General features: G+C 33.5%; 1 pseudogene; it reads left to right on the top strand.

Moving 5' to 3' along the window:
• The first annotated feature begins 27,327 nt into the window (after positions 1 to 27,327).
• LOC149540528 (protein NO VEIN-like) lies at positions 27,328 to 30,160 on the top strand (annotated as a pseudogene).
• Positions 30,161 to 72,089: the final 41,929 nt, after the last annotated feature.

Below are 72,089 nucleotides of genomic sequence, written 5' to 3'. Positions count from 1 at the left end.
TTATTTTGTAAACACATCAATCTCAATTAAAGCATTTTCTCATACAATTGTTAGCAATGATTTGGTTTGTTTTTTATTTGATACCACTGAAGTAACAATGACAAACACTTAGAAGACTATCCCTCCTACTCCAAGTTATAGGACAAGTCATCTAGAACCAATATTAAGAAAATCTTTAAGTGTCAAAGATCCCTTGAATTGTAACATTACAAAAGTAACTATGCTATCATGAATTTCTTATACATACAGTGAAAAGGAATGTGCATTAAGAGTTTATAATAGAATTTTGGCCCTTGATACTACGCCTGTCATGTCCCCTTCTGTTATCTAAGCCAAGGATGACACTTCACCTATTTTACACCTTGATGGGCTTAAGTTAGTATGCAAGGGATGCCATGATGGTGGAAATATTAATAGAGTTCATATGTTGATGATTACATTGGTTTCCTGCATTAAAATCTTCAATTTGGCATTGGTAGAACTGATAATGAAATAAAGAACTATTGGAACTCTCATTTGAGCAAGAAACTCCACCACAATTCCATCCTTCACACAACCCACCATTACAAGACACATTCTTGTCTATCACCCATCACAAAGATCAACACCTTAAAGCCCTTTAATGGACTATTAGAATGTGGTAAAATGGGGGACTATGTGGTGGAAATTACACAATGGGAAAACTCATCTCCTTGTGTAGGAAAGTTCACAAATACTAATGTGTTCAATGAAAGTAGCAATATTGTGGATTCTGTAATCACTCATTAGTTTTCACATGAAAGAAATTCTCTAAATAGAAGTGGAGACACAATAAACTACTAGACAATTGGTAATACAAATGATATAACTTGGGTTCTTTGTTCTACAGTAGATGAAAGCATTGCATACTCTTCACAGTGCCAAATTGAAGATTTTAATGCAGGAAACCAATGTAACCAACTCTATAATGCACTTGTTCAATGTCAAATTTAATTTCAAAAACAACATGTTGGACTTCTGATCGAATAGCTTCATTTAGTCTTGAAGCATATATGTCTCCAATAGGATGATCACTCTGAAAAGTCTAAAAATGAATTGTAGTGACCTTTAAGTTGGAATCCATTTCAAGGGAGGAAGGAGGTAGATACCAGATTAAATGATGAAGACTTAAATGCATAAAAATTAAAATATGTACTATTTTTTAATTTGGATATAACACACTTCAGACATGCTAACAAGAGTGAGCACTATTTTGAGCTATGATATTGCTCAATTATGGTGGAAAAAATAAACCTTTGTCTGCTCACAAATAGATTTGATTGTCTTCTTTTCCACACAACCTCTAGATGCATCAATTTGACTTTTCATTATTAGACACTGATGACACATAGCTCTGTAAAACAAAATCAAACTGCACATAGCTATTAAATGTTAAGAACTTTCAGTGATGCAAATATATTTGAAGAAATTTGAAAGAAAAGTCAATATTTCAAAGAATAGAAAAGATAATATGAAATTGGACATTATAGTAGAAAGCAAACAAAATCTCCATAATATTTACCAATATTTACAGTTTAAATAGAGCCACAACTACCATGAGATGGTAACAAAAAAAATTGGGTACAATTTTTACTGGCATTACTACTTTGAATACATACATCAGATAATTTAGGAGATTCTATGGATCTTGAAGAATAGAAAATTGGATGCTCCACTTTTGATGAAAAAAATGACTTTTACATGTTGTACAAGAATTATGTGTTGGATGTTTCTATGGATGGCAAAGTAAATGTTCCATTTTAAATTTCCTTGTAGACAAAGTTAACTAAAAAAGCTTTTATTTTCTTACTGTGCAGAGCAATTGATATCAAGGACTTATAGAATAGCAATCCAAGGATTGTGAACCACTTTATTGATTTGAGCATCTCTATATCCCCTACTACAGGTAGACTTGATCTCTAGCAAGCTTATTTTGGTTGTATCTTTTATTTTCAAGAATACCAATATTTTTTACTTGGCCTAGTCCCATCCTATTAGATGATTGATCCATGTCACTCTACTAGTAATGAATAAGAATATCATGTGTATTAAAGATAAATCACTTGACCTAGCAACTGTATCCATCTTTATGAATCTAAACCATGACATAGCAAAAAGTGGAATAGTTTTGATGGAGAAATATTATGAATGATCCAACTTCAACATCAAAATGCTTGAATAAGAATAAAACTATACTTCATATTCGTAATATTTTCAATAAGATAGAGACCTTCCTCTTCGTTCACTATCTACATTAGAAATTTGATTAGATGTATTCTGAGGACTAATGGAATGGTTCTAAGACACTGAACATCCTCTCCTCTACCCATGTACAGCCTTAGATTAACAATTATTGATATCATTAGGTCTGATATGAGACAATGTTTTCCCTCTTCTATCACTTGAGTCCACCTTGCTTTTCTCTATAAGTCTAGAGGTTTCTTCCAGTACTGTGGATCCTCTAAAAAGGGGATTAAATGTCACATTTCAAAAATCCATTTGGCTATTCAGAAAAATGTTTGTTGATGAGGAGGATTGAGAACAATTATTTGAAGCATCATTGCTCCTTGATCTCTTGTGGGCCCCATTTTCAGAGGAATTTGATTTTCCTTTATTTGTTGTGGCTGCACTCCTGTCTTGTGACCTAGTCAAGGATCTTTTAGAAGTTGATTTAAACACTATCACAATCATCACTAGTTTGAGCACATTCCAACCTAATTAAAAAGAAAGAACACATATAATATCAGCTTACACATAAAATTTGGTAATTCCATGAAAAGGAGAATAACTAGAATAATAAAACAAGTGTAGGTCCATTTATCTAGGGTAGTGGATCCTAAAACAACCACTCCTGCAATCCACCACTCAACAAAGCCTAACCAAAATTTTAGTAAATATCTAAATAATGGGTCTATTTCTTCTATAAATGAAATACTTTAGGTTAGACAAGTAAGATGGAAATTTTATACCAATAGCTTTGTTTCAAATTAATTTTAAAACTACCCTCTAAAATGTAAAATATGAAATATGGAGAAAGCAAATCACAAAATAAGCATGGCTCAATTAGATTAAATTACGATCTTGCACCACCATAACATTATGGTGTTTTAAGGCAAATATAACTGATATTGATCACACTGATCCTATACTTCACTCTCTTTCTTGGAGAAAAGCTCTGAATATCAACTAGAAACTGACCAGCTTTAATTGATCTCTCATTAACATAAATTTTTCACTGCTAACTCACTAGTACATATTTTAAACTTATGGAAGTTTGATTTATGATTTTTTCTTAGTGCCATCTAAGGTATTTTCTTAAAAAGCCACTAAATTGACTTATAATTGTGAAGATAAGTGCCATAGTTTTTGTAATATTGCAAAAAGTGAACTAAACTCATGCCATAGTCTCTCCATGCAATCCTTAAAAACCAAATCACTCCATGCAATATTTACAAACCAATTCACTCAAAGAGATTTACAATAACATTGTGGAACTTGAAAGCACTTCCACAATACTCTGCCATACTTGTCTTGCTTTGCAACTTGTTTCTTGCTCAATTGCACAAACAAGATACAACTCCTAAACTCTAGAATTACATGACTTAGATGATCCTCAAGGCATGTATACCAAATATAAAAAAAATTACAAAACAAGATCTCAGTAACACAAAAATTTGAATGAAATCCCAAAAAGATTGATTTTCCATGAATTTTCTCAAATCTATCAAATGTGGATTGTGTTCAACTACCTTTCTAGCTTTGTTTGGACCAGATAGGTTATTCTTATGCCAAACATGCTTGATAAGTTTAGTTGAAACCAAATATATTGGATAGGAACTATTCTAAGCTACTTATGGTTCTACAATATCTTGGATTACCCTTGAACCCTCTACACCAACCTCATTCATGTGTTGGACCTATGATCAATTAATATCACAATATTTTGACTAGAGAAGAGAAGCTCAAACCACATTTTATGGTCTACCATCATGATGATGATTCAAATAATTTTGAAATAAAAAATGATATCATATTCAGCCCACATTGTTCATCATCACATTCATAGTATATTGGTGGTAGCATTTCTGATGATACTCCTCATAATCAACAATGGCATCATAGCCATAATGATGACAAAGATCATCTGGACCTTCCTCAGCTCAACTTGTATGATGAGCTTCTGTGTGCATTATTTAACAAATCTACCCATCAAATGGATTTTGTTTGATCTTAAAAGTGTGAAATCATTATCAGGCTGGGATGATTTTTTTTTTTTCATAAAAGATGTAATGGAAATCTGGAAAATATAGAGATAATACCAATGGGAGACATCCATATGGCCAGATTTCCATAAGTTATAGGAGAAAAGATTCTTGAAATTCATTGTTGCTAATCACGACTCTATTAAAGTGAACATCATGGGAGATGTGTCAAAACCCTCCTCCTCTCCCTCCATAGACACCTTCTTCTGATGCTTTCACAAAAAAAATCCCCACCAAAAATAGAGAAAAGGAAAGAGTTCTTGCCAAAGGAAGTAAAATTAGAAGGCACATGATGAATTAATGGCTTCTTCCTTGCTTAGTTTCAGCCCTATCTTGTAACTCAAAAGAAGAAGTGAGAATTAAAGCTTGGGTAAAACTCTAGAGTGCCCAAGTTGGATCTGAATCAAGAAAACTTGAGGAAAAATTGTGCATTCTTTTTTAATTCATTTCTATCACTCAAACTCTAAGCATTAATTTTCTATGGTTGGCATAGTTTTAAGCATATGTCTCCACTTCCATGAACATAACAACGACTACCTATTCACATGTGCATCGACAAAATAGTAGATGGAATCAAGAATAAAAGCATCATACTCTATTATGTTCTGATTGTAGATTTATTAAAATGCAATACTTTTAACCCTATCAATAGCAAGTGAAAGGAAAATTCTTTTTAAGTGTCTTCCAATCATGCAATGCTTCTAGGAAAGTCTATTAGTATTCCTTAATCATTAGAAATTCATAAGAAACAAATGAGCAATAAAAATCACAAAGGAAAGATGCAAAAATCAACTACTTTATAGCATTTGAATCCTAGTCCAATATGCACTCCCCTTCATCCCATGCCTTCCAAAACTCAATTTCTATATTGCATTTGAATTCCAATCCAATCTACACTCCCCTTCATCCCATGCCTTGACCACGCAATGTTAAGTATCTCTTAATTGTCCCAACCAATCCATGCATGTTCTGATTCATTACAAACTCATTAAAGGCATTAAATCAAGTTTACCTCATAATCTTGAACTAGTTGTTAGATTTCTAAAATTAGAATTTCTAACTCTTATTTAATTTCTTTTACAAGCATTCTAAAAAACCAAACTTTGGACTATGATTGGTTTTTGATCTATCTATCATATCAAATGATTTATAAGCCTATAATAATCAAATGGTTCTAGTTTTCCTCTAACCTTATCAAAAATAACTAATAAATTTCCTATAAAAATGTGTTGGTGATGATAACAAATTGCAAACAACTTTTCAACCTTGTCAATTCATTGTGACTAAACAATTAAAACTTAAGAGGATAACTACCCAAATCTAGATCTATGATACTCCACTTTATGTGTAAAACATTTTAATGATAACCTCTAACATATCACCTATTTTAATATAAAAAATGTTAGGAAAATGAAAAGCAATTCAACTCTTTTGGACCATGGCTAGACTAGCAGTAGGTGGAGGAGAACATGAACATGCTTGTCTATGATTCACCTTACATAAATAAGCATATTTTAATTCAAGAAGAAACAATATTATATCATAGGATATTATCTAAGAAGTCATGTAAGCTTAGAGAACATTGGGTAAAAGCATGCATACAAACAACTTCTAGATTGCTTGCTCAAATGCATTGTCTACATCACAATATTATCAATGCAATATCATATTTTCTATTTTGATTGAGTCAAACACAACAGATTGCATCTTAGCTTCATTTGTCTTGAGTATCTACCAGCATTCATGATTATAACACTCAATTTTCCATGTATCCTTCAGTTGAGCCCTATATTACTATCATTCTAAGGTGCAAGTTCCTCAATGCATGAAAAAATAAATTAAGGCATGTATCATAGAGGTCCACTTTCAAACCTCCAATAATATATTGTAATACATTTGCAAAGATATCAATAAACACAAATGTGATATAAAAAAGTGCTTAGCACATTTGAATTCTTTAAGAAGTCATGAAAGAAGTTAAGTGTATTGTATGTGTGCTTCTAGCTTTCCCTTTGACATAAACTCTACAATTTAATTCATAGTAGCATTGCACCTTTGCCACTAGATACCTTCAAGAAAAAATCTTTACTCTTCTCTTCTCCCTTTACCACTAGATATCTTCAAGAAAAAATATTTACTCTTTTCTTCTCCCATTACGAGGAAAAATTAATAACACCAACCCTACTTAGGCTCCGCAACAATCAAAATTCTTCAAAATTTGCTAAAAATTTTGCTTGGGTTCCACTAACAAAATTTGCAGAAAATTCGCAAGTTTGTAAGAGGATTTGGAGAGAATTTGACAAGGACCAGACTTTGTACAGAATTGAACCAGACTTTGAGGGTTGTTGGAGAGAATCTAGTAACTTAGCATTTAAGTAATAAATAAAAATTCATTCATGTTACCTTTTGACACATGATGCACTCTTTTATGTGCTCTACTGAAATGATGACATGTGGTTTCCTTCAAGTATGAGGCACAAATGAACAACACAATGTAGAAGCGGAATCTGTGCCAGATAAAATGTAGCATGGTGCTTCATCTTATTTGAAAGCCTTTTCAAAAAGATCTTTAGGTATTATCAAAATGAATATTTTCACCATTTTAAGGTCTATTTCTTCTCCTTTTTTAATGTAATTTGAAACTAGCAGCTTAGAAGTTTGATCACTAGTTTTCAACTTGAATATTGGTCTTTCTAGTTTGTATTTTATATCATTTACTATTTATTTCATTTTGATAAATTTTATATGAATCAAGGAATAAAGGTTTGGAAAGACACCTTCGCACTGTGGACTGCTTGTATTAGTTTGGTTTTAGGAGCCTACTTGAGGCCTTGCCAATATCCATAAGTATGGATCTTTAAGGGTTCTATATGGGAAACATTAAATTCTCAAATATTCTTTCGGGGAAAATGGTAATGTGGAAATTTCTGATTTTGGGGTTTCTCTCCATGTAAATTATTCTCAAGTATCAACCAGATTAATAGGATACAAGTCACTTGAGTGGAACACATAATTGACAACACAAACAATGTATGAAGGTATAGCAACAAATATGCCAATTTAACTATGGTTCTATAATCTTTCACCTCTTATAGTTAGAGAAAGAGCCCATGAAAGTTACCATTTTAATAAGGTCCAAAGACACATGGTGGGGAACCATATCAAGATTTTCCTACCAAATAGAGGGCATCTAGTGCGTATGACTACCCATATAAATATCTCAAGTCAATGTAGATAGCTCTGTTACATAGATTATTCGATCCCTACATGCATAACCCCTATGCAAGAACAAACTCTCTAACTATTGCACATTCAATATACTCAAAAATAATGAGACAGTTCCTTATATTTCACAATCATAATCAAGGATACTATACATTGAAATACAAATCAATTAAAAAACTCCAAACCTGAAGATCTAAAAGCACAAATGTATGTAGACTTTTCAAATTATATACCATTGAAGGAAATACCAAAATCATGTAGACTTTACACATTATATACAAAATATTTGTTTCCTATAGGGACTTTTATCTAGACCAGCATCTTCATCACTTCGATAGCCCTAGCCCAGTCTCAACCTAAAAATGAAACTATCGCAAATGCCCCTATGTGGTTAAATTGGTACAATAATGTAACAATGGGAAATGTGTGCTATTGGTGCTTAAACTAAATAAGCTACTCGATCTTGATATGGAAGGGCCCTCAGACCATACCCAACAGATGAATGAAACCCCCACGCAAATACAAAGCTTTAGTAATATAATGCAACATAGCATTATAAAAGGTTTTCTTTTTTTGATATAACATAATGCAATTTTTTTGAAGTTGGTTGAAATTTCAACCAAAGAGGGCATTAAATTTTTATTTTTGACCAATGTAGGAATTTTTAAAAAAAGAAATCATAGCTTTGGTCAAAAATTTTGGTAGAAAAAACAAGTGCAAATGTACTAGTGGAAGATGATATTTATAGGGATGGTTTGGAAAAGATAATTCTTTATTTACGTAAACTCGAAGAGGAAAGAGAAGAAATTGTGGATCATATAACTCAACACCAAATGTATGTGAAGAACCTATTCGATAAAAGGGTGAGACCATAGAAATTCATGGTAGGTGATAGTGTGTTACTCTGGGATAAGCAAAGACCTCCAAAAGGTATGCATAAGAAATTTGACACCTTGTGGAAAGGCCCATTCGTAATTCATCAATCGCTCGAGAATAACTCATTTAAGTTGGCATATCAAGATGGTGAAGTGCTACCTCTGACCTTCAATGGTTAGGATATGAAACTTTATCAAGTTTAAAACTGAGAACAGGTAACCCCTATGTTGTACAATACTTAAGTTTAGTTCCTTTCCTTTTTTTTTCTAGTTCGATGTCCCTTATTTCCTCTTTTCCTTATTTTTCCCTTCTTTAGTTATGTTGTGTGCCCCTTTTATTTCTACAAAACCAGAGATTTTGGATTCCTTGCTTGGGTATAGTCTACCCAAGTCCCCAATTAGAGCCAGCTATTGCCCCACTTTTCACCCTATAACCATCTTGCAAAAGAGGAGAATTTTGTGTCTTAGTAAAGCCTAGGTATGTTTGAGTCTAGTTTTAAGTTCCCTTAGGTGGAAAGAGTCTTCATCAGATTTTTCATCTTTCCCTTCCCCACATTTCGTAACCGAGTGGTTTTCCTTTATGTTGTGAGTCTTACGAGTAGCTTAGTACCTAATCCGATGGAGATTCTTGCAAAATGAAAAGATTACTCACAAAGTTGAGTTTTCTTGTGGCTTATCATATTCTCCATGAAAAGAAGAAGCTTGTAAAAAATTGAACTTTCCCTTCTCCTTGGTAGGTTTTCAACCCATGAAGTTAATTCCTCGTGAAGAGCACCAAATGATGCATATGAGCCATACTAGGAGGAAGATAAAGTGCCTTGTGATGAATTCCTATGGCCTTTATGGTTATCTACCTTAAAAGGTATTAAAGACTCATCACAACTCTAAAAATCATTCTTAGTGAAAAATTGAAAATCTACTTCTCCTCAGCAAGTTTTCAACGGGCCATGAAGTCTATTTTCCGAAAAAGGAAATTTTGAAGGAAATAAATGAAAGGTGGGTCCCTAACAAAGTTTTGCACTCCCTATGGACATCTCCAAACTCAAAGGAAGAAATAAGTTTAAAGGTAAAGGTGAAAAAGAGGCTTGGGTGTAGAAATGAAAATCATCTATTGGTCAAGATTTGATCTAGCAGATATTTTCTTCTAGAGTACTTTGTTCATAACTCCCTGAAACTTAATGGGAAATGGGAAAGTAAGTGAGAAAGGATGGAAATTTACCATTGGGACAATGTTACAATGAAAGGGCACTGAGTTATCCATTAAGACTCTCACATTTACTATTTCAATAGATTTATCCTTTAATTCATTTGTGTGGTGCAAATCCTAAAGATCAACGGGTGAATTGAGACTCCTATATAGATGGAAACATTAATAGTTATTCAAACTACCGCACTTTCCTAAATTTTTATTCTGTTAAATTCCACAACTTCTTCAAATAGCCTATGTTTGTGAATTCTCTATCCTCTTCTTCTTCTAGATTCAAAATTCAATTCATTTAATTCTTAGATAGAATGGCAACCAAGTTTGTGGGTTGTGATGGGTTGAATGGAATCAAGTCCACACTATAGAATTTCATAGATACTTCACTCTATTTTTATGATATGCAAGATTTTCAAAAGAGGGTAAAATTATAGCCAATTCATCCCATAACTAAGAACCTCCAAGAATGTGGGCTAGTAGAAGCAATTGGTTTCTCAATGATAGTCCAAGCTCTAGAATTGATTTATGAATGCATAAATCACTAAAATCTAGATACTAGGAAGATTATATTACCTAATGATACGTTGTTGATCTCCATTGATAAACAAATAGTGGTGAATTGTCTATGAATCCCAAAGCGACAAGAGTTTTCAGACTTCACAATTTGTTGACCTATCTCTGAATTTTTTGAAAAGAAGATGGTCTAGAGAAAGAAGATTATGCAAACATGGTTTCAAATGCCACGGAGCACCAAGAGTAAGGTCCTTAGAACCCTTTTTGGTACTAATCTCAAACTTGAGATCATAGGCATTCTGGTTCTCCTACATAGATTGAAAGGTGAGGTAGAAGCTCTAAATTTTGTTGAATAATATTTCTTTTTGGTACAAGTTATCTGTTGAGATACTCAATATATTGATTGGGCACATGAGGTAAGTGAGAATCTTTCCAATTCTCTTAGTGTCGCAAAGTTCTACGACACCTTTTATATGTCTTATTTTCTAATTTACATGCTAGCTTCTATACAGTTATGGCTGGGCCTCCCAAGGGTAGAAAATTTTCCTAATGATGTGAAGTCTTATGACTTCTATCCATGTTTGCAGTTGAAAAATAGTTATTCTGAATATATATAGGTTAATAATACATTTACAATGAGAATTTGTAGAGAGCTTCAAGGATGCCTGAAGAGGAGATTCAGTCCAGAAGTAATGGCGACCATTAGTCAGTTTGGAAGCTATTTTATCTAGTTCTCATCTTTCTCTTATTTGTGTCTTGTAGCTTTTGATGGATTCCCCTTGAAGCTGCCGAGGTACCTAAGCGACATGATCATGCTAATCGAGATAGTAAGGCAAGCTACCCAAGTGAACATGCTGAGTAAGAGATTGAAGAAGAAGGGATATGAGTTCCCTATGAAGGTGGGAGCTTTCAGTTGTGAGTCCCATTCTGATGCAAAGAACATGTTGAAAGCCTTTGAGATGAAATACCAATTGGAGATGTATGAGGTCTTAAGACCCATGTTTGACCCAAATAGGTATGCATGGGAAGTGTTGCAAATTGGGAGTGTGATCAACCATATCATCACAGTCCAAGACTATTTCATGGAATTATAGATGAATTTGAAGGAATTAAAGATGATGGGTAGAATATGTATAGTAGTACATATTTGACAAAGATAAGAAATACCCCTCTTAGTTCAGAGCCCTGTCAAGATGTTGGGGTTGATTTAGATATTATGATGGCCAGAATTGTTAAAAGAATAAGGAAGTGGGTAGAGTAGACTATAGTGAGAAGAAGCCAAAGTAAGAGCACCCCTAGTCAAGCTCCTTCATCACCTACTCCTACCTCCTGACAAGATAACACATTAGGTGTAACCCTTGCCATCACTCAAGGACCAACTCAACTGGCAAGCGGAGGTGATCAACCCCTAGACAAGAACATTCCTTTGACAAAAACTTGTCAAGATGGCTCTTCTCTAGTGATTGGTACTCAATCAAAAGCCAAGAAGAAAATAAAGGAATCCAAAGACAACAATATTACTCCGGTTCCTTCACCTCATGGTAGCCTTGTTCCAACCACGAGTGCTACAGTTCTCTAGCCAAGTAGCCCTCAAGTGCAAGTAGTAGATTTGGTAGATGGTGGAAGCAGTGATAGTGAGTCCACCGAATCAGAGGACGCAACTAATAAGACTATAGAAATGGAGAAAGGCCAATAGTCTTCAAAGCTTGTCTCTCAAGTTCAAAAGAATCCATTCTCCTTGACCGTGACAATAATTACTCTAGTTAAGAGGAAAATGTTCAGTATAGATTCACTCAGGACAATTTCTAAGGTAATAGGCACTGATTCTTGGTTGGAGGACACTCCGAAGAGAAAGAGAAAGAGGAAGGATGAAGGTGCTCCTAGTAAGGACACCTTATCTATTCATGGAGATTGTGAAACCAACCAAAGATGGGAGAATTGAAGATATGTCTTGCAATGATTTTACTCTGTATTCAGTAGATCTTGGGGAAGCTAGACATGACAACAAGATCGACTTGTGGGAAATGACAAATTAAGCAATTGAACGATAGTTGGAGAGCCTCAAATTGTCAAAGGTTAGGATGAAGACAAAGATAGAAGAGTTGAACAGATTTATTAGACAATTGGTCACTTCATTGGCGAGTATCTCTGGAATACTCGTGACTAGTAATCCTACTACCACTGAGGTTCAAGCAGTTATTTCTCAGCTCCAAGAAGATAGGAATTTTGGCTAGATTGGTAATGAATGGAGTGACAAGCTTAAATCAAAAGGGATCTCCATTATAGAACAAATTGGAAATGTTATATTAAGACTAGAAATAGAGAAAGATAACATTTCATCAAACAAAAATACCTTGGCCATGGAGAGGACTAAAAGTGTTGATTGTATATCCTTGTTGAAGATGATTATTCAAATGAAGTCAAAGGAAGCTATTGAAGCTAAGATTTTTCCCAAAGGAGATGAACCTCTATTCAAATGGTTGTAAAGCATGTAGTTCAGGTCAGAAATGATCTTGGAGGTGGAGAAAGGTTTAAAGGAGACTATAGAGAAGGTAAAGAAAGATCAAGATAGAGATTATGAACTTCTAAAAGGACTACACACAAATTTACAAACTAGTGGGCAAGGAAAAGGAGTAATTAGAGTCACTGTCATGCAAAATAAGTTCCCCAATTTTATAGATAGCCTAACAAGTATATCTTCAAGGCACCAAAATAGAGTGTCAGAGCTTTAGAAACTTGGCGGATGCATACATGTAGCCATGGAGGAATTGCAAGATAGGCTAATTACCATAAAAGATTTGGCTAGGGAACACTTTAGATGGCTCTTGACATATACTAATGTGCATGTACAGAGGCATGAAGAGCTGATTCTGATTATTGTTGCTGCCAAGGCCTATAAGGAAAAATTAGAGAAAGGAAAGAAGGTGAAGTGATTCATATTATGTCTTTTCCATTTTTATTTTATAATCTTTGTAATAGACAACCTGGCTCTTTGCCATTTGTTAGTTTCAAGAAGATGAACTAGTTAAACTTCCTTTGTAATGGTCATCTTGGAATCCTATATGTATGATAATTAAAGATAAATAAAAGGTTGGCAAATTTTTGGTATGAAAGAATTGAGGTTGCAGAGTCAATTGAATGGTATTTTTGTATCAATCATTTTTTGTTTCACTTGAAATAGTTGTTATTAGTTTCTTGTTTCTCTTTAACAAGAATTGAAGCGAGGAATAAATAGAGTTTTACTTCCCCTATTTTAATACAGTGAGTCAAATGATAGGAATTGTCACTTTAAATTCAAAGAAATTCATTAGATTTTTCATTCAATATAATTTTCTCCACTAATTAGTTCCTAGATAGATCAATTAATCTCAGTGCATATTAGTTATCAATAAATAAGATATGTGAGTTCATTAGATTTGGATAACTCTCAAAGTGTCAATTTTTTCCTAAGTTGAATTATATATAGATTTGACTTAGTTTTCCCTATCCTATTCTCTGGTTAAGAACATACCCTATTTTAGATTTAGGAATAAACAAAATTCATTACAAAGCCATAATAGGGAGCTATACCTAACAATTCAGAGGAAAGTAAATCTTCAAGAGGTCACTTTTCAAACTATTGTAAATAAAATTTGTTCACTAATTAGGGCATTTGTGAGTTGGAACTGGAAAGAATAAATCTATTTACCAATAGGGAGCAACTAGGTACATTTTAAAATTCATTCATGAGTTCTCAAGGAAAGTTTGGGTTTACTTCTTGAAACAAAAAGATGTTGTGTTTAAAAAAATTGAAGTATGTAAATCTCTTGTGGAAAATGAAAGTAGGAGTAAGATCAAGTGCATAAGAACTAATAATGGTGGAAAGTATATAAATAATAAGTTCAAATCATTTTGTGAGTATCATGGGGTCAAGAGATAAACATAACTATTACATATTCTCTTTAACGAAATGACATTTTTGAAAGGAAGAATAAGAGTTTAGTGGAAATGGACCTAGAGTAAAATTCCTAAGTGGCCTAAATGCATAAATTTAGTAATGAAATATATGATGTAAGAAGGGGCCTCTTGCATAAGACATTTGTTATTTGCATCTTTTTCCCAAGAAAAGTTCCATTCATATATTTTAGCTTACAATAATTAAAGTGTTCTTATAAGATTTAGAAATGATTTTTATAAGATGCATCATTCATATTGTGCTTCCATATGAAATCCGTTGATGTTATGGAATTCAATTTGAATTACATATAAATAGGGGTATGATTTTTACTGGTATGTTACTGTAAGCTTGTATCTATTTATATTTGTAAGAATTTGGCTTAGGCCAGAATTCACCCAAGACCAAGGAAATCAAACACAAGCACAACTATAGACCAAAGGGAGAGTATAATTAGAATGGCAATATATTCTTTCAATATGCCATATCAAGAGTACACTAGGAGTGCCTGTATATAGAGCCTTCTAGAGAGCTTCTAGAATGCATAGAAGTCATCATCATGATAAGTCATACAACCAAGCACATGTCCACCAAATATGGGTTATCCTCCATTAAGCACAAAAGTAAGTGCGATGATGTGAGGATAAGCCTACAATCGTGTATCATGCAAATCAGTGGTGTAGACCACATGTGCTAAATTAGGAGTGTGAATAACTATGTTGTCTACATGACAACTTAGTGAATGATACAAACTCCAATGTTGTAGACACCATGTGCTGAAATAGAGTTGCATACTTCTATGTTGTCAACATGACAACTTATGAGAGTACACAAACTCATAAGTGTCTCACCTAAATAAATAATAAAATAATGCAAAATAATAAATTAGTGCATTAACCTAAATAAACTTAAGTAAGTGTAAATAGTAAATACTTATTTACACCAACACCCCCCCTTAAGTGCAACTTAGGGGAATGCCCTTAAGCTTATGAAATCTAGGATGAAATGAATGATGGGTCCTAGCTACTAGGCCATTTTAGGTCTCCATGTACATAATGAAGTGTAATCTCTTATAAAGTGGAGAAAGAGGGAAAACCTCATGGGAAAAACCCTCCCCCAAAAAGAGAGATGAAAAACACATATGATGTATGGATGGATGGAGTAATCAAGACCCCCCATTACGACATACATCCAGTAGACACATAAGAGAATGATGAGAAGAGGAAGAGAGATGGGATAGGCTCACCCCCTCCCCCAACCAAAAGAAGAATGCCTGCCAGTGACTACTTTGATGAAGAAGCTGATCCAAGACTACAGAATGGTGTTCCTCCCCCTTAGGAAAAACCAAGGCCAAAGGTACAAATGAGACACTTCCGTTGTATGTGGAAACAATCCCATGAATAAGTGATGTCTCTACAACCTGCTCAACTAGCTGAAGAACATGTCTCAGAGAACTATCTGTCTCTACAACTAATGAAGAACCCTGCTACAACTACTAATCATAAGTATCCACAATCACTTCAACTTGTGACAATTGATCATGTAGAGAATGAACAAGAGGGTTGAATGGAGCCCTCATGACAACTAAAGAATGTGTTTCTACATCAAGAAGAAGAGGCAGATCATCAATACTATGCCCCAAATCTATCACTAAAGCTAGACCTAGAAGACTAGATGTACCCTGCTATGCTAGACCTATCACTGTGGCTATATATGCATGTGGACTGAATTGATAGAGTCACCTCTTGCTGCAATTGTTGATAGAGCCCCATGTAACTAAATCTATCGAAGCACTATCATTGGTGTCACTATCAGTTTCCACACAGTATGATGTATGAAGAGGATTAGAGGATAAGCTGGGTGAAATCTCCTCAAAGTGTACATCCTTCTCCACAAAAATATGATGTGTCTCTAGATCCAATAATCTATATGCCTTCACACCATCTTCATAACCAATGAAAGTACAATGCTGAGGTGACGATGCCTTGCATTCCCTAGAAGATATCTTTGCCCATGCAGGACAACCAAAGACTCTACAGTGTGTCACAATTGGTTTTCTACCGCACCATGCCTCAAAAGGAGTCTTGCCATCTAAGGCTGGATGAGGAGACCTATTAAGAATGTGAGTGGCACTACTGATTGCTTTGACTTCTAGTGATGGATCTAGAGACTTGGCTTGTATCATGCAACTTTCCATAGACTTAAGAGTTTGGATCCTCAATGTTATGACATCTGTCTTATGCAAACTGAATGTTACTAGATTTTGAAGATCAATACCCTCAAGCCTAAAATATTTTTTTGTCTTCTATTCACATACATGCTTCAATTTTCCATTCTTAGAACTTTGATGGCTTTCCTCAATTTATGTTCAACCTAAGTCTTGAAGGCTAGAAACTTGTCCAACACTTCATTCTTGTTATGAAGAAAGTAGACCCAAGTGTATCTTGAAAAGTCATCAACAAAATTCAATATGTAGCTACCCTGGTTGACTGCAAAAGGACCTACTAAAACCATGTGAACCATTCTATTTGTGCAAATTTGTTGAAGGTAGCAGAAGGCAAGATGACCAATCCACTGATGCCATAATTGCATTGTTCAATCTGATTGTGATGACAAGACCTTTGAAGGAGACTTGGGCACAAAATGGGAGAAACAATGCAACCTTTTTTTATGATTCACTTTCTCCACTACAACCAATGATTCATCTTTTAGACTATGCACCTATACTAAGTCTGGAAGAAACTCAACTCTATGTCCATCTCCGAGGTGAGTGATTTGGTAGATTGATGGGAGATTTGAACTTAGGTTTGGAACATAGAGAACATCTTAAAAATCTCCATTTTCCATTTCCGCATTTCCTTTTCCTTGAACTTCCATTTTGGTATTATCTCCCACAAAGATGTGTGGTACCTTTGATTGCTTCATTGAAGAACCCTTGTGATAAGAGCCACCTGAGTCAAGTATCCATTCCTTTAAAGAGTTTGAATTTGCCAAGAGTGCTTGCCCTTTGCCCTTTGAATATCAAGAAGACCCTTTTATCCTTATAAGCATTAGGCAATGGAACGTTATGTTTCTTCATGATATTTGTTAATTCGTCAATCTTTTTAAGATAACACTCATGTTCTTTATGACCCATTTTCTTGCAATAGGCGCACTTTTTCTTCTCCTTATTATTGTTGTCCCCCTTCTTGTTTGAATTCAAGGAAGACTTTCCTTGTTGATTGGATGATGGTGTTGTCTTTTTTGCATCCTTTGATTTGTCCTTCCACTTCTTTTTCTTACCCTTTCCTTGATTTGAAGATTGTCCAGCTGAATTTTGAGAACCCTCATTGTTTGCCACCAATGCTTTTGACTTAGGTGATTTGAGAATCTCCATTGATTTCAACTTCTTTTCTTTTGTATCCAATAGATTAGCATATTCATCAAAAGAGACTTTCTTATAGGAAGACCCTAATGTAGTCTTTGAAGTGTTAAAAGAAGAAACAAATGTGGAATACTTCGATGGTAGCTTGTTATGAATGAGATAGATCAACCTATCAACTTTGATAGAACTCCCACAATCAGTAAGCTTTGTCCTTAGTTCATTAACCTTGATGATGAAATCATGTATAGAATCAAGTGACTTAGGATCTAAGGAGACAAGCTCATCTTCAATTTTGAAGCATCCTCTTCAAACACTTTACCATATAGGCTTTCGAGGGTATCCCAAGCTTCCTTGGATGTAGAACACTTTTTAATTTGAAACATGATATTATCATCTGACCCCAAACATATATCACCTAGGGTTTTCCTATCCATTGCTACCCAAGTTGAAATATCACTTGTTGATACTTTATCACCTACTAGTTTAGAAAGAGTACCATCTACATATTGTGAAACTCCATTATGCATTAAGTGATACCACATTCTGATGGACCATGGAGCATAGTTATGTGGAGTTAATTTTGGAAACTTAAAATTTCCCATAATGCAAAAAATGAAAGAAAGGTGCAGAAAAGAGAGAACACAACACCAAGAACACCAACCCTTTTCACTAAATCAAGAAACCCCCCCCAAAATAAATGCCTTTGGCACTTTATAGTAGTGCGATTAAAATGGGCCACTTGCCAATTTTTGGCCTTTATAGACTTCTAATTTTTCTTTTTACAACCTCTATATGGATTGTAAATTTGAAACTTTACAATGTGCTAAAATTCTGAAGCAATGCAAAGCAAAGAAAGGCCCTATTACTGAAAGTGACACTTTTGTCCACACAAACCTACAATGTGATTAAGGATATGGAATGTAGATAAAAAATAACACACTTTCAAAAAAAAAAAAAACCTATTTTTTACTCTAGATGTGCCCGTACGGAGCATTTCAAGTTGCAAAATGTAGGATTATGTAGGTACTATCACCAAAAAATGAAAATTCCAAAAAATACATGCACCAAAACTAGAAAATAGTTGCACCACTAAATTTTTTAGGAAATTATTCCCAATTTCAAAAAAAATTGCACATGATTTGGAGTCCTGATGATTGAGATATGGCCTCCCAAAGTTGGACTGCAAAATCAAAAATCAATCTGGAGAGGGGTTGCATCAACAAAAGATGGGGTTAAATTTGATGGTCATATGGTCTTGCAGTAGTTCTAATTTAGCTAGGAATGACAGTTAGATGATCATCAAATTTAGGCTCATGAAATAATGACGTCAGTGTACCCTCAGCTTGTAATAACATCAACATGATGACATGATGATGTCAGCATGTACAGATTAGTATGACCATACTGTATGGATAGTGCAAGAAAAAAATGACATGTCTAGGTACGTTTGATGACTAGATGCCATGTGTCTACTTACATGTTGTCGAGCTGGATCGTTGACTTGGATGACTGAGTTGGCATATAGTCGTTGATTGTACTATGATGTACAAGCTGAGTAGCTTGACAGTGGGCTCGATTGAGTCATAGGTATGGACCTAATGTGTCCTATGCTGATTGGTCACTTGCATGTACATAGAAAATAAAATACTGACATGTGTCTTTGTGAAGATTTAGCATGGTGTCCGCAAGTGGGTAGCTGAATAATGGGCTAGAAAAAGATTTCCCGCGCCAAAAAATTTCTTTGTTGCTGCCAAAAATTGAAGGTATATTCCATCGAGATTTGAATGTAGCCTATTAGATTTTAATGTTAGTATCCTCTGCATGTTGTCAGGCTTGAGTTTTATCAGCGGCCAGAATTCAAGTGTTTATCCCACATTGTGTATAAAGGCAAGAACCCGGTGTGTTAATCAAAGCCAATGTTGGGGGTTGTTATGTGTTGGCTAGTCTAGGTTTTAAGTGCTCTACCTAAATTTAATGCATAGTACGAGTAGTTGAATGTAATTCCTGATTTGATGGTATGGCCCAACAATGGAATAATGAGCCCATAGATTAATAATATCCTTGCAAAATAAATACAAAATTTTTGAAATTGCAGAGCTAGGGTGTGACTGCTTGGTTCTGCAAAAAAAAATTCTCTAACTGGGTAATTAACAAATAAATTTCAAAAATAGAAATTTGGAAAAATTATTATAGAGATAAAATTAAATTAGATCTAAACAATAAATAATCAAATTGATTAAATGATCATACCCAATTTGCAAATCGGTGCCTTCGAGTGCCAGTTTGCAAAAAAAAATTCCTCATGATCAACTTTAGCCCAACATAGGCAAATTTACAGTCAATCTTCACCGAATCGATATTTTGGACACAATGGTGAGGTCAAATCTGGCTCTAGACGCTCCCAATTTTTGCAAATTCTCCAGATTTAGGTCGAGGTGCTAATACATGAACAGTCTTGAATGGCTATGTGTAGAGGATCTCCCCGAGCTCTGATACCATGTAAGAATTTGGCTTAGGTCAGAATTCACCCAAGACCAAGGAACTCAAACACAAGCACAATTGTAGACCAAAGAGAGAGTATGATCAGAATGATGATATATTTATTCAATATTCCATATGAAGAGTACACTAGGAGTGCTTGTATATAAAGGCCTCTGGAAAGCTTCTAGAATGCATAGAAATTAGCATCATGATAAGTCATACAACCAAGCACATGTACACTAGATATGGGTTATCCTCCATTAAGCACAGAAGTAAGTGCAATGATGTGAGGATAAGCCTACAATGGTGTATCATGAAAATCAATGGTGTAGACCACATGTGCTAAATTAGGAGTGCGAATAACTATGTTATCTACATTACAACTCAGTGAAAGATGTAAACTCCAGTGTTGTAGACACCATGTGCTGAAATAGAGTTGCGTATTTCTATGTTGTCAACATGACAACTCATGAGAGTACACAAACTCCTAAGTGTCTGACCTAAATAAATAATAAAATAATGCATTAACCTAAGTAAACTTAAGTAAGTGTAAATAGTAAGTACTTATTTACACCAACAATATTCAAAGCCCTTTTTGTGATTTATCACATCATGATGCACACTTTATTAATGAGGAACATAACATTGTTATAATTATTCTGATGCATATTCTTTAGTATGCATTCTGTACATCTAGAAAGCAGATCCATAGAGTTGGAATAAAATTATATTTGGATATTCAAATTAGTGATGTATATTGTTTGGTATGTATTCAAGGCTAAGTTTTATTTCAATATGGGTTACTAGTTATTGTTTCACTTGTAAATCTTTAGATTCTTTGCATTAACATGCGAATAGAATCTTGTGGAAATCCTCAATGAAAGTGAATAAGATATTTTAAGAAAATCCCTAAGAGCCATAAAATTATGCTATAGTTTAGTATAGAAAATATACTTATATTTTGTTATTGGCTAATTGTTGGGTTATGGGGGGTTGTTGGCCTTAGAGACCATTATTTGCAAGGTCATTTGGCCTCTTTCAGCTAAATTATGTAAACCCTACCATTTGATATACTTTCTCTTATCAATATTTTTTTATTATGTGTTTCTTTAAGGATGTACATATAGGTTCTCCCAAATTTGTAGTTGGGGATCAAACGGTCCTAAATGCTCTAGTTGAAATGTTAACGAATGGGAAAGGGAAAAACATTACTATGATGGTTCACAAGGTAAGTTTATAAATTATCTTCTATAGGTTTAGTTATTATATGTTTTAGATTATATCTTGTCAATTTATGTTTGTGGAATGCAAACTATCTCTAAAGTTGTGCAAACCCCTATTATGCCCTTTAGTACCTCTAATACTATGTCAAAAATAAGATTTAATATAGATCTTTTTGCACTTAATTATCTTATTTGAGCTTTCATATTTTGCTAATATTTTTTCTTTTACCACATGATACTTCTAGAGTAGCTTCACTAAGGACTCAATTTGTTGGCATGAAAGATCTGACTATGCCATTTAAGACATCCAATGCCATGTAAAAGGTAAGATTCAAAATATGTTTTTGTGTGTTTGATTTTGTTATCTACCCTATTATATCACTTTAAGATTTATATTTTTGTGTTGTAGGACATGTCAAGATGTGTCATGCCCCTTCTATCTAGACTGGATACACCCATAACAAGAGTGACACCAAGTGCAATACCTTAGAGCATGCCATCTACATCAAGCATAGATGCTCCTAGTATCCATATTGAAATGGGAATTCATGTCCCTATTATAAGTATACCATAATTAATAAATAATCCATCAAGTGTGTATTTAGTAAGAATTATCCCAACAACACCTGAACAAGTTTCATTAAGAAATGTTATGGAATCACAATCAAAACCGTTAAGGATGCTACTAGAGATTCTTGAAAATGTTGAAATGAGGAAAGAAATACTTAATCAAATAGAGTAATGTGAAAGGACATTATTGAGTGCAAGGCTTACTTTGGTTGAATAGGTAGATTTATTTGAATTATTATCTTATTAGCCTTTTGTAGCTCATATTTTTCTTCATAATTGTACATTTTATTTTTCACAATTTTAGAATATTTAATTCTTAGTACAAACATATATTTTTTATTTCTCAAATACCTTTGCAAGGTATAAACCTTGTATGATACCTCTTGACAAGGTATAACTACAAACTTTTATCCTATGGTTGAAAGTCACCACTCTTTTATTCATTTACTAATATTTCTCCATGTAAATGTCATTACACACCACTTATCTTTACCTTTATGTTTTCTTGAAATAATTTATTCATAGTTATTGCCAATACTCTCACTTTTTATTATTGCCTTAACTCTACTTAGTTTGTCTTGACTTGGGTCAATATAAATTAAAAAATTTATTTTACCTTTACTTGGTCCACACATTCTGGAATGCACTTCTTTCTTCAAACTTGTTGTTCACTACCTATAAGCTAGCATGTGTTTTCCTCTAATGATGTTTTTTTTTTTCTTACTCATAAAATTTTTCTCTCATTCCTTATGGACTTGTTATCCTTTCAATGCAATGTGGTAATGTCTGTGTTTACTTCATTTTCATATATTATCTCATCCTTTCAAATTTTTTCTCAACTAAGATAAATGTGCCTTATTTATCAACAACCCTGTTATTCTCAATGCACTTAAGTATTATTTTAAATCTTAAAATAGTTACATATTTTGGTTGGGTTTCTAAAATTTAACAATCGTACTATAAATATAGGAAAGACATGGAGAAGTCAATGATGTGCCTATAGAGGAATCTACCTCAATACCCAAGACATCAACAATATCTTCAGTCACTACAAAAGGGATGTAAGAAGCTATGATCTTTCTCTCCTTTGAAGGAAATGTTTTCAAAGATCAAATGGGTATAAAATTATTTCACTATATTCATCATCGTTCAAAGCATCTATTTGGAAATACCATCCAAATGGACTAGAGAAAACAAACTAGTGATTAAAAATATCAACTATTTAAACATGTAATAACAACATTTGGAAATCTCGTTTTAATAAAGAACTTATTTCAGATATTACAAGAAAAAACATTCATTCCAAAAGGGATAATTTAAGGTATATGTTAAGAAAAGATTTGAGATATCAATGACCAACTTGGATCATAGATCAAGGGACATGGGATGAACTTATCAAAGATGCCAATTTTAAGAGAAAGACAAACGATAATCCAAGTTATTTTACATCTGCACTAGCAGGATCTAAAAGATGTCTTCGAGATACAACAAAAGAAACCCAATCTATATTGTATCATACTAGATCCCTTAAATTAGGGTCTAGTTGGTACAATAGCATTCACGGTGGCTTGGTACGTAAATATTTTTTTATCTCCAAGAATTTATATTTCATAACCAATTCATGTGCTAAACTTGTGAGTTGATTGTATCTTATAACTCACTATGTCATATAAATATAGTTATATTTGTTTATGTAGGCTCATAAATTTTAAAAAGATGTCTCAAAGGAGGACCTAAAGTATGCCTTACTACATGGTTCCCAAGGCCTTTGGCAACGCTCGCTAAAGCAAGGAGAGAAATTAGTCACTAGCCATGAATCTGAGGTAAGTTCTTCACATTATTCTATGGCATCAATAATTTAGTTAGAGTTTATGTTATTTTAATAAGTTAAATTGTGTTGTGTATAGGGATCCCAACAATCAAAGTTATCTAGTAGTGAGCATAAGGAGGAACTAAAGGAACATGTTGAATTGTTTGTCCCACAAAATTATTAAACTATCATTCGAGAACCTCAACATGAAACCATCCTTGAATTTCAACAAGTTGCAAATAATAATAAAGACATTGATCAATATGATGGACAATCCATGACCACAATTACAATAGTGCCTCATAGAAAGACAACACTAAGGAAGAGGATGGATAAAACATAATTTTTAATTTGAAAATAAGGTATGTTGTAATATTTTACTAGAATATATTATTTTTGAAAGCTTTGTGGCTTCTTGAACTTGAATTAAAAAAACTAATGTTTTTTATTATAATATTCATGTCACAAATTGTCCCTCAAAACTATGTTGAATTGTGATTTTTAGGAAGTCTACCTTTTCATTTTTCTTGTGAGTTTTTATTAACAGGTTTTTTTCTCCTTTCAAATAGATGTCATTGGCATATGGAAATTACTATATCTTCATTCTTCTTGTCTTTCTCTTCACAAAATTCATTATTCTTATAATCTGAAAATTGTTGTCTCATCTTTCTTTTATGTTTTTGGCAAAAAACAAAGATTATGAAATTCTTCTTGTTCAGTTGAAAAATATACTTGTAAAATTGCATCTTCAAACGGTCATTCTAGAAATGCTATTTTGAAAATATTATAGCATTGACATGCTGAAAACACAATAGCTTTGACATGCTAAAAACAGTACAGCTCTAGCATGCTGAAAATAAAATATATTTTTGTAGTTATCTTCATAAAAAAATGTACTTAAACAATAATTTTCAATTAATCAGATGTGATGGGTTTCGTACTTATTAATAGTAATACATACTTATGCAAAAGATACACTGGAGGCTAAGAATAAACAATTTATTGTGTGATTTTGAGTTTAAAACTCTTAATGTGAAATTTGATTAAATCACTTACTTTTATGTCCATTTTTTAGTTTTTGCAAAGTTTATTTGTGTATACTCCATCATTTTAAAGTGTTTCTTTCTCAACAACTTATTATGGGATAGAGATCATGTTCCTCTTCTAATGTTCATGTTTTGTATATCCATACTTGTAATAATAATAAAATGTAAGTTGATTGGTCAAACAAGTTATGAGGCTTGCACATCACGATAAACTGATTCATTCCACTATTACATGAGTTCACTTGAAAATGAAGTATTTGATGCACTAGCATCCTTTGGAGTTGGTACAATATGGTTATGTTCTTGAAAAGACTACTCAAGTAGAGTCATGTATCTACAATATATAACATGAGAAATTAAACTAAAACAACTTACATGTTCTCTCACGCAGGAGTGTTTCTAAGTAATTCATATATGTTATGTTTCAAGAAGAAGGATGATTTAGCTTTCTATGAATATTTGTTGGGATAAGTTAAAACCCTTTAATTTCATTCCAATTGTTCAATTTTTTGAGTGAATGGGTATATACAACTTTGTGGTTAACTATATCAAAACTAGTTGTGTGTAGTTATTTTCTCATTTACAACATTTACCCAATTGTAATTTTTATTTATAGAACAAGAAGTTGGAAATAATGTCAGAAAATGGAATGCAACAATTTACATGTGAAAGATAAATTTTGAAACAAATCTTCAACAAATTGTCTTCATCTAAGACAAAAAGAAAGTTGCGTATTGTCTTAGATTTGTCTTTGACTGAGTTTCTTGATATATTGTCTTTGAAAATTGTCTTGATAAGACATATATAATTTTGTTATGTATTGTCTTATAATGACAATTGATTAAAATGATATATTAAGATGCTTTGTTAAAGACATAACTAAGATGATACACAACTCTCTTTTTTGTCTCAGATGAAGACAATTTATTAAAAAAATTATAGCATTTTGTTTTTAACACCCCCTTTTTGTAGTTGTCATGTTTTGTATAACACTATCCAATAATTATCCCCATGGCCAAGCAAAAAACTCTACAAGACAACCTTAAAGAATGCTACCACACCTCTAGAAGACACCCTAAGCAAAACCATTGAAAAATATCCCTAGTCTTGACCATCCTTAATAGTACTATTCGTAAAAATTAAAGTGACTTTTTCAATAAAAATTTAAGTATATTGTCTATTTTGACGTATATTATAAACACAAATGCATTGGTAGATGTTCACATGTAATGCTCAATTATAAATAATATAATGAATGGTTATTGGTACATGAGAAGATTATGTAATAGGCCATTTGTGTAATAATTATTGACTAACTAGTTGAATTTTTTATTAGAATACATTTAATTTTTGTGCTCTTCCCCTACTAATGAAACAATTATTCTTCCCATCCTTTGAATTTACAAAACTTCCACGATCATTGTTGTAAGACTTTTCATGTATCTAATTCTAAATTATAACTATTTTTTCACTTTTAATTTTAAGTATTTCTAGCCTTATATTCTTTTTATGTACATGCCATACTAACACTATATAGAACGCTGCTCAATATAATAATTATAAATATGATTATAAAATATTTTTCACTTAAATAATCTTTATTTGTCAATTTGCATAATACTCAAAATTTCTATTATTCTAATTTAAAAATACTAGAAATGGTTCTTATATCATTGGACACTTTAAACATGAGAATTTTGTAAAGGAAGTTTATAGAGATTATACTGTTATCAATGGGATGCAGTTATCCTCCTACAAATTGCACCATTGACTAAATTTCAAAAAAAATGAAAATATGATGATTTTTTTGAAATTTTCATCCTTTGATCTTTATGATCTGTATATTTTATGATTGAAAACAACACAATTTTTGAAAAAAAATCACTTTATTTTGACTTTTTTGATCTTTGGTACATTTTGTCTTTGAGATTAACCAGCACCTTTCCAACGTAACTCTGAGAGTGGCTGTTAGCTTTCAATTATTGAGTCACCTAAGGTCTCTGTCATCTGTCTATAAGCTTAAGAAATTCATCAGCACCTTTCCAATGCAACTCTGAGGGTGGCTATTAGGTTTCAATTATTGAGTCACCTGAGGTCTCTGTCATCTGTCTGTAAGCTTAAACAATTCATATTTATGGGGAAACACAAATTTCACAATTAATTATGATTAGTAGGTTTGATGGCGCATGCGACTGCATATTTTGAGGTTTTCGAGAGATTTGCAGGATTGTGTCGTTTTCCTTTCCTTTCATATCAATCATTTCAAAATATCATCCGAGTAAAATTCATGAAGTTTGATATGAACTCAGCTAAGTTCCAGTGACTGTTGTTGATGATAGGGTTCTGTAACACAAATATCTTTCATTAATTTACTTGTAAAGACAGCAACTGGCGGCCATAAATAGTTAAGGCGGCCATTTTCTCTGGCATTTCGATTGACCAGCAAAGCGAGTTAAAGATATTAAAGTAAGATGATATGGCATTGATGAATCTCTGATTCTGAAGACTTGAAATCATCATAAATGCCGATCTCCGTTACATCAAATTTATTAGACATCATCAAGTTGTGATAAGGTTAAACTTTGAAGCTATAAATTACTGATAAGTTTGCAGTTGGGCTCACACATCGTTTCTGATTGAATCCTTTCGTGTGAACGAAACTTTGTTTAGTGAGCTTAATCACCTGGATATACGGTATAATTTGTATAACTTGTTTGCATACTAGTATGCACTTCCTTTTCATGTTAATTTTTTCCAAATTTTCCTTGAGTTTGATCTATTTGTTTGTCTAGCTGTGTGCACGAAATGGCAACTCCAGGAGAGCATATTGATGAGATTCGGAGGGAGAAATTCTCAATTGGTCGAGAAGAAAATCCATTGGTTGAAGACCTCCATCACGCTGTCAAACATCTTTCTGCAGAGCTTTATGCAAAGGATGTCCATTTTCTTATGGAGCTTATTCAGGTCAACTGCTTTACTGTTAGAGAGATTTAGTATAATTCTCCTGCTAACTGGACAATTATTTCTATGGCTTGATATCTTATCATTTTGCAGCAAATTCAATTATTTCTTAGAACATTTAATAAACGTGTGTGTTACATGATAGAATGCTGAAGACAATAATTATGCAGCAGAAGTGGAGCCCTCAACAGAATTTGTAATCACATACAGAGATATCACAGGGACGGATGCTTCTGCTACTCTGCTACTCTTTAACAACGAGATTGGATTCACCCCTAAGAACATTGAGTCTCTTTGTAGTGTTGGACGGTCCACCAAAAAGAGTAAAAGGAAAGGTGGAGATTATATAGGAGAGAAACGTATTTCACTACAATTACAACTGAATTAATGTCATCACTACATTGTTTATTTACTGTTAATAATGTGAATAAATGTTACTTAAACAATATACGAATGTGAATTGTTATTGGCTGTCTTCGGATATTTTTGAAGTATTTTTATTACAATTTAGATTATGATTCCTTTTTATGTTCTAGCGGATCGCAGTTCATTGTATGAAAACTTAACACAACAATTTAAGAACTTTGACTTTTGTTGTTAGTTTGTTTTAAGCGTAAGTGTAAACCCTGCGTGGTTGTTATTTGGATTATGAAAACTTTTCTTGATAAAGATATTGCTGGTTTAGTTTGTTACAGTTTCCTTACTATTTGTTATAGATAGTTAGATGCTTGGTTACTGAACTCTCGTGTTATTATGATTTTTATTTTAGGATTTAGACATAGGTAGCTAATGCGTCATTCTTTGCTCTGTAGACTGCTCCTCAATTCATAGTGATTATATACTTTGTTAACTCTATAAATCAGAAACCCAGTATCAACTACCTTTAATGCAGATGTCATCCAATACAAGTTTTACTTAAATGTACTGCTGTTATTCGCAGGAATAGGATTTAAGAGCGTGTTCTTGGTGAGCGGTCACCCTTATATTTTCAGTAATGGGTATCAAATTCGATTCAACAAAATTCCTCCCCCTGACAACAAAATTGGCTACATTGTTTCAGAGTGAATTGATGATAGACCAAGGCTGGATGATATCCTCAGCATCTATGGTGGAAATAATTTATCAGAGATACCTACTACTGTGATCATTTTGCCCCTACGTCATGAAAAGGTTGAAGCTGTTGTTAATTATTGTTAGTTGGACAGCTGTTATTTTTGACCCAGAAATAGCAGTAGTATTTATGGGTAGCTTGGATAGCTGTTCGTCCTTATCTATATATAGCAGCATTAGTTATGGGTAGTTTGGACAGCTGTTTGTCCACTTGCCGAGAATTAGTAAATGGTTGTTGCAAGGATAATTATTTACTAATTTTAGTGATTCCCTTTTGGACACTTTGCAACCAATTCTATTATTGGCTGTCGAGTTGTCTTAATCTCAGCCGTTGGTTTGATTTAATCTCGGTCGTTGGTTTACCAACAGGAGTAGTATAAAAAGGGGTCATTGGGTCATTTGGAGAAAGAAATTTTGGAGAAATATTTCAGTGTTAGCAAACAGTCTTGCAGTGTTAGCAAGGGCGCAATGTTAGCGTGGGGATAGCAGTGAGAAATATCAGCGAGAGAAATTAGGAGGAGGTTGAAGTTCTGCCAGTGAGAGGCAAGGAATTTTTGTATCTCTTGATATGCAGAAGTTTAATATAATTTTTCATCTGTAGAACTGGTTTTCCCTTAGGGGTTTTTTCAGAGACAATTTGTCCGAAAAATATTGTGTTGCACATTTCTTTCCGTATTTTATAAGTGAAGTTGCAGTTGCGTTATTTTTCAATATTAGTTGGGAATTTATTTTCAGTAGTTTAATAATCGTTTATCATAGGAGATTAATAATCAATGACTGCAATAGTTGATTTTTCACAGCTGTCAAACAACAACTTGCGAGTGTTCATCCAGAAATGATTTTGTTTCTGTCAAAAATAAAGAGATTTTCGGTTCGCGAGGAGAATCAGAAGCGTGTGAATTCCATCTCTGTTTCGAAAGAAACAGCATTTCAAAGTATTAAGAATGAAGAAAGTGAGTCCTTCATATTGCATCCCACTCCCCAAGAAAATGATGAGTCCAACGGAGAGGGAAGTTATTATATGTGGAGGCAAAGATTTCCCGTGAAGAATGAGAATCGGGTGGAAGGAAGAGATGAGGTGGATAACTGGGTTATTACGCTGGCGTTTCCTCATGATGAACAGGTGACAACGACAAGAAACAAAGTGAGTGCTGGTATTTATGCCTATCTACCCACTGAAATGGTGACTGGATTGCCATTCATCATTCAGGCGGATTTCATTCTGGTTTCGTCAAGAGAGAGCATAAAGTTGGATAATAAGTGGAATCAAGGAATTCTTGACTGCGTTCCCACCGCATTTTTTTCAGCCTTTGTTCTTCTTGTGAAAGGCGTGGAATCAGCACTGCCATCCTCGAGAAGCTATTGCTTTGAGAAATACCTCCCTATTCACCCTCTTTCCTATCCTCGGTTAGAAAGCGTCCGACAGACTATCCAAACCTGTCTGAAAACACAAGAAATCGTTCTCTGTGAAGGCCAGAAGACGTATTGCACTCCATCACAAGCTCATCAAATATTTCCTGCCTTCAGAAGCATATTGCAAAGATCAACTCCTGGAGAAATTAAATGATATCTGCTCTAATGAAGTATTTGTAATTCACCCATGCATGGAAAGTTTAGAGTCCTTGCAATTCTTGGGAGTGGAATGAAGGAGGTGGACAGAGTGGATCAAAAGACAAACATGAATGCAATGATAAACATTCAAATCAATAAGCAAAACACAAAGACATCAAGTTGTGCTACAACACTTCATACTCATTAACATAACTAAACTCCATTACAAATCCATAGAATGCTACAGCATTCTATCCACTCATGATCCACCATGAGAAACCCAAAATGGGCTCTGCTGATCACAAGCTCAATCCATGATATTTATAAGAAAATGTACATTTAATAGTGGAAGGTGAGGTTGGTATGTTGGCCGGTGCTTGGACGGCTGTTTGTCTCTCATTTAATATGGATGGTGCTGGAGTGTGGGCTGGACGGTGGGCTAGACGGCTAAGTTGTGGGCTGCCGATAGACTGATTGTCTGCTATTAATGGTAGAAATTAATACTACCAACACTCCCCCTTAATTTCTATCATTAATGCTACCGCATTTACATTGTTTTCCCTTGTTATAATTACTTCGGGTTTTACAGCTTACTCCTAACCAATGCAATCCTAAAGTGGTTTCAAGTTCACCACAAACTTCTCAAACATCACAAATATGGTTTCAAGATCACCATAAACTTTGTGTTCAAATGGTTTACAAACCAAGTATTCACTGGTTCATGAATCATCACTACAGGGAAACTATCATCACTCTAGGCTTTTCTCTTTTGTATCTGCATCAAACTAATTATTGAGTCCATATAATAAGAAATCCATCTACCGAGATACATGGGTGCCTAGCCGCTGTACTCGCTAGTTCTATAGGAATCCTTTTCACATACATGGTTCATCAATATGTCAAACCAAAAAACTTTGGGGTGTCGGGCACAACCGACAATGCACCCCATACATTTACATAGCTCATTAACAATCATTACTAATTCAATTTTCATCACTTGATTGGGGGATATCAATTCAACAATCTATTATTACATGACCACATTTGATATGACAAAGCCTTAAACATTTTCTCATCCAGATTCCAACACTTAAACTCCAAATCAACTCTCACAAAGACCTTTGCACTATGACAACGAGCTTTAGCACACCATCTCACCTTTTATTACACCTAAGATAACTAACTTAACTTTAACAACTAATGCATAACAACTAACACACATATTTCAAACACAAACATAATAAAAATTTCCATGATCAATATCTTCCATGTCATGTGTATGCATTCTTTGGCACTCCCGCTTGCACAAAGATGCTCCACATGTTTCTAACGCACACTTCAACTTTGGCTTCTTTCTTTTCACAGCTTCTTTGTTTCTCATAGCAATCTCTTGACTTGTTCTTCTCTTTATTCTTGCAGAAGATAACTTCAAATGCCATTGTCTGTTGGGCTACGATGCCACAACCTTAATGACAAATACTCAATGGTTGAAACTTTTCATTTGCCAAAAAACACTTCAAGATCATCGACCTCTCCATGATCTCCAAGATCATCTCCCATTAGCTCTGATACCACTTGAAGGAGGTGGACAGAGTGGATCAAAAGACAAACATGAATGCAATGATAAACATTCAAATCAATAAGCAAAACACAAAGACATCAAGTTGTGCTACAACACTTCATACTCATTAACATAACTAAACTCCATTACAAATCCATAGAATGCTACAGCATTCTATCCACTCATGATCCACCATGAGAAACCCAAAATGGGCTCTGCTGATCACAAGCTCAATCCATGATATTTATAAACAAATGTACATTTAATAGTGGACTGTGAGGTTGGTATGTTGGCCGGTGCTTGGACGGCTGTTTGTCTCTCATTTAATATGGATGGTGCTGGAGTGTGGGCTGGCGGTGGGCTAGACGGCTAAGTTGTGGGCTGCCGATAGACTGATTGTCTGCTATTAATGGTAGAAATTAATACTACCAACATAGAATACGTATCTTATGAGTGGTACTCTCTTTGTATCGCCTGTGATCATGCATGGCTGCGTGGACTACCTGAACAAGTGTACGTTGAGCTCCTCTCTTTTGTAGCACAACATTGGAAGGATAAAGGAATACATGTCAAGCTCCATTCGTTTCCGCTGCTCAAGTATCACAATGACAGTTGTTCTCCAGGTGCCGTGCATTGGATGAGTTTAACACAGATTGATGCTTCTTACAGGAATAGAATTCACTTTTTCCAGAGTGTGAAGGAGGCTGAGTGGATGATTAGATGGAGCAAAGAGCTGGCGGATACGAAATGTCAGGAATTGAATTCGCCCAGCAGGAAACTTTACAAATTAATGCCCAAGGCAACCCAAGTGGCCATTACAAATCTAAAATATAATCAGCGAGCTACCGTACTACGCCGGCTCAATAGATATGCTAAAATCACTGAAGAACTTTCCCTCTGGACTATCATTGACGAGAATATTAAGGAAGTTTTCCTCTCCGCGAACAAGGAATTCGTAGTGCGTGTAGCACTATTTCTACATTTTTCTGCTGAGAATAATTTTATCAATTATTCTAAAAAGGTCCAAAAATTATGCTCCACGTTGCCGATAGTGACTGAATCGGGTTCCATAGTCAGAAGTGGCCAATCAAAACTAGTCCCGGGGGCAATAGGGAAGTGGGCAAAGTTAATGGGTCAAAATCGATGGGCCGCAAAAGAGGCTGTCTGCCGATTACCTAAGCCCTCCCTCATGGGCTCTTCAACTGGCGGGGGCAAGCCAAGATGATCTTACATCGTTTATTACCAGCAGACTTAACGCGAAAGATATCCCTCATCTTAACCCACCGAATGGTCAAGTGCCCAGATTTCCTTTTGAAATTGGTCAGGAAGAAGGTATTCTGCTTCTAGATTGGATTCAACATTTACTGGACACCTCTAATAAGGCGCCTGTAAAATGGGTTCATCATCTGCTAGACACGTCTAGTGGGTCGATTCTTGCACAATTGAAGAGAAGCATCATGGAAACAAAGTGGTTCAAAACATCAAGAGGATATCAGTATCCAAACATGAGTTTTCTGCTAGATAATAAGTGGTCGCAGGCCGGACTGCAGCCAACCGACCTTTCTTTCATCGACTCTTCATTCTATGGGAGATCTATGAGTGTATTCAAGGATGCCCTTCGATATTTAGGAGTGGTTGTCAACTTCGGAGAGGGATGTAAAGTAGTTGCAAAACATCTTGAAATACATAACGATTTCACAGCGATAACCAGGCTCTACAAATATCTCAACCGTTTCAAATGGACCAAGGACAAGGATTCTGTCAAAATCTGGGCTCCAACTGGTGGTCCTGGAGAATACAAAGATTCCAAAGGGAAGGTTGTCTCTAAGAACTGAATTTGCCGAGGTGGTTTTGAAGGGGTTATTATCAGCTAATCCAGTCCATGTTCGGAGTTCATCCGAGATGTTTATGATGGGGTGCATTTTAGCATTTTACAGTGAAGGTGTATATTTGATGGTTCAGCACAAAAACATGCTGTTTTTCACAGAGGACATGCATTTCCTATAAAACCATGTTTTTCACAGAGGACATGTATTTCCTATAAAACCATAACAATCAACGACGTAAACATTTTGATTTCCAATTTTGAAAACATGCAATGCAAAATTTTGGCTTACTGTCAGTATAGGACATGTTTTCTTTCTGTGACAACTAGTATTGATATGTCCTCAGTGTACGTGGACTTGTTTACAAACTATTTATTTGGTGGAAGGGTGGCTCGTTGGTATGCTCTTATTTAAGACTGTAAGAACAAGTGGGTGTTCAAAATTGTTAAAATTTTGCTTTTGAATTAATATAATTAACATGGCTTTTGGCATGCTTTATTACTATCTGTCAATCCTTACTCTGGTTATTGGCTTCTTGACTGTGACCTTTAAACTGATCTGTTTAATGAAGGTAATAGAAGTACAAGGGAGATAGTAGATATTAAAATCAACTGACATACAGACACAGACTCCGCTGATTAATATGGAGTTTAAGTTCTTTGCATTTTTCAGTCAATAGAAATCAGTATTCTAAGATGTAGATGGATCTTTCAACTTAACTAAGTAGATTCAATAATATCATACACAGAAATTATTCAAATAGATCAAATAGAGCTGCTACTATCAAAAATATTGAACACGCCAAAATGCTGTTATTGAAAATAGAGCTGCTACTATTACATTAAAAAACAGACTTGCCAAAATCTTGCTACTATTAAAAATGAGCAAATGAGTTGCTGCTCTTCAGTGCAAAACAGAAATGGATCATGTTTGCTTCGTCACACTCTACTTTGTTTGTTGCTCATAATTTATATGTATAACAGAAATCCTAACTTAAATATATAACAATAACCATAACAGAAATCCTAACTTAAATATATAACAACTTGGTTATTGTTTTAGACGGATTGAACAACTTGGTTATTGTTTTAGACGGATTGGTGATATTTTGATACATTTGTTTTTTTGTGTACTGTTTTTTTAAGTGTACTAATGCTGTTTTTGAAAATAGAGCTGCTGTTATTATATTAAAAAACAGACTTGCGAAATCTTGAGCTACTATTAAAAATGAGCAAATGAGTTGCTGCTCTTCAGTGCAAGATAGAAATGGATCGTGTTTGCTTCTTCACACTCTACTTTGTTTGTTGCTCATAATTAATATGTATAACAGAAATCCTAATTTAAATATATAACAACTTGGTTATTGTTTTAGATGGATTGGTGACATTTTGATACATCTGTTTTTTTGTGTACTGTTTTTTTTGGTACTAATGCTGTTATTGAAAATAGAGCTGCTGTTATTACATTAAAAAATAGACTTGCGAAATTTTGAGCTACTATTAAAAATGAGCAAATGAGTTGCTGCTCTTCAGTGCAAGATAGAAATGGATCCTGTTTACTTCTTCACACTCTACTTTGTATGTTGCTCATAATTTATATGTATAAAAGAAATCTTAGTTTAAATATATAACAACTAGGTTATTATTTTAGATGGATTGGTGACATTTTGATACATCTATCTTTTTTAGTGTACTAGTGAATGGATAAGATAAGCTTGTGGATGATAATGCTGTTAGAAGAAAAATAGAATTTTAAAAAGATATTTTTAGTTAGATTTTTATTTTTATGTTGTTCTTTAATATGCATATATTCTTAGCATTTAGTTTTTTTTTTTTTTTTAAATTAATTTTCCAATTAAAGATGTTTAGATATATGTATCTTGTTTTCTTTCTTGTTTCTCTAAGATTGGATCCTTCTTTTTAGCAAAAATGGATGGGGTCATTAAATGTGTTTTTTTTTTAAAAACTAAAAGAGGGGTGAAATTTTTATTGAATATCAAAGAGAGCTGAACAACACAAAAAACAAAGAGAACTACATAGCTTTATCCTGGTCCACAAGTTGATCCAACATCTGAGATAAATCAAGGGGAAGCATCCTAAGATCAAGGATGTTCCAAGCCGGCCCCTGCTCAGAGGCCCATTTAGCCAGACAATCAGCCACATTGTTCCACTCACAAGGGATATGCATAAAGGACACAGAATCTAGAGAATTGCATAACTGAATGATCTGTTGAATAACCAGAGCCAAATGCCAATCCACATGCACAAGGTTCCTATTATGCAATAAGTTCACAACCACTTATGAGTCAGTCTCACAGATGATTCTTTTCCAGTCACGTAGACAACATTGTTCCACTGCAACCAAGATAGTCAGAGCTTCCATGAGGTTATTAGTATTGTAACCCTTGTATATAGAAAACAAAAATTGGATATCACCAGAACTATCACGCCCAACTCCTCCAATACCAGGCGAACCAGGATTTCCCCGAGAAGAACTATCAGTGTTGATTTTAAGAGTGCTCACCTCAGGAGGAGACCAACGTCCCTGATGATTAACAAGCTGAGGGTGTTGCTTAGCTTGATTCCCAGAGCAGGTGTGGGGGATCGAGGGAGAGCAACCCTGAAGAGGAAAGGAGAGGCGAGAGAAAATACCAACATCAATAGGATCCAAACCCCCAATGATGTCACATTTAGCAAGGAGTGTTTCCTAAAGAGAATTAACAATTCTCCCCCACAGGTGCCTGAGCTCAAACTGCAAATCATGAAAGATCCTTCTATTCCTCTCAAGGCAAACATGCCATAAAATAAGGGATGGGCCAATAGTCCAAGCAACTTGAAGAAAAGAAGTCTTGGAAGGGGAATGGCCCAAACGGTCCCAGAATTCAGACAAAGAGGACACATGCCAGCACGTGCATCCCCACACACTCCACCAGAGATGCCAAATCTATTTGGCAAAGGGGCACTAGAAAAAAAGGTGAGATATAGTCTCTTCACTATTGCGGCAGAGAACACAGATGGAAGGCCCCTGGAAGCCTCGCTTGCAGAGATTATCCCAAGTGAGACAACGATTGTAAACCAAAATCTAGAGGAAAAAGTTACACTTAGGCCATGAAAAACTATTCCAAACTTTCTTCCACCAAGAGACCTCCACCTCACCAAAAAGTTTCTTTTTCAGCGCAAGGTACCCAGAAGAAACAGAATACTTGCCAAAAGAAGCACCTCCCCAAGCCAAAACATCAGGTTCCTACAACAAGCTGCACTCCCTAGAAGCCAATATCTGAGATAGTTCCAGCCGATCTCCCAGTGAGCCACCTAGAGGCCAATCAGAAGAATTCTTCCATCTATAACCCATAGCAAGGCCTAGGTTAAAATCCTCCTTATAATGAGCCACCTTATTCCATCCAGCAGAAAGGAAAGAATCACAAAGAGCCTGCAAGTGAGGATGAGAGGAAAGGAGAGGAGGATGCCCATTCCAAGAATCACTGCAAAATAGAGCCTCAATGCCTCTGTTGTAGATCCAAAATAAACTTCTCTTCACTAGGTGAGCACCAATCTTGAGGGTATTCCACACCATAGAGCCTCTTCCCTCAAGAGAAACCCTGGAAACTTCTGAAGGTTCAACACCAGGTAAATACTTGTGTGACAGGATACGAGCCCAAAGCTGAGACTGACTAGTACACCAAAGCCAATAGAGCTTGGCAGCAAGAGCTTGACTGCACAAGATAGCAAATCGAAGGCCAAGGCCTCCTTCCTTTTTTGGCTGACAAATAGTATCCCAATTGATGAGGCTCCATTTGGTATGTTACAAATTGCCACTCCAAAGAAATTGGCGAGAGAGGGTATCAAATTCTTTAAGAAAATACACTGAGGTAGCCTGAACCATGCTTCTGTATATGGGAAGAGCTTGAATTACAGATTGAAGGAGTGTCACCCTACCAGCAGTAGAGACCCACGTGTGAGTTCAATTATTGACCCTTTGTTGAAGTTTGTCAAGCAAGCTTTGCCAGAAAAGCCTAGGCTATCTACCCACCACAATAGGGACCCCCAAGTAAGTCAGAGGGAGAGACATAATCTGAAATCTCAAGATATTAGCAATCCTCTGCTGGATCGGCTCAGGAGTGTTGAAGAAAAAAATAGAGGACTTGTGGTCATTAATTTTTTGCCCAGAGATAGCCAAATAAGTATCCAAGGTGAGCCGAAAGGCTCTAACTTCCCAAATCCGAGCTCTCCCAGCAAGGGTAGTATCATCAACAAACTGAAGGTGAGAAAGAGCAGGCAAACCATTTCCCGATTGCCATCCTTGAATCAAATTTTGGGAAACATGAAACTTGATAAGTCTACCAAGTCCCTCAGCCATAATGATAAACAAATAAGGCAAGATGGGATCTCCCTGAAGAAGACCTCTAGAAGCCCCAAAAAGCTTTGTCGGTTCACCATTAAGAAGGACCAAGAAGGAAGGAGTAGTAACACAACTAAGAACCCATCTAACCCAATCTTGACTGAAGCCAAAAGCAAGAAAAACTTTCTGCAAGAAATCCCAATTGACTCTGTCATAAGCCATAGCCATATCAAGCTTAATAAACATAGCATGTTCCTTAGAAGTACACATAGAGTGAATAGCTTCAGAAGCAATAACCACCCCATCCAAATTTTGTTTTCCTGCCACAAAACCCCCTTGTTCCTTAGAGATAACCATAGGAAGGAAAACTTTAAGCCTCTCTGCTAGGAGCTTAGTGATGATTTTATAGACCACATTACAAAGAGCAATGGACCTAAAAAAGTCCAACTAATTAGCCCCTTCCTTCTTCAGAATAAGGATTAAGAAAGTAGCATTCAAGGCTCGAAGCATTTCTTTGTTGGAAAAGGACTCCTGAACCACATCCAAAAGGTCATGATTGATAATATCCCAAAATTCTTGAAAGAATTTAACAGGGAAACCATTTGGTCCTAGAGCTTTTCCCTTTCGCAAGCTGAAGACCACCCCCTCCAATTTAGACATACTAATTGGCCTCATAAGAGAATCATTCATCTCCCTGGTCACAACAAAGGGAATACAAGACAAGATAGTTTTCTCCTCAATCTCTATTGGAGGTAAATCATCTAAAAAAAGAGCAGAGTAAAACTGAATAGCTTCCCTGGAAATAGCTTGAGAAGAAGTCAGATACATCCCATCAGAAGTGACAAGAGAAGAAATGTAACTCATGTTACATTGAGCCTACATAGATTTATGGAAAAGTGCAGTGTTCTTGTCCCCTTCCTAAAGCCAGTCAACTTGAGCCTTCTATTTCCAATAGATTTCTTCTCTAAGATCCCACTCAGCTAAATCAGCAGAAGCTCGGGATTCTGCAATGCCAAGAGCTTTTGAAAAACTCAAATCCCGAATCTACCTGGTAATAACATCAAGACGATCCTGAGCCCTCTTCTTCATAATATGGAGATTACCAAAACAATTCCTGTTCCAATGCTTCAACTTCCTTTTAACAAATTGAAGTTTTTTAGAGAAGGAGAACATAGCAGTGCCATAGGCAGTGCCTCCCTGTCTCCACTAGTGAGCCATTAAGTCATGAAGAGAAGAGTCTCGAAGCCACATCAGCTGGAACTTAAAGGGAGGGTTCTTGGGGATAGCAACATAACTATCTATGAGCTTAATAGGCCAGTGGTCAGAACCTCTCCAATCAAGAATTTCAAAAGAGAGCGAAAGAGAACCAGAATTCCAAAAGTAGGAAACAAGGAACCTGTCCAAGTGTTCTGAGATAGCATCATTTCCAACTCTTCGATTGTTCCAAGTAAAGAGCCCATTGAGAGGTTTGACATCAGAGAGATGTAAAAGATCAATATTTTGTTGAAGAATCTCAGAAGAAGGACCCAAGCGAGCTAGCCCACCCCTCTTCTCCTCTAAACTGAGAATAGAGTTCAAGTCTCCAGCCACAATCCAAGGCAAGAAAGGATGACAGCTTTTGACATTCTTAATATGATCTCAGAGCTTAGACTTGCTAGGGAGATCAATATGAGCATACACATTAGTAACAAGAATCATCTCACCAGTCTCTAGAGAGGAAGCAACCATTGAAAGAGCCGAGAGGCAAGAGACCCAGTAAAGTGGCATAACTTTCATAGGATCCCAGCTGATGGCAAGACCACCAGAGCTCCCCAAAGCATGAATACATTGACATTGGCCTAGAAACCAAATGTTAGGAGCACATCTAAACATGGAGTCTACTGAAAGCTTGGTCGCCTAGATACAAAGGGTATTCAAAGAATGCTCAACCACAAGATCGTGAATAGCTTTTTGTCTGGGGATGTTATTCAACCCCCTCACATTCCATGAGAGAATAATCATTGAGTAGAGTGGGGAAAATTCTCATCCAAGGTCTTAACAACCCCAGACTCTAGCAATAAATCTCCGGTAAGTTTAATTTTTTCCTAATCCTGCTTTTGCCCAACTCTTGAGGGAGTAGTAAAAGAGACTTTCTTAAATAGTCTTTGCATTAGGCCCAAAGCAAGAGAAGATCCCTTTCCTTTACCAAAGGCAAACACATCTTTAACCAAATCTGCCAAAAGAACATCGTCATTTTCCTGTAGAGCAGGAGAAACCACAAGGGCACTAGACTCAGGGCCAGTAGAAGTCTCTGGTATATGCTAAACTACAACATCCTGGTTGCCACTAAGAGTAGAATTCCTCCCCTCTAAACTAGTAGCGGCACCCTGAGCCTCTGTAGGAATACCTTCTTCTATAACCATATTGTCAAGAACCTCAAAATGATTAAACCCTGAGTCCACTTGCCGATCTAGATGAGATCATTTTTGACCCCGCCCCTTAGCATGATTTTGAGCTGGGATAAAACCATCCTTACCAGGACCAGTAGAACTGGATGGCCCTAGCCCCTAACTTGAAGTGTTCATATGAGCTTTCCCTTTACCTGCACTCTCAGACTGAGCATTTCTTTTTCCACTAACATTTTGACCATTCCCCTTTCCATCATTAGCCATCCTTGGGCCAGAAAACCCAACATGGGTACCATTGCCTTTAGAGGCTTGAGGGCATTGACGTTGTAAATGACCATACACATGACAAAGGTGGCAACGAAAGGGAATAGATTCATAGTCTAGCTGTTGGATCCAAGAAGAAGAACCAAGACAAATTTGTAGAGAATCTAGCAAAGGATTATTTAAATCAATTTCAACACAAATACAGGCATAGGAAATAACCTTTTTGTCCAGAGATTGGTGGGCTATAGCAGTTGGCTTTTCGAGCACAGTGGCAATCTGTCGCAAGATATCCTCATGCCAAAACTCCAAAGGAAGTTGCGATAGGCAGACCCAAACAAGAACTCTCGAAGGAAGATCCTTAGTGGAATTGAACCCTGGATGCTAGGGTTTGACAAAAAGACCTACTCTATCATAAAAATATGGGCCTCCCTCAAAGAACCAATTTTGATCTGACATGCAAGAGAAATTCACCAAAAAGTAGCTATTCCTAGCCAAAATAATGTCCATATCACCTTCCACCTACCATGAATGGAAAATCCAAGCTTCTAGAGCTGCCAGGGAAATCCGAATACCAATAAACTTGCATATCAAAGCATGTGTGGCCAAATAGTCCACATCCTTCATTACTGCTTCTGGAGGAATAACTAGCACAGGCTGATCTTGGCTACATGGAAAACAACCATTAACTTTATTTAACTTTTGGCACTCGCTAACATAAAATGGCTCCTTCTCCTATGACTGCACCTTGGGAGAAGATCCATCACAACCAGAGGCTCCAGCAAGAATGAGACTTATGGAAACGCCACTAGCAGCCATAATAGCCAGGCATACAAACTTTGAAAAAAAACTCTTAAAATTTGTTTTCCACAATAAACGTAAACCTTGCACAACAATAATCATCCAATATTGAATCTACAAAAGGTCTCACCAGATAGAAGAGAAATGGGGCACTTTTCCTATGCATGCATAGCCCAGCGGTAGCAAAACAAGCTTCTAAAACCCTCACACACAGCTGCTTCCAGTTCCTATCCTCCCTTCATCCTTATTTTTCCCTATCATTAAATGTTTTATTAAAAATAAACTAACTCATTAATTCTATAGAGAAAGAACTAGAAGAAAATTGTGCTTCCTTGTTGCAATAAAAATAGAAGAAAAAGGAAGAAGAGAGAAGAACTCATTTTAAGGATTTTGTGAAAAACAAAATCCCATATTGTGACCAAACTGCCACATGCCAACTCTAGTTGCCTATTCAAGGAGAAAAGCTCCACAACTCCACCTCACATATGATCTTAAGCTTGGACCAATCACTCCAAATTGTATACCTGATGTCTTGAGAAATCAATAGTTAGTATTCATCAAGATATTAACAGATAGACAATGCATCTTACACAATCAGCTTAACCAATCTTTTGTAATCTTTTTCTTGAGTGCTAGAATGAAGATATATTTTGAATTTTATTGATTGATAAATTTACAATTGGTATCAGAGAAGATGAAGACCTTGGGGTGTGAAGACTATTCATGAGATTATGTGGACTACAATTTTAAAAAAATATCAAACCAAGAAAATATGAGGATTTTATTTATTTGCATATTGCAAAAGAGAAAATAAGTATGTCGAAAAGGGTTCAGAGAAGATTTTTAAAATTCAAGAAGAGCAGAGATCATAGGTAGTATTAGGAAACATGGAGATTGAAGATTAGTATTTTTTATTTCTCAAAGGAAGATTGAAAATTAATAGCAATAAAAGATATTTTTCATGTAGTCCAAAGAACAGTTCCCACCAACAAAGGTAATTTGTTTGTGTAAGAATTTTATTTATTTCATTAAGAAAGACAAACAAAATGATAAAGAAAGAAAATAAAAATTTGATTTCTAAGAAGGATTGTTTGAAAGATGAATTGAAAATTTTGAAAAATAAAATAAAATCCAAATTTGTAATAAATTATTATCTAAGAGTTGACAAAGGATGTTGATGAGCAAGTTTGTGAAAATAATAATCTAGAGAAGGAATTGGAGAGAGTTAAGAAGGAAAAAAGAGATTTAAAAGAGAATATAATTTTTTTTAATCAACTAAATCACCATATGATGCTACATGTGATTTGAGTGATCTATGTCAATTTAATGATGATGATGTAGTCAAAGATTTTTTATGGACAAAGTGCATAGATGAAGGTAAGAACATGTTTGCAAGTATTGATAGAATTTATCATGATGATAAGAAAAGTTGTTTTAAAAATAATAGCGGTATTAGGATAATGCATATAGTGGGATAAACGAAGTGGATTAGGAAAATATGGGCAAGACATGAAAGAGCCCCATTTGGAGGCCAAATTTTGAAGGCCTAAGATTTGGTAAAAGAAAAAGGTCTGATGTTGCTAGTTTTGTAGTGTTGTAGGACTAGAAAAGTCAATTCAAAGTAAGGAATGCATAACATGTTCTCATTTTCATAAAGAAGAACATAAAATAGATAAATATCAAAATCTTCACAGTTCTAGAATTTTTATGTTGAAGAGTATTATTGAAGAGACATGTTGGAATAAAATATCAATGGATAACTATAGAAATTTGTTTATGGGTTGATTATGAATAATTGATGAATATTTTTGGGAGAAGGTAATGAAGATGTTGAAAATGTTGTACAGAACTCAAATTTTAGATGTCCAGATCTACAATAGTAGATCAAGGTTCTAATCTATGACTGGAGTAGTTGATAACTACTTGATGTGATTGGTACATGGAAGTATCATGATTCTTCTCTATATTAGAGAAAGGAGAGGAATACCGAGCCTTGTGATTTCTCATGGAAGAGAGAAATTGATAAACAAATAGTTGAATTCTCTTAGAAGCATTATGTGTGTTTATATGAATTTACTTATAAAGAGTTGCACTGTAAGATGAACATATCAAATTATGATCCAATTCAAGATCAAGGGGAGTATGTGCAAAATTGATCTTGCTAGAAAAAATAAAGATGTTTTTGAAGATATTTTTAGTTTTTAAATGCAAATAAAGAATTTTCTATGATGTGAATATATCTTTAGGATATAGATTTATTTATTTTCTTGGTTTTATTCATTTTCCAACAAAACTTGTCTAGGTACACATGTATCTAGTTTTGTTTCTTGAACTTTTCTAAGGTTGAGCATTCTTTATATTCATCCCATTGTAATCATTTTCTTGAGAGCTACAATAAATATATATTATTAGAATTTAGAAATCTACAATGCTTGGGAGAAATCAAATAAAGATAAGGATCAATTAATAATATTTGAAACCTTCAATGGTCCAACCTCTCCTCCTTGTATGAATCTAATGCTAAGCTTGTAGTGGTATTGGTAGGTGGGATTATCATTCCCAAATAGTTCATACACAAAATGTAAAGAGGAGTCAAAAGGGATAATTTTTAGGATTGTACAATTTTCCCCTTATCTCAAAAAGAGCTCAAAAGCTCAAGATCTTTAAAATTTACAATTAATATTATATTTTAATTTGAGTTGTTGAGAGCAGTAGAAACACTAATAGACAATTTCAATGTACTCCTTTCTCAAAATTTTCTAGTTGAAAAAATTGATATTAATATGAACCTCTTAGGCTAAAGTGAGTTATTATTTTTAGACAATGGATATGACAAGATCTTTAGATGTTTCAACTAATTGATGAATATATGATTTTTTTACTCATTTTTGAAGTTGAGACATCTTCAAAATAATAAAAATGAATGTTTTTCCTACTATTTTTTTGAAAACTAGTTAAAAATAAAACTTTCTTTTTATTTGAGGTGTCTAGATCATAGTCTAGTTCCTCAAAATGTTTTATGTTTTATGTTTTATTTTATTTTTTCTGATGAAAAAGTGAAATTTTATTCCTTAAATACCACATTCTTGTCTTTTTACTAAAAATAGACACACTAACAAAACAATTAGAGATGAGAAGCTTAAGAAAATTAAAATTTAAAAGATGGGTTCACAACTTAGTGTATGGATAAATTGGATGTGTTGTTATCTTGAGTTGCTTGAGTTACTTTTACTTGATCAATTGATATATTGCCTAATTGAGAGATTAAAATAATAGATTAATATGATATCATGTATTGTGGGTTGTAAAAATGAGAGGCAAGTACCCTTTTATAGTTATTTTGAGATTCAACTTTGAACTCCAAGATGACCACAGTCTTACTTAACTAATGAATACTTAGAAGAGGGGTGAATAAGTATTCTTTATCTTTAACAAATGTCAAACCAATTGCACAAGTACAATATAATGCATAAAGAAAGTAAACAAAAAATAATGCATGATAAAATATAGAACTCATAACACCATATTTATTTTTGAGGAAAACACAGTCAAAGAAAAAGCCCAGTTGGGATGGTACCCCAAAACGATCTCATTGCTATAGTCACAAGTTCTGTGTTAAAGGCTTAAATAAAAAATAAGTATTGTGTACAAAATAATAGTTTACGAATTCATGTCCATCCAGGCACTCTTTGGAAGCTCATTGCTCTTACACAAAGTAGATATGCCCCCTTTTGGGTTTACTAATCAAATTATTAAAAAAATGGACTTAATACTCTTTATGGAACTAGCTAGAGTAGTACCTATTTATTCTTGAAAGGTTTTTTTATAAATATAAGATGAAATCCTCTCAACAAATATAATCTCTAAATATACAGTTTGCATCAATACATCATATCACACACCATACCTTCACAAATGCTACCTGATTTTATATATATATATATATATAAGCCTTATCAGCTTCAAAATGAAATATGTTAAATCTATCAATAAATCTATAATGAAATCCCAAATGACCAAGAGTAAGTAACTCTTATGTCCTCTATACTAAGTATTACATTCATTTAGACTAATTCTTCAACCAAAGCAACAAAATAGAAAATCATTACAAAATAGGCATACCTCCACATAACCATTGAACCCAATATTTAGAAATGAATATCACCATACTCCAAATTCTTTACACCTTGTGATGGTTAGAATAGACACAATCATATGTCTTCTTGAATTATGTATAATCTCTTTTCCTAATTCATCTAATCTTCTCACATTAAATTGATCAATTTGAGTGCTAAATACCACTTCTGGTAAGTAGAAAGTTCTTCAAATTATAAAACCTCTGGTAAATCATCTTATCTCTAAAATTGGACAGGAAAAATTAATAGTAGTTATCATCAATAAAAACATACTATTCTCTTGTAAAATCTTTCTAATAATCTTCCCCTCTTGCATTGATGACAAAACTTAGTGAAACATGAATAACTTTCCATCCAAAATATAACAAGTCTAAAAATGTTATCCCCCTTAGAATGATATGACATTTTTCATGTACACTCTCCCCTTTTTACATTGATTTTAAAGTGGGGATATATCCAAATATAACTACCAAAATCCTATACTATTTTCATATACATAGATACAAGTGTGGTCCAAAATAACATGGTACACTCTTCCTCTAAGCTCCTTTGAATAACATCCAACTTAGGAACAATGAGTCTTCTCAAGATAGAAAATACTACATATACTCTCTTCTTAGCCTTGAGATATTCAATACACATCATGCAAAATATCTCATTCATAAATCAGAAAAAAATATTTTTGATAAAACAAAATCCTTTTTCTTTTCTTGCTAATTCATTATTATTTTACTTGATCAATCTATCAAGCTTGGATACTTTGTCAAATAATTTAATAAAACCCTTTATAATGAGATTACCTTCATTAGTAAACTTCTTAATTTTTTATATTGTATCTACATCTAGTGTAGGTTTGTCTTTATAAATAAAGATTCATATATGCATGTACCTCTTACCTCTAAATTATTTTTGTACCTTATCCTCCGTATACATCCCCAAGTTTTGAAATTGATTGTAAAAATTATTCATTAACTCTTCTTTCCAATCAGAAGTGAAACTACTTAAATTTCTCTACATATTTGGTAGTACTCTCCCAAACAACTCAACTTAATCTAGAAATTAATTGGTTTCCTTTCTCCTTATTTCTGAGGTACTTCTTATGGTCTTTGTCTTGTGCCAATACTATAAATTTTAATAATAAATAAACCTTATCCATTATCTCTCAGTAAATAGGCTTAGCGTACACCAACAAATGATGTGTTTCGATAGAATCTTTCACCAATAATAGTCTCTAAAAAGGTGTGCCTGATTTGGTAGGGATTTTATCTATTCTAGAATCATCTCGTCACTTATCCATTATGTATCAAGTTAAAACTTTTGAACTAGTAATAAGAATATTTCTTTCGATTTGAAATAACCATGTCTCATTCTCTTCTCTTCAACATGTTGTTCTATCTCTCCAATCATCGGTTCATATGTTGTAAAAAAAATTATTTTCTACTCACTAAATAAGTTATCAGGATGCTCGAGAGAATCTTTCTCCTTCTCTTCCTTATGAAAGTCAATATCAACATGGTCATTAATAGTTATCAAAGTCGATATCATCATGGTCATTAGTAGTCATCAAGATGCCTACAATGAATTCACTGAATTATCTAACATTAGAAGTAACTTGTTCATCTGGATAATATGTGTTTTCCTTTGTCTCTGTCCTTCGTTCATTTTTTCCATTTATATTCAATTAGATTTCAATAATCATTCTAATCAATAAATTATTGTTTCTTGAATCGCATCCTCATTCATACCATCCATTAATAGATTTATCTTGTTTTTAGTCACGAGTTTCCTCTTTCCTTATCTAACATATAATCCATATTCTCATTACTCATCACCCTATATTATCTTCATAATAGACATTTCTCTTATTTCCCTATATTCCTCGATAACTTCTAGTCATTTCTCTTTTAAGCTATTATATAATTCATCTGAAAACTTATTCTTATTTTAACTAGTGTTCTATTAAAATTTAATAAACGTTGTATAAATCCTTTCTCCAATTCTCTCTTTCAACATCGTGGAACAAATAGAAATTCTTCCTCAATTGATGTAGTATACCATGCTTCACTACATTCTCAAGAATATTTTTAACAGTAAAGATATCCTTACCCATGAAAATCCTTGTTAATGTGGCTCCTTTAGTTATAACGTTCTTATTAGATTGATCAAATTATGTGGAAGAATCAATATTTTCAACAATAAGGATATCCTTACCCAGGAAAATCCATGTTGATGCGGCTCCTTTATTTTTAACCTTCTTATTAGATTGATCTTATTAGTTTTGACCTTCTTGCTCTTCAAACCGATACTCTTTTTCTTAGTCCCCTTCTCTTCAAGTTTCATTCTAGACTTATCTCCTTCAGATTTAACGGCCTTCGATGGCTATTGAGAATTCTTTTTAGGTGAAGATTTTGGCTCTTTCCAAATTCCTTATTCTTCATGTACAAATGGGTGGTGTAGTAGGAAAGTCCTCATTTACATCAGTAAGTGTTGACTACTCTCTTTCCTTCTGAATCTTTGTCACTTGATCTTTTATTATTCTCGCGTTCTCTACAAAATCATAAACTAGTTTCCTGATTTTATTTTTACTCTCCTTTATCAACTTTGCTCTCACCTAATATTACTTCTACTCATAAGTAGCTATCTGCTTTATACTCATAAGTAGCTATCTGCCTTATAGGATGAATAGGAAATTTTAACATCTCTTGAACATATCGAATTACAATGGGTGTATGCACAAAGTTGTGATATCAAAATGATGCCACTTTATTTATTTTTCACATCTAAAGAGTAGCATGATTACACTATGCTTTAGATGTGATGAGCCTTAAGCTTGCGAAACTCAAAACATAGTGGGACAACACTATAGAGTGATCGTGTAATAAAACGATCGCACTGTCAAAGAATATTAAAATACTCATTCTTATTTTTCCATTTTAAATAATTATTGTTACCTATTTCTTCTTTCCAATACTATGATTGTGTTACCTTGCCATTTTCTTTGCCAAATCACGTCAAAAATGTATCCACATCATCAGCAATCATAATTGGCTGAAAGCAATGAGTTTTTTAACCATTGTATTTGATAATTTTAAAATTTCTTCTATTTTCAATCAAATTTAGTTAATGTTTGTTTTGATTTTTAAAATACTATTGTTTGATTGTTAGGTAATATTCAAAATCAACCATGCAATTCTCTTGAAAATACTCCACTACAAAATTGACCAATTTTAGTGAATCTAACATCAAACCTTCTCCCAAATCTGTTGGAAGAAGAAGGTAAGAACGGAGCTACAAGGTATATGTGAAAAAGTTAGATTGGTTGTTATATTGTAAATGATGTCAAGATAATTGGCATGTTTTGATTTAAAATTGTAGAAAGAGGCTCCTAAATCTAGATAAAAACAAAGTACTCATACAATTTCTTCCCTAGGCCATTACAGCCAAGAAATAGAGAAGTACGCTCTAACCCCAACGGGGAGAGTCCCACCCAGAACTTACAAAAAATACAATTAATCAAAACCATCCATTTCTTTGAATAGTTTAAACCATCCACACCTAAAACTAACTTAAGTCTAAACTTTAATCTACTAAAATTACTTACCATGTTTAAAGACTTACTACCTCAGTAGTAGTGGCGATAAATAGAGTAATCAGTTAACATAAACAACCTTGACATCATCAAGAGTTTATAGAAATATTTATAAGACAACACATAAAATAGGTAACCAATAGAAAACCAATAAAAAGGTACCAAAAACATAGGAAAGAGAAACTAAGCATATTTAATGTTCTCTCAATCTTCATTGAGGTACTTGGTCTCTCCAATCCAGTTCTTGATGCAAATTGAACTCTTCGTCTCCTCGAAATTATTCTCCTTGGCTTGGCTCACCTTTTTCAGTTTGCTCTTCCCATTGCTAACCCTAAACACAACCTTTCTCATCATTTCTTTTTGCACTTTGCAAATGGAGGAAATAGCCACACACAATTCATGACTAGTGACCATAGCTTTGAATTATTTGTTAAGGGGTATGTGCGGGATCATGGTCAACCAAACTATGCTCTTAAGTGGCAATAAAAATTTAGCAAATTAGGGTTATGTCAACTTGATATGCAATTTTCTACTTTTTATAAAATTTATATCAAAAAGTTTAGAAAAAAGAAACTATAGGAAATTGAATTTAGTTTCTAAGCTAGTAGGCTTTCTCTTTAAAAAATAAAAATTGATTGGTCAAAATTTTGAATTTTAATGCAATAGTACAAACATTTCAAGACAAAAATAAGAAGTAGATGTATTTGTAACCACCTTAATCAAAATAAAATGATAATATTTTTTAATAATATTCTAGAAATAAGAAGTAGACCCATGCATAGATGTGGCACACATTTTTGGGTATTTTTATTCTAAATAAATAATTAATTATTAATTTTTTTACTTTAGTATTTTTGCAATTAAAAAACTCTCATGTCTGACTACCTTAACTAATTCAAAAATCTACAAAATTTAATTTTTCTTTTCTTTTTCCTTAGAGTAGAAGAAACATAGAATGTGATGCATCTTTTGAATTTCAAAAATGTTGTACCATTTGAAAGTTATAGTTCTTTTTCAAGTAGTGTGTTAGTCAACACTTTATGCGTAACTCCATTAGAAAATAAGTAATAATTATTTACTAAACTTGTAATTTGAAAAACCTTACATTTATGGAAAACTAAGAACATTCTTAAGAATCCCTTTTCGTTTCATCAAATTTTGGTGAAAAAAATTTGTCAGCTACATGATTGAAGCAAAAAAAACACAAGAATAGGCCAAAAACACATTTTCGAGTCATTTTTAAAGTTGACCATATAGGGTTGGTATCGAAAGATATAGTAGGCCTTATAAAGGTATTAATTTTTCTCATTTAGTATCAAGATGGGTGGGAATAAAGTTGGAATAGATTCTGAAATGCTTTGAGGCATTTTAGAACTACATTTTTTTAGATTGCCACTTTTTGGCACACCATGATCCTACACATACTCTAAGATTTTCAATATTCTCATTTATTTCATCAAATTTATTATCACAATCCTTCTTGAAGTGTTCTAGTTTCTTCTGGGCATTGGGAAGGTAGTTCATTATTCCCGGACATCATTTTTTTCACTAATTTTTATCCCTTCACCTCCTATACTCCCTAAGTCCATCACCACTTTTTTTTTCTTGGGGAAATTGGGTTTCATCATCAATTTATTCTGCTTCTACATCAGAATTGGCTTCATTAGAGGAGAAAAATCTAGCTTTCTTTTGTGTTTCTTGTACTTTTGTATTTTTTTCCTTATTATCCATTTGGGAATTATCTATCTATTTGGCATGTTACTTATTCATTTAAAATGAAATCATATGAAAGATGTGATGTTGGATAAAGAAGTTGAAGAAAAACTAAATAGATGAGTTGTAGAAGTGACGTTATGTATGTGAACTTGATTGGGAAATTAATGAATCAGTCTATGGCAGTATACTATTGGTTTGATTCTTTTACATAATTTCATTAAGTCTTAAGATCATGTATGAGAAAGTTTTAGTTGATTTGATAAGAGAAATATTGAATGTGGAGAGTGAAAAGATAATTTACGATGAGCTACAGATAGTGGTTGGTTAATGAAGAGGATGAAAGGTGATATAAGTAAACACAATACTGACCAAGAAAGACAAGTGTTAATCTAGCATATGCAATGTTAATTGATTGTAGCATTGACTAAAATGAAAAAGATTGGTGAAAGAAGAACATCATTCAGTAAATAAAGATTAGTTTCTAAAATATTGAATAAGAGATGACATAAAGTGAAGATCAAGAGTATTCTAGAAGATTCCAAGATAAGGATAAAGTTTTTTAGAAAATCAACAACATGAATAATTCAAGAAAGATATGATGGTAAATATTTAAGAAGACTTTTAAGATCCAAGATAAGGTACAAGTTCCAAGGAGAAGATACAGTTGGCAAGATCCAAAATCTAGTGTATATTTAATGAGCATGAGATCACGTGGAGGAGATTAATTCATGGAAACCTTTATTCGTGAGATAAAGAGGAAAAAAAAATTTAGTGGAGCTTGTATTGCAATAGGATGCCAAACCCATTCACCTCTTGGACCAAGGGGCCCTATACCTACATAACGCATGCTTTGTATCATAGTTATCCCTGTAATATACTATTGTTTAATAGGATCACTCATTTTAACAAAAACAAATTGAGTCTCAGTTGACCAATGATCCTAAGTAGCTTGAATTTCCTTGTAAAAGTCAAACTCACTTTGACTATCGCAAAAAGAGGGGTAAAAATTTATTAAGACAAAAAGAAATACAACAAGGAGAGGTCAACAAGGAGCTCGATCCTGAGCAACAAGATCATCAAATTCTTGCACCATCTCAAAGGATAGTTACCTCCTATCCCTAATATTCCAACCCAAATCATGACTAGATGCCCATTTGGCTAAACAATCAGCAGTTCTATTCCATTCACGAGGAATATACGTGAACCTAATGAACTGAAAAGAGGAAGAGAAGAAAAGAATCTGCTTAACAACAGTGGCCAGCTGCCAACTAACATCCTCAAGCTCTTGCGAAGAAAGCATGTTCACCACCACCTGGGAATCAAACTCACAGATAATCTTACTCCATCCTCACAAGCAACACTATTCCACAGCATATAAAATAGCCTAAGCTTCCATGAGATTGTTAGTATAATCACCCTTATGAACTGAGAAGAAAAATTTAACATCCCCAGAACTACAACGAGCCACTCCGCCAATACCAATCGGACCAGGATTCCCACGGGAAGAACCATCAGTGTTAATTTTCAGAACTCCACAGGGAGGAGGAGTCCAGTGCCCATCTTGGTTAACCTGACCCTTCCTCTAATGGTGAAGCTGCTTGGACATAGAAGGAAACCTATGAGCTACAACCCCATCCTGCAGATGAAAATTGTGGTGATTACAGATAGCAAGATCAACCGGATCCATACCCCCATCAAGCTCACACTTCACAAGAATAGTTTCCTGAAGAGAATGTGGTATTTTCCACCAAAGATGCAAAACACCAAGCCGAACATCTTGGAATATGCGACAATTCCTCTCCAACCAGATATGCCAAAGCATGAAAGATGGGCCACCAATCCAAGCAGCATGGAGAAAAGAAGACTTGGAGGGAGCAGTACCCAAGTGGGCCCAAAACTCAGGCAAAGAGGAAGCATGCCGACAAGAGAAACCCCAAGCGCTCCACCAAAGGTGCCATATCTGAGTAGAATAGGAGCAATGGAAGAATAGATGGGAGACAGACTCCTCTCCATTACCACACAAAACACAATAGGGGGGCCCTGAAATCCACATTTACAAAGATTATCCTAGGTAAGACAATGGTTGTGAGCCACTAGCCACATGAAAAAATTGCACTTGGACCAAGAAACTTTATTCCAAACTTGCTTACACCAAGGGACCTCAGCATCCCCAAATAATTGTCTAGTTATCTCCTGATACCCAGCAGAGACATGATATTTACCAAACAAGGTACCGCCCCAAGCCAAAATATCTGGACCAAGCAAAGAAGAACACTCTCTAGAGGCCAGAATTTGAGAAAGCTCCTGACAATCCATGTCTGTACCTCCAGGAGGCCAATCAGAAGAATGCTTCCATCTGTAACCAACAACAGGTCCCAATTGATAAGGAGTCTTGTAATGAGCCACTTTATCCCATCCAGCGGCAAGAAAAGAGTCACAAAGAGGCTGAAGATGAGGGTATATGGATAAAATGGAAGGGAATCCATCCCAAGCATCAGATGGATGATCTTTATTCCAATAATTGCTAAAATTTTCATCCTTCTCTATATATCCAAAAGGTGTTGAAATCTTTGGCACACCCAGATTCTTCATCATTTCCCAAAAATCATTCATTTTGGTTTGACACCAATATTCAAATTTGCATGCCTCTTTAATTTCAACATTCATAGGAAAGTTGATTAGTTGGCAATAAAAATTCAAATTAGGTAGGTCCTATAGACTATAGGAAATCTACTTATGGTTACACTTTTAGTCTTGGTTTTCTAGTATTCTCTTGGAAGTCCAATAAATAACAAACAATATCACTTTCTACATAAGAGACAGAATACAGAGTTGCAACATCAACATCTTGTCAAATATATTGAGAAAAAATATTATGTACAATGGTATATATTCTAAAGAGAATTCCTAGAAGAGTAGTTAATGGAATTACTCTTGTGCAAGAATGATCCGAGGAAAACCCATGTGTTGATTACTTCAAAGTAAATTTGGTTGTGGTGTTTATGCAGACATATCAAAAGAGAAAATGAATAAGCTAGATGATAAATTCCTTAAATGTGTTTAATTGGTTATGAAGCTAAAAATAAATCATTTAATTTGTATGATCCAATATGGAAAAAGTGTGTGATGAGTATAGATGTGATGTTCAATCAACTAGCAAAAAACATAAAACAAAATAAAACAAAAATAAAATAGATAATAATCAATGAGGGTGAAGAGGAGGAAGAAGAAGATGTACTTAAATGATCTAGTGCAAGAGAAAGAAGATATCAAAATATCAAAGGAGGAGATAAAATATTATGCATCTAATCTCATGGTTGATTCAAATTTTGAAAACAATTACAAGGTCACTAGAAAAGTGAATTTTACAAATCATGTAAAATAATCTAGTTGCAAATATTTGGGCATGCTCAAGAAAAAGAAGGGTGTGTTGAAGCAAGGGATGTTGAAATAAAGACAATTGAAATGAATGACACATGGGATTTGGTTCAGTAACTTTGTAGTAAGAAACTTATAGGTACCAGATGTGTATATAAAACTAACTATAAATTTATTGGAAGCATTGATAAGCATAAGCCTAGATTGGTAGCCAAACGGTACACTCAACATGAGTGTATTGTTATACTATTTAATTTTCACCTATAGAAAGAATGGAAACCATCAAATTGGTTTTGAAATTGGTAGCTCAATAGAGCTGGACAGTTTATCAAATAAATGCAAAGAATGCTTTATTGAATGGATATATTTACGAGGAAGTGTAAGTTTCACAACCTATAGGTTTTGAGTTACCTTATGATGAAAAATGTTGCATTTATAGTTTAAATAAGGCCTTGAATGATATTTAACATGCACCAAGGGCATGGTACTCAAGAATAGACTCACACCTATAAAAAAAGGTTTTCCAGAAAGTTGGTAAGATCCAAATATTTGTATATCAAAAGATAAGCTAAAGATATATTTTTTCTTAGTTCTCTATGTTGATGACCTTATCTATAGAGGGAATAATCCAACTTTATTTGTAGGGTTCAAAACAACCATGATTTTTGTGTTTAAAATGACAGATTTGGGACAAATGTACTACACTCTTCATATAGAAGTATGGCTAAACAAAGATGAAATATTTATGTGTTTGAAAAAATATGTTCCAGATATCCTACAAAAATTTCAAATATACCATTTCAACACCTATTGAAGTTGAACTTAAGATGTCTACTTTGGATGTGTCAAATCTAATGAAGCCCACTCTTTATACATAGTTGATTGGAACCTTGATAGAAACTTAATAACTAGTTATCTAGATATCATGTATGTATTGGTTTTAGTCTCTAGGTTTGTGTTAGAGCCTAAGAAAACACATTGGAATGAAACTAAAACTATTCTTAGATATGTTTAAGTGAAATTGATTTATGATCTCAAAAATTAGCATTTAGAGGATAGCCAATTGGTTCTCTATACAAATTCAAATTTGGTAGGTTCTATAGATTATAGAAAGTCTGCTTCTAGTTACATTTATATCCTTGGTTATGTAGTATTCTATTTGAAGTGTTAGAAAAAAAAAATAGTATCACTTTATACATAAGAGATGGAATACAAAATTACAACATCAACAACTTGTCAAACTATTTGGTTAAAAAGACTACTCGAAGATATACACCAGATTTGGAATGAACCTACCTTGTTGTATTGTGACAACTTAATTTCTATAAAAATGACAAAGAATCCAATATCCTATATTAGAACCAAGCATATTGAGATAAAATATCAACATATTAATAAATAAATTCAACAAGGTTTGATCAAAATCGTGTATTGTAGTACAAAAGAGATGATTTCAATTATCTTGACAAGGGATCTAGCTTGTGAAAGGTGTTGAATATAATTGACTAATTGTGTATTGTCCTTGATGTTACACAAAATGTCATATTGAATTTCCAGTCAATGTATGATGAGCTCACTCAGGAATTGAAGATAGTTGTCTATGTCTACTGAGCATCCTAGAGTTTGCCTAGTTTAGAAGATAGTACCTACCAAGTTCACTCGAGCATCAAAGGAAAGTTTGCAAAAGTTGAGTGTTAATCGAGCTCACTCAGTTAATGAAGAAAATGTTGGATGAAACCAGTGTTAACCAAGCTCACTCAATTACCAGGGGAACTTTGTGAATATGCAGTGTTAACTGAGTTCACTTGGTTAACATACAAAATCATTTCTGAGTTAGTGTCTACCAAGAAGGGTTGGCTAACCAATGATTTTCCTTTTTTGGCATATTAAGTTCAATTGATTTGTCTGTTGGTTCTAGTTGACTGAGAAGATGAATATGAATTATTCTAAGTTGTATGCAAGCTGACTTGACAATATGAAATATATAAATATAAGGTCAAGTTGAGGATTAGAAGAAGCATAGTGGAACATAATTGAAGATTTGATGATGCCAAGATGAAGCGAATTAGAAGGATAAGCAGAATATCCTTGTTGAGATGCAAAGATACATTTGATCAAGAAGGATCAAGTATACAAGCTAAAATTGAGATCTATAATTAGTAATTTAGTTGCATTAGGAATCAGGTCATCTCATTGTTTCTCTCTAACCATTTTAGTAGTGATCTAAATCTCTTAATAGAGTTGGCTTAATAACTATTTGTAAATCCTCTAACAAGGTGGCATTTCTATTGAATTGTCTAAAGACCTCTAATAAGGCCACTCCTAATAGGGTGATTAAATACTCTAACATGGTCACACCTAAAAACTTTTTTTTAAACCTTTAATAGGGTTTACTCCTAATAGGGCTCACTTCAGAAGAGTGAAAATCAGTAACTAGTTGTAATTCGTGGTTTTTTCCAAATTGGTTTTCCATGTTAAATCTTGGTGTCAAGCAAGTTTATGCTATTTCTTTTATGTGTATGCAACTAAGTTAAAGTAATATTAATTACAAATAATATCTTAAGATTTTCATGTTAATAATTTACCAAGTTACAACTTTTTTTTGTGTTTACTGAGCTTCAACAGAGTTGAGTTTTCACAGAGTTTGTTTTGAACTAACGTCCAAGGGATCTAGGATTTATTTTAGTAGTAACAGATTCACCCCTCCCCTCTCGGTTATTGCTCTTATATTTCAAACAATTCGTATTAGAGCATTTGGTGTTTGCAAAGAATGTTTTAAGGACCAAAAGTGAAAGATTAGAATTTCTTATAGAAGAGAGATTCCCAAGTTAAATTGAGACAACTTTGCATCATGGCAAGGGCTTATGAGATAACATTTGGCAACTATCAGCGATTCAGTTGATAATGAGTACAAAAATCCTACTAGAACATTATCAGTTGAAGATATTACTAAAAAGAAAAATCATAACATCATGATGATTAACATTGCTTTTGCTCTTGATTATGCTGAATTTGATGAAGTCAAAAATTATGCTACAGCTTATGATATGTGGATCAAACTAAAAGACATGTATGGAGGAGATGATAATGTAAGAAGAACTAAAGCTGAAAGTCTTAGAGTAAAATTTGATTAGATGAAGATGAGAGAAGATGAAAATATTGCAAAATATGTTGAGAGAATTAAAGCAAGTGTGAGTGCAATCAAAGCATCTAGAGGAGACATTGATGACAAAACAATTGTAAGCAAGTTACTTAGGACCCTTCTTCCAATCTATGTAATTAGAATATATACAATTCAAGAGATGAGATGTGATCCAAATAGTAAAATAACTTTGGATGCTCTAGTTGGAAGATTGATATCTTTTGAGTTGGATAACTATGATAACTATGTCTCTAGTTCCAAAGGTATTGAGTCTGCATTTGAAGCCAAGCTTTCACTCAAAGAAAGGGGTAAGAAATTAGAGGTCGATCAATCTAAAAGTGATGAAGAAGAATAAAGTTCAGATAGTGATCTTGAAGTTGTTGAAGCCCTACTTGCAAGAAAATATTCCAAATTCATAGGAAAGTACAAAGGTAAGATTCCTCTAATATATTTTCCTTGTGAAGAAGTTGGCCACATTGCTGCAAGGTGCCCAAACAAAGAAGTCAAGGATGAAAAGAAAAACAATAAGTAAAAAGGAAAGAAGGAACTCAATAGCTACAAGGACTACAAGGACAAAGGTAAGAAATCTTGTTTTATGGCTAAAGATTCTTATAATAGTGAAGATGAAATTGATGATGAAGGAGATAAAATAGCACTTATCTCTCATGTTAGCAAAAATGACACATGGATTATTGATAGTGGCTAATCACATCATATGATTGGAGACAAAAAAAAGTTTGAGTGCATGGAACATTATGATGGTGGTAGTGTGAGATTCGAAAATGATGAACCTTGTTACATAAAGGGAAAAGGATGTATCTCATGAGCCAATGAACTTAGATGTGATAGTGCTTATTAGGTTAAAGGACTAAAATATAATCTACCAAGTGTGGCATAGTTGAATAACATTGGATTCAAGGTAGAATTTATGAATGGAAAGGCCAAACTGCTAGATGGAAAAGGAAATCTAGTTGGATCTAGCAAACAAACTAAAGGCAATGTATACTATCTAGGTAAAAGCACAAACCTATGTCACCCCTTTGTAAAAGAAATGACTAACAAAAGTATAACTGTTCACCTTCAATGGCATAAAATTGGTATTATTATTTGAATTTGAAAATGAGGTAAACTAATGAAATGTGTAAAAATGGATGAAGTTTATGATTATAAATTTTAATAATGATTTGGAATAAGAATTAATATACTTTCCTAATTTTTATAGATAATTTTTTAGTTACTAAAAAATGCTAGAAATTATAGTTTTAGTTCCCATCATAAAACTATATGGAAGTAAACTTATTTCCATTTGAACTCAGACTATGTTATAGATAACATATATATCTAGAACAATCAAAAATAAAAATTGACTTTAGACCTATATTTTTTCTTTTATAATGATCCAAATCTAAACTCACCTGAAATCGATAGTTTTCATCTCCCATCACATTTTGCAAAAGAAACTATTCTAACCAGATGAAAAAGTATACATTCTAGAAGAGGATTCTCTCCTCTATAATATCATATAATATTTAAATTTTTTTATATGATTTCATATTTTTTTCTTTCTCAAAATTAACATATTTTCGAGTGTTAAAATACATGCTTGTAAATTTTTTAAATTACAATATACTATATCTAATTAGAACATTATAAACTCTATATGGTAATATTCTTGACTTTGAGCTCTAAAAATGGTGCTTATATGTTACTTAAAAAATATCATAAAAAATAGTAAGAGTTATTAAAACATCAGTTTTTTGAAATAATTTTATTTCTTTACTAATTGGATACAAACTAGTATAAAACATATATTTAATAGACATCTCCAATTGGAAAAGTGTGAGATCATATATGAGTCAGCTAAAATAAAATTATCTAGATCATATGTTTGAACAAAATTGATTTTTGGATAGAAATACTCAAATTCAGCTATTCTAATAAGTTAGCCTAAAAGGTGACACAACTTTGTACTTTTACCCATCTAGATCTCAGTGAAAGTTCATGTTTTATTGTTCAAGTAGAAGAAAGATGGTTATGGCACAAAAGATTATGTCATGTGAACTTTGATAAGCTGGTTAAGATAAGAAAATACAAAAGAGTGAGAGGTATTCCTGGCTTGAGAAAACCTAATATGGTTCTATGCAAAAATGGTCAAATTGGTGAGATGGGAAAAACTAGTTTCAAAAGCAAAAATTATCATTCTAAAGAAGTCTTAGATCTTGTGCATATAGACTTATGTGGACCTATTGGAATAGAAAGTTATAGTGGAGATAATTTTTTAATTCTTTTTTTTATGACTATTCTAGAATGGTGACTATAATCTATCAAAAAGAAAAATATGAAGCTTTACAAAAATTCAAGTGGTATCTAGCAAGAGTAGAAAAAGAAACTAGAAAGAAGTTGAAATGCTTGAGATCAGACAAAAGTGGTGAATTCATTTCCAATGAATTCAATGAGACTACATTGAAAAAGGTATGAAGAGACATGTGTTAGCCCCTAGTACACCTCAGTAGAATGGTATAGCTAAAAGAAGGAATAGATCCATCATGGATTATGCAGGAACGTTAATGATAGAAAAGAATGTTGTAATCAAATACTAGAAGGAAGCAATCAGTACTACAGTGCATGCCTTGAATAGAGTAGAGTTGAAGAAAGACTCAAATCAAACTCCTTATGAACTATGGTATGGCTAAAAACCTAAGGTAAGTTACTCGAAAGTATTTTGTAGAAAATGTTATATCTTGAAAGAATCTAGGAAAGATAAATTTGATGTCAATGGTGATGAAGGCATATTTCTAGGATACTCCTATAGAAGTAAAGCATACAAATGTTTGAATTTGTCTACTTATAAAATCATAGAAAGTGCACATGTGAGAATTGACGAGTTTGCAGAAAAGAGTGAAGAAGACAGAAACAAAGAGCCTGAGGATTACAGAAGATTTGTTTACTACAAACCTAATATTCTACCAAATATATTTAGAAGAATGGAGGCCTCACCTTACAAGTCCTCAAAATCTCAAAAAACTACCAAGGTGCAATCAGTGCATCCCAAGTCATAGTTTGAAGGATCCAAGTCATAGTCAGAAGGTACTAAGCTATTACTAGAGAAAACTGAGTCTGATGGACCCAAGTCACAAGTAGTAGGACCAGAGCTAATCATAGAATATCATGAAGAAATTAGTGAAACAAATCAAAAATCCAAAGTACATGTACTAGCAAGATATGTCAAAAGGAATCATGCACCTGACTAGATAATTGGAGACAAATCAGACTGAACAATGACAAGAAACATATTGAAAGTTACATATTTTCTTGTTGAATTTGAACCTAGAAATATTAAAGATGCTTTGGATAATGAAAGTTGGATTGAGGCAATGAATAAAGAAATAAAATAGATAGAAAAGAACAAAACTTGGACTCTTGTTCCTAAACCCAAGGATAAAAATGTAACTGGCATTAAGTGGGTATTCATAAATAAGCTAAATGAAGATGGAGAAGTTTCCAAAAACAAAGCAAGGTTAGTATATAAAAGTTATTCTCAAGAAGAAGGTATTGATTATGGTGAAACTTTTGCTCTTGTTGCAAGATTAGAAAGTGTTAGAACTTTACATCATATGCAACACATAGAGAATTTAAATTTTATAAAATGGATGTAAAGTCTTCATTTTTGAATGGAATTCTTGATGAGGAAGTCTACATAGAACAACCTAAAGGTTTTATAGATCCTAGCAAAAGAGATATGGTTTGCAAATTACACAAAGCATTATATGGTCTCAAGCAAGCTCCCAGAGCTTGGTACGAAAGAGTTCATAGTTACTTGATATAAATTAGTTTCCAAAGAAAAAATGATAAAAGTAGTCTATATATTAAACAGGGACCAGATAGGAAGATTGTGGTGGAAGAGATATTCATGGATGACACTTTATTCATAGGAAAAGATGACTTGTGCAAGGCATTTTCAGAAGAAATGAGTAAAGAATTTGAGATGTCTATGTTTGGAGAAATGAAATTCTTTGTTGGATTATAGATCCAATAGAAGAAAGATGGTATCTTCATTAACCAATCTAAATATATCAAGGAGATACTAAAGAAATTTGGAATGGAACACTCAAGACCAGTTGGAACCCCTATGTCTACTAGACACAAGCTTTCCAAAAATGATGATTCTAAAGAGATAGATTAGACCACATACAGATCAATGATTGGAAAATTTCTTTATGTAGTGCATACAAGCCTGATATTGCATTAGTAGTTGATATGGTGGTAAGATTCTCAACAAATTCCAAAGAAAATCATATGATGGCAATCAAAAAAATCACATGAGATATCTAAAAGGTACTAAAAACTATGGTTTATGGTACAAAATAGGAAGCAATTCAGATTTAAAAGTATTTACAGATGATGATTGGACAGGATGTATTGATGATAGAAAAAGCACCAGAAATAGACCATTCTTTCTTGATAAAAGACTAGTGTCTTGGACAAGGAAGAAACAAAATTGTATTTCTCTATCCACAATAGAGGCAAAATGTGTGGCAGCAGCAATTAGTTGTTCTAATATTGTTTGGTTCAAACAACTATTGGCAGGTATGAAAATAGAGATCAAGGATCCAGTGGTTATATACTGTGATAGAACTAGTGAAATTAATATATCAATGAATCCAGTGATGCATACCAAAATAAAACATATTGCTATAAAATATCATCTTTTGAGAGAATCGATACAAGATAAAGAAGTAAAATTGGAATATGTGAATACTTAAAAACAAATTGCAGACATATTCACCAAGCCATTACCTAAGGATGAATTTATGTATTTAAGAGTTAAGCTAGGGGTCATTCCCTTATTTAAAGCTCACTAAATGAAGTTTAGTAATGCATCAACCAGACCATGTTGAAGATCAACCAGTTGGTGTAGTATTGACAAGGGGCATATTGCAAATGAATAAGTACATAAGTTACATTGATATTCACTAAATATTGTCTTTGGCAAGAGATGTCAAAGAGGGAGAAGTTTGATGTCATATCTCAAAGAAATTTTATAAAGAAAAAGAGAAAGAGAAGTTAATAAGAGAGAATGAACTTTGACTAATATCAATGATAGAGTTTCCTATCAGAAGATGTTGAAGACAAAAGTTTTCTAGTAGAAGAAGAAATTGAAGGCAAAGGGAATTCACACTGATAGAGGGAGTTCTCATGGATGAGAATCAAAATGAAACTAAGGATATGTTCCTTACTTTATTCTTACTCTAAAAATTTCATTGTATTATGACATGTTGTGTTGCCATCAATACCAAAGAGGGAGATTGTTTAATACAATTGATTAATTGTGTATTATCTTTGATGATATAGAAAATGTCATATCATTGCCACTCAATGTATGCCAAGTTCACTCGAGCATGCATTAAAGATAGTTTTCTATGCCTACCGAGCATTGTAGAGTTTTCCTAGTTTAGAAGATAGTATTTACCAAGTTTATTTGGGCATCAAAGGAAAGTTTGCAGAAGTTGAGTGTTAATTGAGGTCACTTGGTTAATGAAGGAAATGTTGGATTGAACCTGTGTAAACTGAGCTCACTCAGTTACCAAAGGAACTTTTTGAATATGTAGTGTTAACTAAGTTCGTTGGGTTAACACAAGAAAATCATTTTTAAGTTAGTGTCTACTGAGCAAGGTCAACTAACAAAGGATTTTCTTGTTTTGGCATATTACATTCAATTGATTTGTCTGTTGGTTCTAGTTGACTGAAAAGATGAATACTAATTATTATAAGTTGTACTTAGGCCGACTTGACAATATGAAAGATATAAATATAAGATCAAGTTGAGGATTAGAAGAAGCATATTGGAACATAATTGAAGATTTGATGATGCCAAGAGGAAGCAAATAAGAAGGATAAGCATAATATCCTTATTGAGATGCAAAGATACATTTGACCAAGAAGGATAAAGTATACAAGCCAGAATTGAGATATGTAATCAGAAATTTAGTTGCATCAAAAATTAGGTCATCTCATTGTTACTCTCTAACTATTGTAGTAGTGATCTTTAAATCTCTTAATAGAGTTAGCTTAATAGCTATTTGTAAATCCTCTAACAAGGTGGCATTTCTACTTAATTGTCTAAAGACCTCTGACAAGGCTGCTCCTAACAGGGTGATTAAATTTTCTAACATGGTCACACCTAAAAATGTGTTTTCTAACTCTAACAAGGTTGGCTCCTAATAGGGCTCATTTCAGAAGAGTGAAAATCAGTAACTAATTGCAATTGGTGGTTTTTCACAAATTTGGTTTTCATGTTAAATTTTTGTGTCAAACATGTTCATGCTATTTCTAACTAAGTTAAACTAATATTAATTGAAGATAATATCTTAAGATTTTCATGGTAACCATTTACCGAGTTACAACATTTTCTTTGTGTGTTTACCGAACTTCAGCATATTTGAGCTTTTAAAGAGTTTGTTTTGTACCGACATCTAAGGGATTTGAGATTTATTTTAGTAGTAACTGATTCACCCCTCCCCTCTCAGTTACTCCTCTTATATTTCTACCAAAAGGTTCCACATGTTTAGATATCTACTTCATGTTCTTTCCAATGGTCATTATGGAGGAGAATGACAATATTAATCTTCAATAGCAATTTTTTATGACTTTGGGGTAGCCTTTCTAAACTACTTAAATTTCCAATTTATTTTACAATCGCATAATAAATGCATTTTTTAGTCTATTAACTGTTGTAGTTAATAGTTGCATATATTTATGATTATGGTTGTATTATGGGTGAATATGGTTAGATCTCATAACATCACCCCCTTTTTAGTTTTCAATATATTAGATTCTCGGCCTCTCATTTTTTCAAGATGATTTGAGGCTTTAGTTTTTGTTTTTCGATTTTATGTTCTAATAGATTACATTTTGATTAAATTCGTTGCTTTTACACTCCGTCTATTAACCTTATTTGTATGCCAACCTTCAATGCTTATCTTTTATCTTCTATCTACTTTTCATTACCTATCTTATAAACATGTTTATTATTTTACAGTCTAATCCATGTGTTGTCTATAGACCATAATTAATCCATTGTAGTAGTTCAATCTTCCAAATATTGTAGTGAGCTTGTAATTATTGCTTACTCTTTTAATGAGTCCAACTATGTACAAATTTAATGTGATTGTGAGTTTGAATTAGTAGTATCTCTCTAAGGTTATATAAGAAACAACTCAGAAATCTATGAACTTGTACTTACAACAAAATAGAATGGTATTTATCTTATTGCATCAGTCGATGCTCAGTAGATGCATGTTACAATTCACTTATAGTAAAAATTAATATTGTCTATGTGAAGTTGTAAATGTGTAGTAGAAAGTAATGTTGTCTTGAAATAGAAATTATGCTATATCAAAAGAATCTGAAATGTAATTTTCACTTAAAAAAATTAAAAAGTTTATGAATGCTACTCCTCTTTCCCATGTTTCCATAATTATTTTCAATCCTCAAACATTTTGGACCACACATTATCCTTGGGACACTTAATAAAGTTTTTAAACATAGCACTCTTGCAAAAATTGTGTGGCAAGAGCCAATTACCACTCAAAATATCTGAAGGTAAAAGTCACCATGTAGCTTTCATTTTTTGAGCTTGGTGGTAGTCAATTTTCTTCAGGCAAATAGATGGAGAGAAGGATTCCTATAAATTGTATGCTTATTTAGTTCAATATCAATCACGTGGAGACAAAATCTCTCTTGTAGCTTAAAAGAAATCATATTTCTAATTAATAGATTTTGATTCCTCTTTACACATTCACAAATGAAAAATTAATTTTACAAGAAAATTATATTAAAAGTAAAGAACCATACAAGGTATTGAAACATTATAAAATATTATGTTAGGAATAGTATTTAATTCCATCACATCAAAAGTCGAGCTTCATAATTTTTAGAACCTAGTTGATCTTGCAGTAGAAAAGAGGAGTATAATATTGAAGAAGCCTTCTATCAAATAGATGGTTTATGGCATGCCTCCCTAACCTAAATTCATAATCTCAAAATTGGGTTGTAACAAAAAACTAGTTCATGTGCTTTGGAAATTAAAACTACATGTCACTAGATATAACATGCTTTGAAGTCTTTCTACAATAATAGGAATTCCAAGTCATCTAAAAATAGTTCCATGTCTTTTTGCTAGAGAATCTCATTGACAACTTTGTCATGAAAATCTAAAATGCACCCTGCCTTCAACATTTCACACAACCCTACTTCAAGATTAGGATATTCTATTGATAATAACCCCTTTGAGACCACATCTGCAAATTTAGCTACCAATGAATACCTCACCATTGGATTGTGTAGATCAGATAACTAAATCAAAATCCAGTTATCCTTCTTTTCCAAATGCACAAAGGAAGGTCCAATTGCAACAATACTCTCTATACCACCATGTTGTAGGAGATATAAGGTAGGCTGGGTTATTGAGAGGGGATGGGTGAATTAGGAACCAATAAAATATTTAAACTTAATTTTCCAATTACACCATCACCATATAATTTGATCTAGTTGCATGCATGAAATAATGAAAGCAATAAAACATTCATAACACTTTGACACAAGATATGGTGACCCAAAAACCTTCCAAATCAAAAGTAAAATTGGGGTGGGGATGATACCACAAGATATAGTACTACAGTATAAATTTGGTTTGTTAAAGCTTACAATTGGTCACTTCTGATGACCTACCCTATCAGGAGAAATAAGGACTATTAGTCCACCTTGTGAAAGGATATTAAAAACATACAACAAAATATGCACTCTATTAGGAGATTTAGAATAAGACTATTAAGTCCACATTGTTAGAGGATTTGATTGATGCACCTTTTAGGATGAACTAGTGACTAATCTCTAATCTGCAACTTTGATTTTTTGTATGAGATTCCTTGAATTACAATGATCACCTTTCTGTGATATATAACTCTCTAGTAGTCCTTATACTACTTGTAGTCTTTACTAATTCGCACTCATCTTCTTCTTTCTTCTTCACATATATATTTTGGATAAGATATAATTCATTAAATATATACCAATCCATTTAATTACCTTCTAGAGTTGGCTACAATACCAAATTTATCATAATTTACAAAGTTGACCCACTAATGTAACTCAGGTTCTAAAGAAAAATTGGAAATGTTCTAGAGTAAAAGCATAAACCTGTGTCACCTTTTTGTAAATGAAAAGGCTAACAAAAATATAATTGTTTACCTTCAATGACATAAAATTGTTATTAAAGTAAACTAATGAAATGTGTAGAAATGGATGAAGTTTAGGATTATAATTTTTAATAATTATTTGGAATAAGAATTGATATATTTTTGTAATTTTTATAGCTAAATTTTTAGTTGCTGAAAAATGCTTTAAAATTAGGGGTTTATTTCCCACCAAAAAACTATATGGAAATAAACTTATTTGCTTTTGAACTCTAACTCTATTATAGATAATATATATAGCTAGAACAATCAAAAATAAAAATTGACTTCAAACTTTTATTTTCTCTTTTATAATGATTCAAATTTCAACTCACCCAAAATCGACAGTTTTCATCTCCCATCACATTTTTCATAACAATTCTATTCTAACCAATAGAAAAAATATACATTCTGGAAGAGGATTCTCTCCTCTAGAATGTCATATAATTTTTTATTTATTTTTAGTATGATTTAATATTTTTTCTTTCTCAAAATTGACATCTTTTTGAGTGTTAATATACGTACTTGTGGAACTTTTTTAATTACAATATACTATATCTAATTTAAACACTATAATCTCTATATGAGAATATTCTTGACTTTGAGCTCTATAAAATGGTGTTTATATGTTACTTAAAAAGTATAATTAAAAATAGCAACAGTTATTGAAACGTTATTTTTTTGAAATAATTTTATTTCTTTAGTAATTGGATACAAACTAATATAAAACATGCATTTAATAGGAATTTCTAATTGGAAAAGTGTGAGACCATATATAACTTAGCTATAATGAATTTATCTAGATCATATGTTTGAAAAAAATTGATTTTTGGATAGAAATACTCAAATTTAGTCATTCTTATAAGTCAACCTAAAAGGTGACACAACTTTGTACTTTTACCCTCCGACACTCAGAAAAAACTATCAACACTCAACAAACTCTGGCACTCTATTGACATTGAAGCTCGGTCCATACTTATCACTTCAAGTGGAAGGAACCTAGTCAACACTATATGACTTGGTGAACATTGAGAAACTTAGTAGATACTGAATCACTCGGTTGACACTGCATGGCTTGGTCAACACTGAATTCACTTGGTTAACACTACGAGTTTGGTAGATACTGATATGCTTGGTTAACACTATAGAGCTTAGTTAACACTATGATCTTCATCACTTATATTGGAAAGCTCAGTAGCTTCTCCTATGCTCAGGTAACACTACATTCTACCTTAGTAGCTTGATAAACATTGTAGAACTCGACAAGCACTGTAATCTATCTTAGATGCTCGATAGATACTATGAAGCTCATCATGAACTACAATCTAGCTATTTAGCTCGATATCAACTAAAACACTTGATTATCATTGCTAGAAGAATGATAAGCTTGGTAGCAACTATAGAGCTCAGTAGTAATGAAACCAAGTGTTAAGTCACTAATACAAAAATGATTTGACCATAAGGTCAAAAATCTCCCCCTTTGGCATTAGTGACAAAAACACTTATCATACCAAAAAATCTGAATTCTCAAAATTACAAGTCAAAACTTCCTATATCAGCAATTTTGGGTCTTAACCTCAATTTTTACTTCAATATCTTGGTAACCTCTTACTCTACTTTTTTAATTTTTCAAAATTTCTTTTGTAAACATATTTTTTGCTATATTTACACGTGTTTCCTTTCATGTCACTTCTCCCCATACATATATCTCTCCCCCATGCATATATATGGAGTATGATAATATTCTCCTTCTATATAAATAATCTTCTCCCCCTTTTTGACATAAATTCCAAAGGTCCAAAATATTTAAAAGTTAATACCAAAAAGCGAAAAGAAATCACTGTGTAACTTTAAAATGATTTACATGGTCTTGTTCCATTCTCTTGTAATACCTTGGATTCATGCAAGGCTATCTATATTTCTGCTAAAAGTTCTATCATGTGGTATGCTATTGAAGATATTATTTTCATGGATTAATGTCTTTGCATGTGCAATGTGATTTTGCAGTCCATCCATGTTAGGAAGAATCATGCCTTGAATATTTGTAAGTGTGTCCCCTAATATCTTCTTCCCTTAGCAATTCTTCCTAAAGATATGTCAAGTACCTGATCTTCACAAAATATGTAAATCTACAACTAGGATTGAGTGACAATTGATGTGCACTTTCCTTCATTTCTTCATCTATCTTGGATAGTTTATCCTTTATGTCCTTAGTAAACGGTATGTGCAAGATCATGGTCAACCAAACTACGGCCTTAAGTGGTAGTGAAAAACTAACAAATTAGGTTTATGTTAAATTGACACATAATTTCAAAGTAGTTATGGGCTTTATATTGAATATTTGTGAGAAAAGAATCTATAGAAAATATAATGTACTTTCTAAACTACTAGGCCTTATTTGGAGAAAAAATTACTTGATTTGTCAAAATTTTAGATTTTAATGTAGTACTACAAAAATTTCTGGGTTAAAATAAAAAATATGTCCCTAGGGGTCCTAGGACCCCTAGGGACATATGTTGTCATGAAATGCATCGAAAGGGGTCATAGGTTATCCTATGACCCCTTTCAACCCATTCAAACAAACGAAATAGGTCCATAGGGGTCATAGGACCCCTAGGGACATATGTTGTCATGAAATGCGTCAAAAGGGGTCATAGGTCTTTTAACCCATTCAAACAAATGAAATAAGTTCCTAGAGTTCCTAGGATCCCTAGGGACATATGTTGTCATGAAATGTGATGAAAGGGGTCATAAGTTATCCTATGGCCCCTCTCAACCCATTTGAACAAATGAAATAGGTCCCTAGGCATCCTAAGACCCCTAGGATGACATATGTTGTCATGAAATGTGTTGAAAGGGGTCATAGGTTATCTTATGAGCCCTTTCAACCCATTCGACTGTATTATATTTTTTAATAATAATAATAATATATTGCTATATTATATTATAATAATAATACATGACTGTATATTAATATTATTATAATATATACTAGATTATATAATAATAATAATCGTATATATTACTATATTATATTTAATAATAATAAAATACTTATATACAATGATATACAATTTAATTGTTGATTGCCCACACTTGCCAAATATTGATTTCCCTCCAAAATTTGGGCGATCATTTTGGGTACCTGATATCTCATTGGGTATCTGATCTTGAATCAGATACCCAATTATATCAGATACTGGACATAGGATCGAGTACCCAAAATACTAGCATACATTTTCCCAAAATATTTTTTTTTCACTGTAGACCCGACAATCACATTTTTTTTGGGCCATTTTCATGGGCTTGGAGAAAAATATAGTTTGGGGCCCATACGATCAAAAAAGTTGTTATAAGGTTTGATTAGGTGTCTAGTATTCTTGTCTAAATGGGGAGTAGTAGTTGTCAAAAGGCTAAACACAAAAGGAAGGTGTCAAATGAAGATAGTGCAACATATAGGGAAAGGGAAAAGTTAAATTTCCAAATAAAGAGACAAGGTATGTTAAATGTGAATCAAGTTAATGATGTATTGATCGAAGGTGAAATCATAGAGCCAAATAATGAATGTGTTTAGTTAGGGAATGAAAATGTACCAATTGATAATGATAATGTTAGGATTGAAAATTTACTAGTTCATAATGTAAATGCCATGATTGACCATGTTGAAAATAAAAATGCATAGGAACATTACATATCTCTTAATTATAATTGATGTAAAGGCCGTAGAACATGAAAATGGATAATTTAAATTGATAAAATGATTATTACCAATTTGGAAGGAAAAAAATACAAAGAACCATTTGGTTATGGGCTTCAAGACTATATAAAATGTTTTTCAACAACAAGATAGTGGTGGAGCAATGTCAAATTTTTATGCACTTATCAAAGATGCAAAAGATGAGACCTATGCTTTTCAAATTAAAGAATTTTGTCAATCAAAAAATGAAAAGAAATGTCATTATTGTGAAGAATATTTTTAGTGCTCTCAATAGCATTGGAAAAATAGTAGAGAGAAGGATAAGAAAGCTTCTCAAAGGGTTATTACAACCTCCTTGGTAAGTCATCATTTGAGAAAGGGTAGATATATGAGACAAAAAAAAAATTATGTGAACCTAAATTGTACTACTTTGAGAAGAGCACTTAGTAGACGAGAGAGAATTGACGATCCTCTTCAAAATGAAACATGGGCTTTTGGTGGGAGACTTCTATGTTTTAATAAGAAGCTATCTAATAATTTGAAGCAAGAAATTACATAGTTTTGGCACTCTAGCTCAAGAGAATCACCCAATGCTAAAGATGCATTGAAGTTGAGAATTGACATCAGAGACCACAAGCCACATCCTAAACATTATTTGGAGGTAAGTCAAACTATGTTTTTCAAAGAATTTAGAGAGATTCATCCAAGATTGCATATATCACAAAGGGTATTTGAATCCTTGAAGCCATTTTATTGTGTACCACTTAAAATTTGAAATACATGTTGTCACAAATATCATGTGTAGTTTTCTATACACCATGAACTATTACAAACCATCTATTATGCTTTGCATAGTAAATAAATGTTGGAGAATTGTGGTGCTAGTGGGCTTCCAAAATCATCAAGAGACTTCCTAGATCAATTTTTATATCCTACAAGTTTATGGTTATATCTTTTATAGAAATTCTTGCTTAAATGAGAAGTGATCAAAATGTGATGGCTTATCTAAGTTTGACACATGTTTCCATGAGGGATGCAAACAAGATCTTGGGAGGAAAATAGTAAAACAAATGGTATATAAAATGGTGTAATACTCATTGAAGAGTGGAGGTGAGGGCTCTAGATGTGAATTGGTTACAAAAGAAATCAATGTGGCTAGTTTTATTTTAGAGTTCAAGAAAAATATTTTCTAAAAGTATGCAAGGCATAGTCACAAGTCTCGATGGTTGGATCAAAAATTTAGAATTTGTAAGGAGAATTTTCCCATTGGCACTATTATATTGGTTTTTGATTTTAGGAGCAGAGCTTCTTGATGCTTGTATCATTGTTGATTGGTGTAGTTCAGCATTATCACAAGGGGGAACTCTTGATTTAGCAGTACGCAACTTCTTTTGGTTAGTTGAGGAAGGGTCCATAAGTGATAGATCAGATTGTACTACTATTAGAGACTCATAAAAAATGCATTCATTCTAGAGCTCTAGTTCTATTACATAGACCATTTAAACACGACAATTAGCTTGGTTTTGTCCTAGTTATTTTCAGTGTGATTGGGATTATCGTCGGTAGAGTGAGTGGCTGGACACATGGGATTGACATTATCTTACTTAATCATCTATCATACCCTCTATCAAAAATGATAACATTGAATGGTCACTTGAGCATAATCATCTATCAGATCTTCTTCAACTAGGACATGTCTTTGCATTGGTTGCACTATAGGGGAATTGTGAGAAATTGGATTATTGGTTAGCGCATTGTGTAAGAGGTAAACAAAAGCTTGCACAATCAATCATAGATGATGATGGATTCACATATACTAGTTCAATTTTTGTTGGAACATGGCTACAAACATACATGCTTAGAAGAATTGAATCCCTAGA

The sequence above is a fragment of the Cupressus sempervirens genome, chromosome 9 (assembly GCF_028749045.1).
Source record: "Cupressus sempervirens isolate cs-2001-9-10 chromosome 9, ASM2874904v1, whole genome shotgun sequence".
NCBI lineage: Eukaryota > Viridiplantae > Streptophyta > Pinopsida > Cupressales > Cupressaceae > Cupressus > Cupressus sempervirens.
The sequence above is the reverse complement of the archived record's forward strand: the minus strand, read 5'-3'. Positions and strand labels throughout refer to the sequence as shown.